Source organism: Ochotona princeps, chromosome X (genome assembly GCF_030435755.1).
Source record: "Ochotona princeps isolate mOchPri1 chromosome X, mOchPri1.hap1, whole genome shotgun sequence".
Lineage (NCBI taxonomy): Eukaryota > Metazoa > Chordata > Mammalia > Lagomorpha > Ochotonidae > Ochotona > Ochotona princeps.
Window position 1 is genome coordinate 105,696,866 of NC_080865.1, and position 70,745 is coordinate 105,767,610.

At 50.5% G+C, this 70,745-nt stretch overlaps 1 protein-coding gene across 1 annotated transcript; it reads left to right on the top strand.

Moving 5' to 3' along the window:
* The first annotated feature begins 4,311 nt into the window (after positions 1-4,311).
* Positions 4,312-56,642, top strand: ZNF185 (zinc finger protein 185 with LIM domain). Its single transcript, XM_058659182.1, has 18 exons — positions 4,312-4,479; positions 15,635-15,713; positions 15,868-15,991; positions 16,285-16,350; positions 18,110-18,148; positions 18,258-18,335; positions 18,952-19,041; positions 19,749-19,835; positions 20,474-20,557; positions 20,880-20,918; positions 22,640-22,723; positions 31,625-31,707; positions 34,867-35,047; positions 39,817-40,011; positions 43,622-43,702; positions 49,798-49,900; positions 55,111-55,231; positions 55,896-56,642. The coding sequence occupies exons 2-17, from the start codon at positions 15,680-15,682 to the stop codon at positions 55,207-55,209; spliced, it is 1,467 nt and encodes a 488-aa protein (XP_058515165.1). The 5' UTR covers positions 4,312-4,479; positions 15,635-15,679; the 3' UTR covers positions 55,210-55,231; positions 55,896-56,642.
* Positions 56,643-70,745: the final 14,103 nt, after the last annotated feature.

The following is a 70,745-nucleotide window of genomic DNA, read 5'->3' on the forward strand; positions in this document are numbered from 1 at the left end:
GATCTGACCTTGGAGGGTTAGAAACCCCAGTGTTACTCAGAGGGATGGGAGGGCAGCCTCTGAACTCTTCTCTGCTGTAGTCCATCAAGGGATGCCCCCTTCCCCGTGAGAAAAGAAGACTTCTGGAAAAGACTAAAAAGAAACATACAGCGCACCAGAGGGGAGTTGCAGCAACCTGGTATGTCCCAGGTGAAGACGATATGGATTCGTGTGTCAGCTTCCATGGTGGACTATGTCCCAAGTGCAAGGACAAAGATTGACCTAAAGGAGCAAATTCACACCTCTGGGCACCCGACAGCCTCTCAGGTTGTTGCATTCAGCAAGGCCTTGTGTCCAAGTTCCTCTCCCTCAAAGCTTCACTTGCCAGTTCTCATAGACCCAGGCCCCAGTCAGCTTTAGGAGACCTCCCACAACCCGGCAGTGACTGCAACCTCCCCATTTCTTGGGCAGACAACAGCTAGCACAGTTGCCCTCTTAAGGGCCCTGCTCACAATGTCCACTGGGCATCTGTCCTGTCAAAGAATCCAAGCGTCTGGACTGCTTCTGGGGCGGCAGCAGGGTCCTTAGCGAACGGCCCCACTCAGGGGAGGCGCTCCCAGCTGAGGCCAGACAGTCTCTGGCGTCCCCTTACTGAGGACAGGCTGAGCTTTCTGTGCACCACCCCCCATGGGCCAGCTGCGGCTGAGCTGAGTTCGGGGATGAGGGGCGCTGGGCAGAGAGCCCACTGTCTCCTCCTCATGACTTCCCTTCCTCATCCCAGGAGCCTCCTTGCCGGCCAACTGTACTAAAACTCCGGAAAACCATGGCGGGGAGGTTTTCCAATTAGAACATTCTTTTTCCGATCTGTGGATGATTCTTGAAACAGCAAAAAGCCATTCTTCAGGGCCTGTGGGGATCATCTGCCAGCAAAGCCTTGGCTCCACGTATACACCGTGCTCTGCAGGCCTGCCTGGGATTGCCTCCCAGACAAAGACAAAAGGCAGAGTGCGTGTTCTGGGGCATCAGGTCACACACAGCCGGACTGATAGCAAACAGCAGCAGATTCAAACATCAGCTAGGAATTGGCCCTTTGTGTGGGACAGGTGTGTCCTCCACCAGACTGAGAGCCCTGTGCAGCACAAGAGGTCTGACTGGTGTCTGGGCAGGGTGAGGGTGGCAGCATTTAGCAAGCGGGGGGTGGGGGGTTCAGCAGACAAGGCTCACTGGCTAAGGGGTTTGTTGTATATGCTGAGATGAAGCTGGCTACCAGCGCAGAGGCCAAGTCTCACAGGCTTGGCACTAGGTACAGCCTATCCTCGAGGCAGCCCCAGCTGAGCCCTCTGCCCTCCAGAAGTCCACAAGGTGAGATAGCACAACAGGCCCCTGGAGGCACAGAAGGAAGGATGGGACAATGGCTTAAGTAGGAGACCAGCCCTCTCCATGAATCTGAGCATGGAGCTCGCTCTCTCTCTCTCTCTCTCTCTCTCTCTCTCTCTCTCTCGGTATCCTTTTGGCCATTGGCTCAAGTGCGAAGTGAGAGGTGGGTTCTGGCAGGAGCTCATTGCCTGTGTCAGCTTTGGGGCTTCCAGTTTTCAGGGATGCCCCATGCTCTCCCCCTACCCTGGGAACACTTCAACTACAAAAGCTCATCTGAGTTCCAGTCTCAGGCCTGCAGATGGCAAGGAGGCCTTCCCTGGAATTTGGAGCATTGCTAACTACTTTCTTTCCGATTGGTCATTTGTCTTCCTCCTACTGCTTAGCACCAATGTGCCCCCTCAGCCCACAATCAGCATCTGCCACTCACTGCTTTTACCTTCGAGGCCTCTGTGGACTTGAGTTCACCCAACCGAGAGTCAGCATCTGCACCTCAGATAAGGGCCACGCTGAATGCCTGCTTGTCGGGGTGGATAAGACTTCCCAGTGCCTCGGGTGGAGCACTTCTGGAGAGCTCTGCCATAGCCAAGGAGGCTGACCAGTCCTACAGCTGGAGCAGGCGAGATCAGAGTAGGACACGATCAGGTATGAGTAGAGTTCTGTTTGGAGACAGCCTAGAACATAAGGGCTGTCACAGGGTGGGGGGCAAGAGAAGAGAGACATACGGTGGACAGTGCAGCAGCAGCCGAGAGTGAATGGGAGGTCACATGGTGTCCCTAGGGAGGAAATGTCATTGCAAAGGGCTCATGTTGTGCACTTGGTGTATCTCGGCCCATGTGACTTGGGCATATCTGATGCTAGAGGAAGCTGAAGAAGCAGCTTCGGGCAGGAGCCTAACAGCCCAACTGGAATGACTGGCTGCAGTCTTGGCAGCAAGTGGGCGTGGAAAGCATCGCTGGAAGATTCTGTTGGATCAGTGAACAGGTGGGTAGGGCAGGGCAGGGCAGTTACCGTTCAAGTTAAACTCGTTTCCAGGCAAGATCAGCTGCAGGGCCTGGCAGCTCGGCAGGGAGGGAGGAGCTGAGGAACAGCTAGTCTCTGGCTACTCAGCTGTCATGAAAGAGCTGGCCTAGGCAGGGGCTGAGTCACCTGGAACATAGGAAGAGCTGCAGGCCTGGGGCGGCCTGGCCCAGGGCAGCTCTCTCTGGCTGGCTGTGGCCTTGAACTCTTGCCCACGTTCCCTAGCTTCCCCCTGCTCCCAGAGTAAAGCTGTGAAGCAAGCTTGCCGCAGCCCACTGGCGACCTTGCATGCGAGGTGCCTCTTCTTGCACACATGTGCATCCTTCACCATGGCCTCGACATCCTACCCGCTGAATGGAGCTAGGGAATATTGGCAGGAGCAGGAACTCAGAAAGGGAGTAGCACATGGCCTAGGCCACATAGTGACTATATTCAGGAACTCAGATGCCAAGCCAAATCCATGGCTGCCACTAGATACTCCTCTAAAATGGGTATTCACTGTCAGAAGCAGGAACATGTTTGGTGCGACAAAGACAAAGCAAAGCAACTCTATATGTAGCCTGTCTCCTAAGAATTCCCCTCATTGATAAATACCAAGAAGACAAGGATTCAGATGGCTTTCTCTGATTGCTTGTGCTGCTCACTGTGACCCAGCAATGCATCAGACAGGGCCTTGCCCTTGCCATAGGTCAACAGCTACAATGTCAGATAGATGTCCTCTCTGGGAACTCCAGGCATGCACAGAAGGAAGTGGTTAACTCAACTGGGTGGTGGGGGAGTCCCGGGGACAAGCACCCCAAGGTGATGGGACCTGTGATGTATTTAGAAGGCAGGAGCAGGCCAATGTGACTGTGATATGGTGACCAGAGGACAGAGTGGCTGGACCTGCACAAACAGAGAGAGAGAGCACGCTAAGGACTTTGGCTTCTCTTCTGGACAGTGGACAGCCATGGCAGAGTTGGAGCCATGTCTTCACACTCATGCAAGTCAGTTGTTAAACTGTCCTGTGTGTGGAGACAGAGTGGGAAGGAAGGCAGACAAGAGGCAGGGAAGCTGGGTCTGTAGGATGTACAAAAGCACATGGATTTGAGGGCCACTGGACATGGGCAGGACTTTGAAGGAAGAGGACCTGGTAGCCCTTTTGTACCAATCACGCTATCAGGCCTTTGCTGGTGGTGGTCCTTCAACGTTCAGAGCTTGGGGACTGCTTGGTGCTGTTTGTATCCTAGCCCAGTGTCTTGTACGCAGCAAGCAATGAAAAACCATGAATGCATTACAGGGCACAACCCGCATTGCCCTCTCAAGTCTGGTCGTGTTCACTTGCCCAGGAGTCGAGCCGGCAGCATTTGCTGCACGCGGTGGGCGCCCCAGATCCCACAGGCTGACTTTCTCAGGGTGAGAGTCTTCCCTGGCTCTTTCTTCTTCCTCCCTGCCTCGGGGACTTCCTGCATGATCTCAGCCGCCAGCCCCCCAGCCCCTCCCCGTCCCTGTCTGGGATCTCCATCTGTAAAATGGATCTAGGAACAGTAGTTCTCAACAGAATTAACCTAACAGCATCTGTGGAAGTCGTTGGCCGGGAGCCTGGGCCAGATCGCGTCCGGCGCGGGCAGGGACGCAACTAGGCAGTGGGAGCCTTCACGTGGCAGACGCGTCCCGGCCTGAGGCCCGCGAGCCCAGAAGAATTTGGAAATTTTCCGCGGAGGCTGAGCCTAGTGGAGCTCGCTCCGGGCTCTGCGAGGGGAGCCCCGGCCTTGATTTCTCCCGCAGCCCCGTGGGGCGGAGTCGGGAAGGGGCGGGCGGGCCGAGGACACTGGCGGGAGAATGTGCGGAATGTGCCAGGCGCATCTACCTACTCTAGGAGAGGGCAGAGGAAGGGGGCCGGCCAAGGGGAGGGGCGAGGGGCGAGGCTCCGGGCGGCCGGAGAAAACCTGTTTGTTCTCCTGCGGAGCGTAGTCCGCGCCTTCTTGCCTGCCTGAGAGCTCCCCACTGAGCCTTGCGCCCTACGCCCGCCGCCCGGCCCGGCTGGGCGCTGCCCACCCGAGGGAGTCCGCAACCCGCATCCACCAGACCCTGTGCCTACCGCCACGAACCAGGCACCTGTGCCAGGTAGGGCTGTCGAGTCGCCGTCGAACGTGGTCAGGAGGGGAGGCATGGGGTGGGGGGCTGGTGTGGGAAGCACCAGGTCTATGCCCAGCTGGGGATAAGTCAGGGTATCAGTTTCCCAAGCCTTAACTTTGAACCTGCTCCAAGCATCCCAGCTGGGATGCCCCCAGGAAGGCATTGAGTGAGATTTTCTGACTTTCATTGTGGGAAAAGACTAAGAGAGGGAGACAGAAGAGGCTAACTGGCCCACTCAGGAGAGTAGCCTTCTTGCTGGCTTGGTCCCCCTGTCCTTGCCCTTTCTGTATTAATCCCTTTGCTTGCAGACCCGAAAGAATCAGGGAACCTAGATGCCTTGGCTTCCTCAGGCCCATCGTAGAGATGAGGAAGTTGAGGAACTGGCTCACCCTGAGGAGGCCCCGGATGGCTTTGCCTCGGGCATGTGCTGGGCATCCGGCACTGTTTGGAAGGCTGGAGCAGCAGCTGCTCACACTCAGACAGAAGGCGCCGAATCAAGTGTCACTGTGGTGTTATCGCCCGGATCTGCAGTGTACCAGCTCTGTGGCTGGATTGTTTGGATGGGGGCAGGGGGAGCCAAGAGCCCTGTCCTCTTTGGAAAGGCAGAGCGATACCTTGCCTCAAAGAAAGGCCGATAGCTCGGCTCCTCCAGTCTGCTCTGTTCCTTCCCTACTGGAGTCCCTTGGGCAGCGCCATTGCTGCAAAGGTGACCAGGCCACCTCCCCCTGCCCCCAACTCAGGGATCAAGCTGGCAGAGGGTAGGAAGTAGGCCTACACTTGGTGAACCCCAAGAGATCATCCTGCAGCCCATCGAGCACTGTTTGAGGCCTCTGGCACCTGAAGTCAGTCTTGTCTTGGTATAAGCCATGAGGGCTTCTGCTACACCTGCCTGAGGGTGGGAGGGTGGCTGCCCAGGTGAGTGGGCCTTCACAGGCAGAGGGCTCCATTTCTCTTCCCTCCTCCCCAGCTCACAGAGCTGCAGGTGGAGCAGGGACATTCTTCCTTCCCAGGACCTCTAGTAGCTCATCTGGGAAACCCAGAGCAGCTTAGAGGCCAGCACTTGCTTGGGCCCACTTCCTCAGCCTTGAGTCGCTAAAGGCGTCTCACCCCACAACCCTTCCACTGCCGGGGGCTTTGTGCTCAGCTTCACACACGTCCTACAGCTCTGCTCATTTGTGAGTCAGATAGAGGAGGCTCAGGGCTGTTTAGGGTGCTGTGGCTCTGGTTGGCAGAAAACTCCCCAGGAGTCCCCAGTCCTGGAACAGGAAAGTACCTCTAACTGGGAAGGTCACTGAGGGCTTCCTAGAGGAGTGGGCTTCAAAGTAGGAGGGCTCAGCAGCTTGCAGGCTAAGGCCATGCACCCTTTGGGATGGCAGACTGCCACCTCCTCCTAGTCTGCCTGAAAGAGCAAAGTGCCCTCTATGTATGTTACATCCAGAGCCTGGTAATGAGGACTCAGAGAGAAGGACTCAGCTTGCCCCTAGGAGTGGCAGACAGCCCAAGGACATGGCCAGACAGGCACTTAGGAAGGTGCTGCTCTGCTCTCTGAATTGAAACAGTCCGCCTCACTTCCTGCTCAGCTCAAGGCCAGCTTCCAGGCGAAGCCCCTTCCCCCATGAAAGCAGCGATTCCGGCGGCAGCCACCTTACCTCAGCTGCCTTTTGCTCTCCCTCTCTGTGCAGTGTCCCTGCTGGGCCTGAGCTCCAGCAGGGCCCAGCACGGGGCTGTTCAACTGGCTGTGGCAGGCATCGACTCCTGCTTCCGGAACTGTCCTCAGCTGTGTCCCGAGAAACTCTGCCAGCTGTGGCTCAACATACTCTGGAGGCTCAAGCTGCCACAGGTGACTGATCCCTCAGGTCTGGCTCTTGCTTCAAGCCACAGGCCGTGAGGCACCAGGTCACGTGTATCACGACTTTCCTTCTGCTTGCTGAGCCCCAAGGCTGCCCTGACTGCCTCTCCCCTGGGTGGCATGGGGCAGGACCAGTGCTGCTTCCCAGGGCTCCTGTGCTCTGGTGGCCCAGGCCTCAAGCCGTCATGATTGCGGCAGGAACAAAGGCTGTGCATTTGCCTCCACTAAGACAGCAGAGACCTGACTGATGCCAGCAGAAAGACTGCACTAGGGAATCCATGCACCTGAGGGTGACGCTCTGAGGAGGCTGGCATTATTGCTTGCAAAGGCCAGAGAGCTAACTTGGGACTTATGAACTGGAGTGGATATGTGGCAGGTGAGGGCGATATCCCTGCAGCCTGTTGCTTAAGAAAATAGCTCAGAGGTAGACTCGTTCCCATGCCAGCTCTGCCACGGTTTACTTGCGTGAGCACATCATATGTGACATCAGGCTGTGGTTTTCTTACCTGTTGCAGGGGGCAGAGCATGCGCAAATGAAGTCAGGAGAAACTGCTGCAGAGCCACAGTCCTGCAATACTCTGTCAAGGGAGAGTGGCTGGTGTGCCTAGGGGTGGGGTGGGAGCTGGCTTAGGAAGGAAAATGGCTGAAAACTTCCTGCAGGTATGCACAGGAGCAGGGGGTGGCTGAGCACAGGGAGGCCAGAGGGCAGGTCTGGGCAGAGAAAAGACCGGGAAGCAAAAGGACAAGAGGCCCTATGGGTGTCATTCTGCAAAGTCAAAAGTGCAGACTCAAATTTGGAGATGAGGAGGCAGGCAAGAATCTGCAGCTTAAGCAGATGTCCCGAGGGATGGGGCTTGCCAGATAGACCCAAAAGCCACTCCCCAAAAGTGGGCCTGGCCTTTTCCTCCTGGCAGCTGCTCCCTGCCTAGTTCCTGATGGAGCTGGGGACTCGGTACCTGCTGAATGACCCCTCTTCCTGCACAGCTGCCCTGCGGGCCACTGCCCAGGGGCTCTGAGAGGGGACTGTTCCCTGGGCCAGGAGGCCAGATGGCCCTTGGGACCTGGGTGTGCATGCCCCAAAGTGTTGCTGGTGGCTGCTGGTGCGCCCAGGCCTCCTCTGATTCTTGTGATGGTTGGCTTGGCATGCTGCTTTCTGATGACTAGGTCAGTTTCCCTGAGAGCTTGATGTGGCCAAGGATTGTCATGGAGAGGGCTGGCACAAGGATTCCAATCACAGGGATGGGCAACCTGGTAAAAATGCGCACGCCAGGCAGTGCCATGTTCAGCCTGAAAACCAGGACTTGACTTGCCACTTCTGCCCAAGAGCTCCTACTCATTGTTTCATTCTTCAGGGCCTCCTTGGGAAAATGCAGTGTTCATGCATGTGTGTGCACACGTGGGGGGAGTCCAGCAGGGCTGCTCGCCTCTAGGCTCCTGACTGGCTCCCCAGGCCCCGGGCTGACTGGTGGCTTCCCATGACTGCTTGATGCACAGAACAAAATGTGGCCTTGGGCAACCACTCTCTCTTCTCTGGACTAACATCTTCTTTTCCCAAAGTGGGGTTAGTGATAGAAGTTCGAGTCAAGCTGAGGGAATTTGAAGCTGAGAGATACAGAGAGAAGAGAAACAAGTGAGGCTGCAGAGGCTCTGGGAGGAGAGGAGACCAAGGTTTTGTCTGGGAGCAGGACGGGGAGAAGTTGGGTGGTTTGTTTTTTCCCCTTGGGCCTCGCTAATTATCACTGTGAGTAGAACAAAAGCAGTTCGCTTTGGCTTTTGCTGGTCAGTGGCAGGTGGGACTGCCTTTCTGGGCCTATTCCTACTCTGGCCAAGGGTGTGGGGTATTGTGAGGAGGAGAGACAGAGAGAGTTGGAGATGGAGATGGAGAAGTGATCCTTGCACTTCTTTGGACATCACTAGGTACCTTTTCTGCAACTAGGGCAGCATCTCTGTGCTACGCACTGGCTTATGACCTTGGTGCCCAGGCTGTACAGACAACTGGTGATTGGTGGGAGAAGAGGATGTTGGAGGGCCCTGTGCGGAGTGCCCCATGCTTCCCTCTGCCGCTCCTCCTGCTACAACTGGGAAGTGATACTCTGATCAGCTCACTCAGGTGCCTCTTGCTGGGGGTTCTGTTTCGAGGGAAAGGGCTCATGTGGCCTGCTGTCTCCAGCAGAGTGGTTCCCTCCCAGCCCCCTGTTATCCACACATAGATGCCTCCGAGGGCCTTGCATTCTTAGTCCCCCCTGAGGTAGTCCCATCCTCCTGAGCACTCCCTTGAATCAGCCCTCTGAGAGTCTGAAGATGGGCCTGTGCACAGCATGGAGGAGTCCTGAAGCCTCAGCGGTGGTAGGTGGCTCCAGGACACCTTTCCCTGCTGGGGGTTCCAGCTCCCCACTGTCTGCCTCCCAGGGCTCCTCCAGCCCTGATGCCCAGGAGTCTGGATTCTGGGGTATTGAGGGCAGAGTGGGGGGAGGAGAACTCACAGACTTTCATGTAGAAATCATTTACCTGTGAAGCGCATTTACAAATATCACCCCCAGGCGCTCTTTCCAGCTTGCATTTTTTCCCTCTGCAATGTAAGTCTCTTCCAAGTCTTTTGTTTCCATTCTGTGAGCCTTCTTCCAGCTGCCTCCCTGGCCTTCAGGCAGAAGCCTCCAGGTCTGGAGCATCACTGGCTGATAGTGCATGCTCTAGAGAGAGGGGCCCAGCCTGGGGCTCCTAGGACCAGTGGGGTACATGGCCGACAGAGGGGCTTGGATGCAATCCAGCTGTTGCTGGGCTGTGGTTCTGGCTGGCCCAGCCCTGCTAGAAGTCTCTAAATCACCTTTGAAGGGTTCCTTTCCCCTGCTCTGCTTGAGGACCCTGCATGTTCTGGCATCCACTGCAGCCAGTTATGAAACTGCCGAGCCAAAGGCTGAGATTCAGAGCGTCCTGATTCCTGAGACCTGGCTGCAGGAGAGTGCTTCAGAAACTGGGGCAGTGCACTGTTCCAGCCTTTTTGGCCCAGTGAATCAGGCTGGCTGCTCGAGTGCGGCTTGATCGCCTTAGGACTTAGACAGTGTGTGCCTTGAGAAAGAATTGGATGGGGCACCTGGGCACAAGATGGAGGTCATACTCCCTGACTCAGAGCATTCCCCAGCCCCCTACACTCCAGGCCTGCGCAGCCTGTGGATCCTGCCGATGTGTCCCTGCTCTTCCTGTTGCAGTCTCCAGGGCAAAGCTGCCCCACAACCAGGGCTCAACAGCTGCCCACAAGGGGCGCTGCGTGGAGCCTTGTGTCAGTATTAATGAGCAGAGGACTTGTGCCAAAGGCCCTACCTTCACCAACACAGTCACAGAGCATTGTGGCATGTCCCCTTCCCCTGGCTGTCATCAGGTTGAGCTGCAACATAACGAAGGCTACAGGGACTCCAGTTGAGGGAGCTACCTGCACAGGCTGGGCTCGGGGGCATGGGAAACGGTAAACAGTTAGGATCTCCCTTGCAGAATGTTTTTGTTCATTGGTGGGCAACCAATGAACTGACCCCCAGCCGTATTCTGTTAGTGCCCTTGGCCCTACAACCACATGTAAAAAGAGCTTTCCTAAAATGTGGCCTGAGGTTAGCCTGGCAATCAGCCCCTGCAATGGGCAGCTCCAGTATTAATGGCTTCATGCAGATGTCACTTGTCATGTCTGTATTTGCTCACCAGGCTTAGCTGTGCAGACGATTCATCTCTGGGCAAGAAACGCTCGCCTGCTACCAGAACTTAGTCCCCAACACTCCTGCTCTTGCCCTGCATCTTGTTCACATGAATCAACGTTTGGTGCTCCTGGAAAGTGAAGCTAAAGGTTAAAGGTGTTTTGATCCTCTTCCATCCCAGTATACCCAATAGGTTGCGCCCTGTCTGGTATCTAGAACTCCCTTCTGCACAATTTGAGAGCCATTTTCTTTCCCTGCCTCCCAGGATGGGGAAAGGCAAGCACCCAGCCCACCATCTCCTTTCCTAGAGCAATGTCTTGCCCAAGAAAACCCACACTGGAGGCTTTGGCTAGGCTGGATGCCTGTGTAGGAAGGTCCAGCTTCTCCACTCCAGGTTCCTGGAGGAGACCAGCCCTTTCTTGCTGTAGCAGGGGAAGCCGAGAGGGAGGGATGCTGCAATCTTGGCATGGACTGCCATGGAGACTTGGTCGGGAAGAGCGTGGCCCCTGTGTTGAGCCACCTGGCCTCGATCCCCAGACACACTTTCCTCCTCTCCTGTGGCTTTCTCTTACTTTCACATTCAATGTCATTGACCAAGAATAGTGTTAGGCTGTGTCCCTGAGCCGTGAGTGGTGGGATTTACAGGTTTCTCTGGAAGGTGCCTCCCTTGGGGAGTCAGGCAATGCAAGAGTTCCACAAAACCACTTCTGACTTGGCCCTGGAGACAGAGCAAATCCTTGTGGAGCAATACAGTACTCCCGTCTCCATCTCCATGCACCAGCCAAGCATCTGCATCATCGTCCCTGACCTCGCTGCTCCCACTAGTGTGTGGCACTCTTCGTCCATCAGCTTCTCCACTCCCGGCTCAGCTCTTGCTCTGATCCCACTCACTGACAGCCTAAGAGGGCACCAGGCTTGCTGTGGTTGGAAACACAGGCTCCTTGAAGCCTCACTGAACTCACAGAACTCCTCAGGAGCAGGGGTCCCTTGCCTTAAAGGTTCATGGGCAGCCTTGAGAAGCCGCAGTTGCCAGAAGGAAGGTGGGAAAGCAGTGCGTCCATTGGCATTCTGAAGCCATCTCAGCCTTGAGAAAGCCTGTCCTCATCTCCCTGACTGCCAGGGACACCTCCCCTAATTGCCCTGCTTGGTAACTCTCTCCCATCTGCCCTCAAGAGACACCTGCAGGGTAATGGAAGAGAGAGAAACAAAGGGTGGAGGGCCCAGAGGGTTGGCTGGGGTGTCTGCACAGTGCCCGAGGTGCTTTGGCCTGCCCAGGAGGACGAGGACTTGGTGCTGCGCTTCCCTGTGACAGGCTCATGTTGCCTTTGCTTGGAGTTGGTCCATGGAGGGATACTGTATAGTTGAGTCACATATGATGAGGCTCCAGGGGTACACCAGAAAGTTCATGTTAGATGGAAGGTGTCAGGTAAACCCAGGTAAACTGGCAGCCAGGCTAGGCCCTAAGTGGTGTTATATGGCAGTTCTCCAAGAACCATTTCCAATCAAGGCGGAAATGGGGTCATGGCACTGACAGGGCCACAGAGATGCTATCCTGGTTAGAAATGCACACTTTGGGCCATCTCGGGGATGAAGACACCATCAGCATCAGGACACCCAGAGTGTGGAATGGACAATTCCAGGCAGAGACTCATGCTCTAGTCTGGGAATATTCTGGCAGACAAGAAGACTTAGACACACAAAGTAAGATGTCATGACCACATGAGGCCACTGATGCAAGAGGGGCAGAGACATGAACAGAGGCCTCATCAGTGTTGCCTCTCAGAGTGGGCAGTGTCTTTGGCTTATTAGGGCTAATAGCATAGGCTGGCCTCATAGGCTTTGCAAGCGAAAGGTCCTTAGTGCCACTCCCACCGGGAGCTGCCAATGGAACATTTGCTCTCCACTTTCTCCCTGCATCCTAGCAGTTGTTGCCTTTCCGCTGCCTCTAGAACTCTTTTTCTGAATCTTGAATCTCAGGCACAAACTCTAAGGTATCACAGAATTTGAGGACTGTGGGTCTGGGTGGGCTTCTCTTTTGAGCTCAGGGTCACAAACCAGGTGCCCTGTGGCTGGATTGAGTCTGAAGCATCTTTCCACTGGTGAGGAAGGATTGACAGCTAAGACCAAGTGTCCCACTTAGGAGGAGGCAACAGAGCTGGCTGCAGGGAGTGCGTCATTGCGTGTGGGGCTACCAGGGCCATCAGGGTCACCAGGGTTCTGATCCCTAGGACTGTTGCTTGGGGCTGAAGTGGGCTATCATGGCACAGGGATCACAGTTGTAGGCTCCAGAGTCCTGCTACCTGGACTGTGCACAGAGGATGCTCCATGAAAGAGGACAATTCCCTTGTATTTCTCAGGGCACCATTGAAGGATCAAGACCAGGTGAACATTTTAGCACCTGAGATTTTGTTCAGGCTGTATAGAGTCTGGTAGGGGCACAGAAAGACTCAGAGAGGCTCATACTCAGGCTCTGGAGGCTTTGTCCAAGTCCATTCCAATCATACTTATCACTGCCCCAAAAACGCCAGTGAAAGCAAGTTCTAGGGAGATGGTCCTTTGTTAAGGGCTGCATAATTGTTGCTTGAACAGATGGAAGAAAATGTGTGTATAAAGATGACTTGAAGCATTAAATTGTTGCCAGATTTTCACCCTCATACTCAGCCTTGGCATGCTCTTTCCTTGGCCCATCAGTGTTTTCCTCTTGTGAGCTCTTCCCTAGGCCATATTGCAGTGAGGGGAGGAACTGCTGACCATGGGCTTACCCTTTAGAGACTTGTCCTCCTCCAAGCTTCTCACCAGCAGCACCTTGTCACCACTCAGGAAACCCCACCTCCCCTTAACTATTGAAAAAGCATTTATTAGGCAGATCAGATTTATGAAGAGAAGGAGAGACAAAGATCATCCATCCATTGGTTTACTTTCCAAGTGGCCACAATGGCCAGAGCTGAGCCGATCTGAAGCCAGGAGCCAAGAGCTTCTTCCATATGGATGCAGGGTCCCAAGGACTTGCACCATCCTCTGCTGCTTTCCCAGGCTACAGTTAGGGAGCTGGATGGAAGTGGAGCAGCAGGGATTAGCCAATTGAGCTATTACGCCAACCGCCAGGAAACTGCCTTCTGAGTGATCCATAGCAAGACCTTTGTAGATCACTGCTGTTTGAGGGCCACTGGACTCTGCCCTCCATGAAGGACCAGACAAGGCACACTGAGTTAAGAGGACACTGAGTTATGAGGAGGGGCAGTCAACATAGGCTATGTGCTGTGCTGTGACAGGATGCCTGGACCTCATCCTCACTAAGGCTGGTGGACCAGCAGGTCCTATGTGGGTCAGCAGATCCTGGATCTGTGCTTGGGTCTGTGCTTGGCTATGGGACATAGACTTGGGGAGCACCCATAGGAGCAGCAGTGGCTAGAACCAAATGGCTTCTTTGGTTCTGGGCCTTGAGGGAGAGGCAGGAGAGCTGGGGTGGCATTCAAGGTGGGGGGACTGACATATGTGAAGGTTCTAGGAGTCTCAGGCACACAATCTTTTTGCTGACATTGAGGGGGCTGGGGAAAACAGAGCCTGGACCAGATCAGTGTGCCCCGGTCTTAGAAGCAATGGGAAGCCCTGACAAGCTGAGTGAAGAATGCGGGCTGATGCAGTCAAGTGGAATTAGGGGCTGCTGACTGATGCTGGAAGGAGGCGGGAGAAGAAAATGCAATTTGACTTTGGAGACAAAGCCATGCCTGAGGCCGAAGAGCTGATGTGGAAATAGCAGCCTTGCTCCTAACATGGGGGTCCTTACTATCTATGTAGGGCTCTCTACAGGATCCCAGAGATGTTCCCACCAAACTTTGCTCTTTTACATCTGGGCTCTTGCATGTGCCACCCAACCTTGGCTCAGTGTTCTGGTGGCCCTTCTGCCTCTGCCATCCTACATAGGTGTGAGTCCTAATTTGGAAAATGGCTTCTTTAGTTCTGATGTGGCGGGGAGCTTCTATGGAATGTGGGTGTTAGGTATGCTAGGATGGAGTTAGCTTCCCAAACTATGGATAAACTTTACTTGCTTGCCAAGTTCGTGTGTGCAAGGGGATGGCTCCAGTCCCTGAGGCCCAGGGCCTTGGAAAGGAATATATTTTTGATGTGCTTGTACAAGATAAATTATACCACCAAGTATGGCTTAGCAAAATTACAAGGAACTTAAAGGCCAAATGGTAGAGGATCCTTTCTTGCAGGCAAGGCTCCAAGGCACAAAGCGGATGAGGGACTCCTGTGAGGTCTCCCAGGGAGTGCTCAGGCTACTCCTGTCGGCCCACAGGCACCAGTTCTCCCCATGTGCCCCACACATGGGGCTACCCCAGAGGTGGCCAAGGCGGGGACAGCTGGATCTACAAAGATCCTACAGGATCACGGATAGGATGAGCTGTGCTCAGCAGGACTCTGATGGGACTCCTATCCACAGTGATGAGGTGTCTTCCTGGTGCATGACAGCCTCAGGCCACCTGGGCTACTCGTTGGTTGCAGTTTATTGGAGAGAGAGCTCTTGCTGGTGACCGGAATTTCATTCATGCCCAACCACTTCCCCTGCCCATTCCAGTGTGCCCTTGACTACAGAAGGATGTTCAGGTCCTGACAGCTAGCAGCTGGGCTCAGACATGCCCAGGGGTGCAAGGCCTGGAAGAGAGAGTCAGCCTCACCCTGGGACAAGGTCAGCACAACTCAGGGTCCTGCTCACACACTGAGCCATCAGCTCTTCTTTTGAGGTCCAAGGAGCTGGTCAGTGAGCAGACTCCTAACCTGTGCCTTCTGTCTACCACTCTCTCACCCCGCCATCCCTCTGCAGAAATGACCTTGATGGTGCTGTGTAAGCCTCAGAGAGCAGCATGATATCTTTTTAATCAGCCCCAGCTATGGATCCAAGTGGAGGCAGGGAGGATTAGCAAAGCCCGTGGCAGGTGTGGGACAGGGCAGCAATGGGCACCCTTACCATGATGTCCTGGTGTGCTCCCAGAAGGCTCCTGGGAATTGCCAGTGGGCCCCCGCTCTTTACTTCAAGACAGATCAGCTGCACACTACCAGGTCATTCTTCTGCTTGACTGGGGATTGCCAAATAGCCCTCTCCAAGCACAAGTAAATGGAAAGGCCCTGCTCCATGGTCTGGTGAGCTTTGCTGTGCCAGGTGGTACTAGGCTCAGTACACTTTCTGTCCTCACAGCCACCCTGAAAGGTGCACTTCCATAGTCCCATTTTACAAATGAGGAAACTGAGACAGCTCCGAGTGCTCAGCTGACCTAGCCAGTTTCTAAGGGATGCAAACTAACTCCAGAACAAGTCCCCAGCACCCACTTTCCCTGTTGCCAGCTTCCTCTACTCCCCGCCCTTGGGTCCAGAGTCTGGTCATTAGCACTCCTCAGGAGGTTCATGTTCTGCCCATGAATTCCATGTTCTCCAGGTGTGCAGCCCTAGGCAGACATGTGGGTGGAGACTTGGCTGTGCCAGATCCAGTGAGTTCTTGTTCCCTGGCACCTTTCCACTGGCCAGGATTTCATCGGTTTTTGTACCTGGTCTTGGCATGCCAGGACCCACATAGTGACTCCGTGAAGTGACAAGCTTTGTCCGCCTTTGGTGCTAGGAGCGCCGCTGATACCACAGAGGAGGGATCTGCAACATAAGGACCATGAGTATCTCAGCTCTCAGAGGCAGCACAAAAGGTGAGGCCTGGGCTTCATGCGTGTCTACCGCCTTGCAGGCTTACCTGACGGGAGCCACAGGCACTGTCTGGGTGGCCACGGGAGAGCAGCATGTTGGGAGGTATCAGGGTCCTCGGGCTTCCTTTCTGAGGCTGCTTGACCTTGGCCCTGCCAGGGAAGCCTCTGCCGCCAGGCGAGGAAGAACGCAATAACGTGCTCAGGCAGATGAAAGTGCGAACTACACTGAAGGGTGACAAGAGCTGGATCACCAAGCACGATGAATCGGAGGGTCGCACCATGTAAGTCCAAGAGGCCTGGAGGGATGACAGGGAGGCTAGGGGCCAGCCATACCCAAAGCTGCTGAGGGGTTTCCACCATCAGGGCTCAGCTAGGCCACATGCTCACACAGCAGCTGTGGAGTGCAGAGCATGGGTCCCAGGGTGGCACATGCACATGTGGGGATGAATCAGAGAAGGGAAAGGTGAGGCAGAAATGGTGAGACTTGGAAGGCACCCTGGAAGAGGGAGGCCATGGAGTAGCAGGTGGCAGAGAACCTGGGAGCCTTTCTTGAAGGACCTCTGTTTTCTTCCAGTGAGCTGCCTTCATGCCGGACTCGTGCCACATCGTTTTCATCAGCTGGGGAGATGTCAAAGGCCAGGTAAGACGTACTGTCCAGTGGCTGGCATCCAGGATCTCTCTTGCAGCAGGAGGCTGTGGAGGGAGGCCATGTTGCACAGGGACTTGGAGCACCTGCCGTGAATCATTTGACACACACAGGAATGGTGGGAAAAAGAGCATAGGAGTGCCTAGGTCCAGGCTGCTAGTCATGTCATGTGGCCGTGGGGAGAGCTGGCTTCCCTGCTGGGCCTGTACAGCTCCGACTTCAACTGGGATCCACACGATCATGGAGAGGAAGACTACTATTCTGAAAGCCCCTCCCCTCTGCTCCACAGGGTCTCCAAGGTGCTTAGAGTCCCACATGAATTCACCTCTGCAGATACTCTTGACTGCTGAGCACACTCAGTGACCAGCAGGCCAGGAAGTCTCATGTGTGTGCTGCAAGTGTCCTCCAATGAACGGCAGACTTTGACAGACGACCAAAGGAGCCTGGCTTCTTTTATTTCAAAGACTTTTCTATACCAGTGTCTAGGGCACTGTGAGCTGTAGGCACATCCTACTTTAGTCTGTGCTCCAAACAGTTGGCTGTTGGTGGTAGGTGCAGTGCAAGGGCTTCTCGGGGGCCAGTAGCAGCGATGGCAGCAGCTGGAAGGGAAGCAAATGGAAGGTGCCTTGTCACGCTAGGCTTTGCTTGGAGATGCACTGGGAAAGCACATCCTAAGGCACTGAGTCAGGGCCAGAGCTGGGCTCCCTTGAGGTCTACATAGCGCCTTCCAGCGGACCCAGCCAGGAGCCATGGTCAACCTCTGCAGTCCTCAAACATTTCAGTCACTACTATGTACCTAAAATGGGGGACATGACTTTTCTCTGTTGGGACTCCCTCCAAGCATTCCAGCAACTCAGCCACCTGCAGGAGGCTATATCCTGTTAAGGACAGAGTCTGTGGAGATGGACAAATCCTAGCCAGGGCTCCACATGGCCCTTAGACCCAACATCTTCTGTTCCAGCCTAGAACTTTTCTATGGCTGGGTAGAGGGACTGTCCGTCCCGAGTCCTTCTCCCCTCACTCAACTGTAATGAAGAATCCTTGGAATACCCTCAATCGCCTGCCTGCCCCTGAGCCTAGAAATCAGAGCCCTGACCATTACTTGCCAACAGCTCTGTGTTCGGTGTTCTTGGCCTTCCCCTGTGAGTCCTCTGAGCCACCTCCATTGCTGCCAAACAGGAAGCCCCTGCTCCAGTGCCTAATGCCTTCCAGCTAACTAAGCAAGCCCGGGCCATATTCTTTGGTGGCAAACTTCCTTCAAGACTTGCAATGTGAACCTCTAAGGGGCTGAAAGAGGGAAAGCTGTAGAGGAGTAGGAAGGAAAGAGCAGCTGGACCCTTCTGAGCTTTCTTCTGCCTGCCAAGACATTTTAGCAGGGATCTTCCAGGCTGAACAAGTTCAACCCTGACAATAGAGCTTGTCCTGGGGAATTGTGGGATTCACCAAGACCGTGGGAAGTCCAGCTTTGGAGCCAGTGCCTCTGGAGCAAACACCCAGCTGTGCACCACAACCTCTCTGAATAACTGTTGTAAATGAGGGCGTGCTAGACCTGCTCACCGAGGAGTCAGCCATGGACACTTCCCCCAGGGAGCACAAAACAGGCAGAGCAGGGCAAGCAGCTGGGTTAAGGGCATGGGAGTTCCTGGACTACTGTCAGCCCACCTCCTTTCCTGTAAGTGCAGGTAGGGTAAAGCAGGGCAACCTGAGCCCTCCAATGCAGCCCCATTTCCCTTCCCACCTCTTCCCTTGGTAGGCTTCCGAACACAAGGGCACCCACTGGCTACATCATCCGGTAAGTGATCACAGGACTCTGTCTGCCTTTCCATGTTGCCCCATCCCCTGTGTCTCAGCCCTGCAGCCCTACTCAGGAGCTCACAAGCATCTTCTGGACTCTCTTCTAGGGGAGTGTTCACCAAGCCCATAGACAGCTCATCCCAGCCCCAGCAGCACTTCTCCAAGTCCAACGGAGCTCCAAAAAGGTGTGTCTATTGGGTGTGGTCCAGCCAGGCAGGGGAGAGGTGTGCCTGTCAAGGGGTGGAGGTGGCAGCTCACCTCTTGCATGGGCCAGTGCAGGGCCAACCAGGGGAAATGAGATACAGTGGGATGCAGCTTAGCTGCATGGTAGGGCCTGCAGGCCTTCAGGTTGATTTGTGAGTTCTGGGACCAATCCTCTCGCTCTGGTCATTGAGACAGAGAAGAGCGTGGGAGGGCCTGTGTCCAGGGTCCCCTGTGTCTGACAGCTGACCCCGTGGACTTGTGGATGGCATTGAACTATGTACTGTAGCCGACTTTTTTTCCCAGAAGGCCCAGGCAGTATACTATGTTAGCACCTGGCATGAGGCTGAACCTGAGTACCCAGCACAACAAAAATGTTGGGTGGGGGAGGAGCTGGGAGAAGGGAAGCAAAGACACAGGCAGGAGCCCACCACACCATCAGCTTGTGGTTTGGCTGTGTCTGCTTCATGGCTGCAGGGTGGCACAGCTCAGGGTGCATGACAGGGCTGAAAGCAAAAGGAAGAGAGGCTGAGCTGTGCAGGCAAACCTGGAAGGCTGGGAGCCTGCAGGTGAGCCTATTGAAACTGCTTGCCTCTCCAGTGACGCTGCTTTGGTGAAAGCAGCTACTGCTGGCTCTGGCCGTGCCCCCTCCTCTGGCTATAAGATGACCACCGAGGATTACAAGAAGCTGTGAGTATGCCATCCCAGCCCCAGTCCGTTCCTTCCTGGAAGGAACAAGCCCAAACACTGAGCGCAAGCACACTGGAGACAGCTGGCTACTCCCACTCCCGTCATGGCCCAAGGACTGCCCTGGCCTGACCCAGCAGGGAGTGACGAGGCCCAGAACATCAGATGGCCACGCTGACTGCCCTCGTGACCTGAGGGCCCGCAGGAAGCTTATAGAAGCAGCTCTGCAGGTTTGCAAAAAGGGTTAGGGAGTCGTGGCCCTGGCTGGCTGCACTCTTGGCCTCAGGATCTCTGGAAGCTATGGATCCTGGTAGCCTGTGCCTGAACCTTGGCCCCTTCTTAGATAGGAACCTTTGGGGTTTCTTCTGGCTTACCTTTTGAGGTGCCTCTCAAAGCCCTTCCCATGGCATTCTGAGGAAGGGGAGCTTTGCACACAGACGTGAGATGAATATGCAGATGTCAGCTGTGCCACATCTTTCTCTCACATGCCCTGCATCATCCGTGCCGTGGAGTGCCTGGGACCTCTTTCTGGGGAAACAGGATCTCAGCAGGGAGGGAGTGGAGCTGGTTCTGCGGGTGGCAACACCCATGTGTAATGGTGGTAGTAGAGGTCAGGCTGCTGGGGTGGGAGCAGCTCGGCCTGGAACCATGGGGGTGGTGGGGAAAATGTGTCCTTACCACCTCCCCCTGCCCCACTCCTGCCCCACCAGGGCGCCCTACAACGTCAGACGCAGCTCAGCATCAGGAGTTGCCGAAGAAGAGGAGGTCCCTTTCTCTGCGGATGAACAGAAACGGAGGTACCAGGGAGCTCTGGGCACCCCGTAGGCACCATGGGTGGTGCCCTGCTTTCTCATCTCTCCCCCTTCCCCCGGCAAGTCTTGTTGCTCCTGGGACTGCTACAGATGCAAGTACCATCTGTTTCTCCCTTTTGCCCCTCTGCCACCCTGTACCGAGGGACCAGGGCAGCACCTAGGCCCTGCAGACCTAAAGACCTGCCCTTGCCGTGTCTGCAGTCTAAACATCTACTGATTCATCTTCGTCTCAGGAAGAGCAGCTACCTTATCCCCACCCCCGCGGTCCCCTTGGAAACCCTAGAAGCCTCCTAAGAGGAGAGCACTCCATGCCATGGGTTGCCAGGCTTGGGCAGATACATCTAAGAATCAGGAGCTCTGGAGCTACCTGGCTTTGAATTTCTGTCCCACCACTGAACCTGTGTGTGTTCTTGGGTAAGACATTAATGTTCCTCAGCCTCAAATTCTTCATCTGTAAGTCATCGAGATGCTAGCACCAATTTTCCTGGGTTGGCAGGAAGAGTGTACCCCATGCAGACCTGACTCCCTTCCCCTTGACTGCCTCAGGAGAGCCTGAGTCATTTTTAGCATGCACTCATATCTAGCTTGATCCCCACCAGTGTCCCCATCCCGTGTCACCCCAGATCAGAGGCTGCCAGCAGTGTGGTGAGGAAGACAGCCCCACGAGAACACTCTTATGTCCTGTCAGCTGCCAAGAAGAGCAGTGGGTAAGGTATATGGTACAGGGTCCCAGCTGGGCCACTAACTGGCTCCATGTTGTGGGACGGCTGCTCTTTCGTCAATACTCCAGTCTTTTCTGGTTGGTGAAAGCATGAGTTGAAGGACCTACCCCATTGGTCCTCCTAGCCAGACCTTCTGGGAGTCTTAGCTACATCTTCCAGAAAACAGAGATACCTAAGTCTTGCCACAGGGCAGGCAAGGTGCTGGGGATGGGAGAGAGACCTGGGACTTTCTAAGGCACCATAGTCAGGGTTTCATTTGCTCATGGGCTCTGCCCAATCTGTCACTGCTCTGCATCCTTTTTCACAGCCCTACCCAAGATACACAAGCGCCATTTATCGCCAAGAGGTAAGTGTCACCAAGGGGAGTTTTTTGCTGGTAATGAATAAGGCCAGCCACGGGGTAACGTGGGCATTGGGGAGAAGAGGGGACAGTGGGCCTGCTGTGTGCAGCCAGAGGTGCCCAGAGGGTTCAGCTGCAGAGCTAGGCCACTGGTGGGCTCTGGTGGCATGTGTTGAGGCAGCTGTGGCTCATGCTCCCATTTTGTTGGGTTCTAACAAGGAGCTGTTTCTCAATCCTTCCTTCTGTCCCACCACAGAAAGCTGCTCTGCAGACTCGTCATTGGGAGCTTTCCTTCCACCAGCTGGGGAGCCTCTGGAGTTAGTCTCGGCCCCATAAGATATCTTTATGCTTCTTGCCCCACTCTCTGCTCTCACCTAGGAGCACGACGAGGGACACAAAGACAACTTCCTGTGGGAGTTGATTATGACATTATAGATGGGCACTAAATGATGAGTGCAGTTTAAAAGGAATTGATCAGGATGTCAACACACTCCGGCCAAGTGAGGAAGGAGTGTCATTGGTTGAGAAAAATATTGGAGAAATTACACAGAAGAAACTACTAGAGAGTTGGATTTTGGGAGCATTGGTTGGGTGGACAGGAAAGGTCTCGGTGATGAGGTAGCACAGCAAGCTGAGGTCTGCAAAGCAAGGAAGAGACAAATGTTTAGACGGAGGGCCAAGCCAGTGCAAAGGCATGAAGCTTAATATGCTGGAAGATCAGGAAGGCTGACTGGATTACACTGACCCAGGGGTGGCGGCAGCACAAAGCGGACGCAGGGACAGCTGTGTTCTCAGTGGCCGTGTTAGCTTCCAGTAGCTGCTGTTGCAAGGAAGCTCAAAATACCAGATCTGGCTGCTTTTGAGATGTTGGGCAGAGCAGGAGGCTGAGCCCAAAGCGTTGCCAGGGTCAGGTCCTTCTGGGGCTCCTAGTAGAGGAACTGCCCCAGGACTCTCTCCCAGCTTCTGATCATGCTGGCAATCCTGCTTAAAAAGACGCCAGTCATTGGATTTAGGACCCACCTCAGTGTGGTAGGATGTCATCTTTAATCACCTGTGCAAAGATGATTCTCTCCATGTTCTCAGGAGCTACATTCCAAGACCACCTCCACCCCCTTGGATGCCTGAGGTGGGGATTAGCACATGTGTGTATATACAGGGCTTTATGCTCTGACACCGCCTAGACATTGCTGCCCTTGCACTTTTGGTCATGAGTAGGTAAAAATAAGGGTGACTGGCACACAGTTGTTTTATCTAGGAGGTGGGCACAGTGTACACTGTATATGCTTTGGACAGAGGGATGAGTCATTGCTCAGCTGGGAGAGTGGGGACACATAAGATTTCTGCCTGAACCTCCACATGGCTCATGGTTTAAAAGCTAGAGTTGGTTATTTTTGGAATTTTCCATCATACATTTTTGGACCATGGTTGACCACAATTACCTGGAACTACACAAAAGTCAAACTGTAGATAAAGGGCACTGTTATATTTCTAAATAAGGGCATAGTCTCAGATTCCCTGGGGACATTAACTTTGGGGTACACTGTTTACCTCAGTACACTGCTTGTCCTCATCTGGAGTTTCTGATTCCCCAGCCTGGGTCACCTTCCTGACCTTGATCTTGAAGTGCTGGACCACTTAGCCACCGTAGGAAGCAAAGCCTTAGAAAGGCCTGCAAGCTCCTGGGCAGCCAGGAAGACCACTCAGGCCATTTCTTTTCTTGCCTACAGGGTTGAAGTGGTGGATGAGGACAGGCCTTCTGAGAAGAGCCAGGGACCAGCAGCGCCTGCAAAGCCCCTCCCTGGCATGAGCAGGTAATCAACCACTCCTCCCTGCCTGGGGCTGGTTTTTCCAGGCCTGCCACTCTGTCACTGCCAGGCAGTTTTCCAGCTGGAGCTCACGGCCCATGCCCCCTTGTGTCCAGTGGCAGGATGAAGCATACAAATCGGCAAGCACCCAACTTACTAAATGTGCTAGGATTGAAAGGAGTAAAATAATATGGCCTCCAGGGAGACAGTACTTGGTTCTTGTCTGCTTAGTACTTATCTGGGTCACCTTAACTCTTGCACCCCTGAGCCTGGTAGCAGCGCAAGACCCGGAGGGAAAGGAGCAACACTGGAGTTTGTGCAGGCCAGCTGCCACAATGTTGGCTGCCATTGGTAGGCTTGCTCGTGGCACCACTGTAACTTGGCCAAGTTCAGCCTGGCAGGGAAGGAGGCTTTGTGCCACTCACAACTGCCTTCTTCGCCAGGACCAAAGTGTCTGGAGCGATTTGGACTGAATGCACACTGAGTGTGCCCAGTCCTGTGGGGAACCAGGAGGCCAGGTGGGTACTGTCAATAGGGCCTACCAGCCAAGGGTCTGACAGTCAGGTGACAGACTGGACAAGCTGCGTGCTGATGATCTCACTTGAGGCAAGACCTTGATTGGCCCTGGTTTCCACGCCCAGGGTATTCAAGAAGATAGCAGCACCCTCTTTTCATGGGACGAAGAGAAATCCATACCTGCTTATGATTGGTGCTGAATGGTGCCCAGCACTGTAAGCAGCACCAGCATCCTTTGTTGTGGATGTTTAAAGCACCTGACTGCTTTGAGAACTTTGCCCAAACCCAGGTCTGTGAAGAGCTACACCAGTGTGACACTGTTGGAAAACCAGTGAGGCCAGAAGGGCAGGGCGTCTGTCCCTGTCGGTCACTTCTCAGGCCCCATGGGCTGCCCGAGTCTCCTGATGCCATTGTGACCTCAAACTCTCCCACAATCGTCCGCAGATCCATGACTCCATCCTCTTGCTCTTCTGACTCTTCCTCGAACAGCCTTTGTTGTTAAAACCCTCTGAGATATGCAAAGGAAGATCGCACAGCTCTTCACAGGGCAGCATCTAGCAGATTCGTTAGGGGTTGGGATATGGGGGCAAGGGACGTTATGACAAAGGGTTGTACATTGGGCAGCTTAAACAAGAGAAATGTATTCTCTCCCAGTTACGGAGGTTGCAACTCAGAGATATGGCTTCCTCTCTTCGTGTCCTCACAGGGTCTTCCCTGGGAGTGCACTGTGCTTGATGTTTTCTTCCCATAAGGACATTAGTCGCATTGTATTAGCAATCTTTTATTTTTTTTACATTTATTTTGTTTTTATTAGAAAGTCAGATATACAGAGAGAAAGAGAGAGAGGAAGCTCTCCCGTCCATTGATTTACTCCCCAAGCGGCCGCAGCGGCCAGAACTGTGCCCATCCAAAGCAGGAGCCAGAAGCCTCTTCTGGGTCTGCCATGCTGGTGCAGGGTCACAAAGGCTTTGGGCCATCCTCAACTGTTTTCCCAGAACACAAGCAGGGAGCTGGATGGGAAGCAGGGACGCCAGGACATGAACTGGCACCCATATGGGATCCTGGCACATACAAGATGAGAAATTTAGCCACTAGGCTACCACATCGGGCCCATTTTCGCGATCTTTTATTAAAACATTTATTTATTTTTTATTGGAAGATCAGATAGAGAGGAAGATCTTCCATCCATTGATTCACTCCCCAAGTGAGCACAACGGCCGCTGCTGATCCAATTCAAACGCAGGAGCCAGGAGCCTCTTACAGGTCTCCCACACAGGTGCAGGATCCCAAGGCTTTGGGCCGTCCTCGACTGCTTTCCCAGACCACAAGCAGGGAGCTGGATGGGAAGTGGGGCCACCGGGACACAAACCGGTTCCCCTGTGGGATCCTGGCGCGTGCAAGGCGAGGACTTTACTCACCAGGCCACCGTGCAAGGCCTTGCAATCTTATTTTTAACTGCATCACCTCTTTAAAGGACCTGTTTCGAATCCCATCATATTCTGAGGTTCTAGGGATTGGTCTTTAAACACAATTTTTCAGGGACACAAACAGTATATGTCTTTCATTGCATTTTGCTTTTCTTTATTTTTTTTTAAATGCTACAAGTAGTTTCAAATACTTTTTAAGTAACAATGTAGAATTATGTTATGCTGTGTTTTGGGTAAAAAAGACATTTTAACATTTATTCCAGAATTCCGGTGGATATATATTTTAAATATTTATTTCTCTTTATTGGAAAGGCAGATTTACAGAGAAGGAGAGACAGAGGGAAAGATGTATAGTTCACTGGTTTACTCCCCAACTGGCCACAATAGCCACAGCTGAGCCAATCCGAAGCCAGGAGCCAGGAACCTCTTCCAGCTCTCCCACGCGGGTGCAGGGTCTCAAGGCTTTGGGCCGTCCTCCACTGCTTTCCCAGGCCACAGGCAGGGAGCTGGATGGGAAGCGGGGCCTCTGGGACATGAACAGGTGCCCTTATGCAAGGCAAAGACTTTAGCCTCTAGGCTACCGCCCCAGCCCTCCTGCTGCTATTTAATACACAACATTTGGCTATCACAATAAGGTGGCTGTCATAACAAAGTACAGTCGACCCTCCATATATATGGGTTCCATATCTGTAGATTAAATCAACTGCAGATAAGAAAAAATGGAGAGAAATTGCATATGTACTGAATATTACAACATTCTTGTTATGATTCTCTAGACAGGGCAATGTAACAGCTGTTTGCCAAGCACTTGTATTGGGTATTGTGAGCCATCTGGTGATGACCTAAAGTACGTGGGAGGACGTCTGCTGGTTCTATGCAGGTGCTATGCCATTTTGTATAAGGGACTGGAGCAGCCACAGATACTGATAGCCAAGGGAGCCCTGGAAACAGCATTCTTCAGATACTGAGGAGTGACTGAACCACTAATTGGGTGGTTTAAAACAACAGAAATGTTATTTTCCTTTCCTGCTTCCTGAGGTCAAGGTTCCTTCTGGGCTATGAGGGCAGGATGCTCAGTGAGCCTGAGGGCGTGGCTCGGCAGTGGCCATCTTCCCCGGGTGTGTATGCACTCTCCTCCCTGTGTGTGTGTCTCCATGCCCCAATGTTCCCTTTGCACGGTGACGCCTGTCACACTGGGCTGGGGCCTGCCCTAATGACCCCACTTGAACTTGATCAGCTGTGGAAAGGCCCTGTCCCCAAATATGGTCACACTCAGGTCCTGGGGGTTAGAAGTTCAGCGTGTCATGTGGGCAAGGGGTGGAGGAGACACAATTCAACAAAAAGCAGGATCTGACCAAGGAAGAGGCTTGAAAATGACAGCCTGGAGTAGTTGCATAGCTTGAAAGATTGGGACTCAGGGGCTTGGGCAGAGGTGGCAGTTACCTTAGGCCATGGTGCCTGAGTGTCTTGCCTGTAGAGCCATGGTCTGCTCTGAGTGCCCAAGAAGGTAACCTGTACATTTCCAAGGGAGCAAATGAAAACAGCCTGCAATTGGCTGGAAGCAGCTGCAGTACTGAGAGAGAAGGGCAAAGTAAGTAATGCTTATGTTAGCAAGGCACTCCAAAATTTGGGGATTGGGGAACACACGAACTGCCTGGATACCATCAATACCTCTCACCCGTTTGCTGACTCCCTGGCTGTGTGAGAAGCTCGGCTGATGCGGAGCAGTAACTCAGACTAACTCTAGCTCTCCTGGGAAAGGGTGGGATGGGAGGATATCATAACCCTGCCCCTTCCCAAGTCCTGGTCATGCCCTGGTCACTAACTACAGCCAAAAGTGCAGCTGTTGCTAACTCCCAGCCATCTGCAAACTGAGATACCCTCTTTCAAACTGGTCCTGCTTGAACACTTCTGGCCTGGTCAGGCTCCTTTGGTTCTCTGTCTCTGTAGACAGAAAAGGGCACCCTGGGTCCTGGTCGGAAGTCAGCCCCCAGGTTGCAGCCTGGCAACGTAGCTGGGGAGCAGTGACTAAGGCCAGATTCTGGCATCAGCCAAAATCCTGGCTTTACTCTGTATTGGGTGTGTGATCTTGAGCTAAGTCTAAAGTACAGAGAGCAATAACACCTACTTTAAAAGGCTGTCCTGATTCTAAGTGGGATAATACATTGAAAGTACCCGGCACAGTCTTAGGCACTGGTATCCTGGGACCTGCAGACCCCTCTTCAAATGCAAGGAGGGACCAACATTGCCATCTGCTGGCCCTCTAGGGAAATGGGACTGAGGACAGTGAGAAGACATTTGCTCCTGCCACAGCTCCTCTCCACTTGCATTCCCTCAGCTCCCAGCCGCCACATTGGACATTTCCTCACCAATCATCTTGGCGTCGGGATCAGAAAACGTTCAGTGATTTCCAAGGGTGTGCAACCTTCCACCGCTCCTAGCCTCCAATATTTATCAGCCCAGCTGAAAACTAAATTGGATTGGACTACACTTATCTGTGGCTAAAGGTCTTGGGAAGTAGTGAAGCTGGTGGTGGGGGTGGTTATCAGGGAGGACATGCTGCAAATTTTCTTAGAATCAATATAAGAGGCTTCAAAAAGTTTGTGGAAAATGGCATTAGAAAACAACCTTATTTTGGTGTCCTCAAATTTGAAATCAATGTATGTTTTTCTGTAACATCCATTTTCTACAAACTTCTTTTTTTTGAGTTTTCTTTTCTTCTTTTTAAAGATTTATTTATTTTGATTGCAAAGGCGGATATACAGAGAGGAGGAGAGACAGAGAGGAAGATCTTCTGCCTGATGGTTCACTCCCCAAGTGACCACAACGGCCGGTGCTGCGCCGACCAGGAGCCAGGAGCCTCTTCCAGGTCTCCCACACAGGTGCAGGGTCCCAAGGCTTTGGGCCGTCCTCTCCTGCTTTCCCAGGCCACAAGCTGGGAGCTGGATGGGAAGCAGGGCTGCCGGAATTAGAACCGGCGACCACATGGGATCCTGGTGCGTGCAAGGCGAGGACTTTAGCCACTACACTATCGTGCTGGGCCCATCTTTTCTTTCTTTCTTTTCTTTCTTTTTTATTTTAATTTAACTGTGCGACAGTGTTCCCACGTGTTTCGTTCCCCAAGTGCATGCAGTGCTCAGGGCTGGGTCTGGCTGTTGTTAGAATCTGGGGACTCGGTCTAGGTCTCCCAGGTGGGTAAGACAGGAATCCGCTCACTGGAGTCAGGAGCATGGGACCGGGACCTGAGCTCTGATATGTTAGACTCTCTGATATGTTAGATGGCCGTGGAAACTGCTATACTACCCACATTCTCCTCAATGAAGTTCCTGAAGATTCTTTGTAATTGTTTGTTGGGGTTACTGTAATGTGTTATCCAAAAACTGGGGGTCTTAAAGTAGCTGTATTTATTCTTCCACAGTTGTAGACTCTGTGAGGCCATGATCAAAGTACTGGCATGGCTGTGGTCCCTCCCAAGGCTCTGCGGGAGAACCTGTTCCATGCCTTTCCCTTAGTTTTTGTTGCTGAAAGTCCTCAGTGTTCTTATGGCTTGCGATTGCATTACCCTAATCTCTGCCTTGGTCTTCACCTGGCTGTCTTGCCTCTGTATGTCTCCCTGGATCCAAATTTCCCTCCAGGACACCTATCTCTGGATGGGGGCTCACCCAACTGCAGTGTTGACTCATCTTACTTTGGTTAAATTTGTCATACATCTCAGGGGTTTGAAAAGACACAACCCAACCCCCGAACAGGAGCCATGTGAGCTTGGTCTTTCAGAAGGGGATTGAGTACTCGGGGTAAAACAAAGGAGAAGGAAAGAGTGAAAGAGGGGCGGTAGTTTGGGCAGAGTCACAGGGACTTGGTAACATGTTCCCTTTCCTCACTGACACAACCGGAAATGACAGTGAGAAAACAGGTTTCACTCACCTGTTAACATCTTCAAGGCATGTCCCTGTTTCTGGGACTACATGCTTTTAATGAGGCAGAGTGGGCCCAGAGTTAGAGACTTCATGCTGTCCTACGTGACACGGTAATCAATACCAAGGTCATCATCATGATCCAAGTCAAGACTGGCTTTCAAGGGGGACAGGGCTCAGGGAGAAGGCTTTGTCGCTGACAGCCCTTCCAGAGGAGGAGGCGAAGGAACAGAGTGAGTAACTGCTGCCCCACCTCCATACCTCCCCGGTCTAGGCTGAAGGCAGCCACCAGCTGAAGAAGCTGAGTCACCGAACTAGCTGCCTCACTGCCTTCACCCTTGCTCATCAATCCTTCCTCCCCCTGGGACAGCTGAATGGCTTTCCCAAAGAACCAGCCACATTGCATGAGACCCCAACGTTTCCATTTGCAGGAGCAGGTCTGCTGTTAGGATTTAAGACATCTACTGTGGGTGGGAGGGCTTACAGCGTGACTTGGACTGGTCACAAAGGGGAACTTGGGCTTCCCTGCACAGACCAAGGAAGATCTGGTGTAGCGGCTCTAGTTTCTCTTCAGTCCTGGACAACACCTTGCACAAATCTGATAGGTGTCAGGTCTGCAGCAGGGTCAGAGCACATCACACATAGTCCAGAGTGGCCTGCCTGGGAGTGCTGCATTGCTCCTAGCACACCCTCACCCCCACTCCCCCACCGTGAGCGTCAGTTCTTGGACGCCCAGGCACATCCCCTCAGAATCTGCTGTGTCACTTTCCTTGGCATCTCAGGCCCAGGAATCCTCATCTGCACATGAGCTCTGAATTCCTGTTGGCCTCACACACAACCTTGTGGGTGGCAGCTCCCAATAGGTCATCAGGGCTGAGAGATCATATTTCTACCTGGAAGTCTTCTTCATGTGCCTGAGGCGAAGCTGGGCTCAAGCTGGGACCGGGAGGCTAGTGCCCCTCACCCTCTCTTGTCTGTGTTGTGGAGCACCCAGAGGGCTCCGCATCAAAGAAGAAATGAGAACAAATGATGGGGGGGCGAGCAATGGGTCTGGGTGTCCCAGAGGAAGTGTTAGATGCCCAGCATGGATGGAGCAGGAGAAGGCTTTCCTCACCAGTAATTCCCGGGTCTGTCCTTTGGCCTGCAGTTCAAGAGGTGAGGAGATTTTCCGCCTGCAGATCATGACACCCAGGCCAGGACTCCACCTGGTCGCCCTAGATTTGGAGGACATGAGGTATGGTGGCCCTGGTGCTGTCTTGCCCCCTCCACAGCCTGGGAGCTAGCTCTGCCATTGTATGGCTAACAAGGTGGGTTGGAGTCATGGGTTGCCTGGGGTCTCTGCTTCTGTTACAGAGCACATGCTTTGGGCTATTAGAGGTAGGCTCAGCCTTGGAGACCACCCACCATAGGCTGCATTGTCTGTCCAGTGGGAGACAGGGGCAGGCACAGATGCAAGTGTGAGCCTGGTCATCTGTGCTGATCATACAGCGTGCCAGCAGCTCTCAGGTGTGACAACTCAGCCCTGAACATCCCTGAAGCTAAGACTGGTCAGCTGTAGTAGCAGGGGGCACCAGGTATGCAGCACCCCCTTAAGCCACTGGACAATTGCTGTGCCAGAATGATGGGGTCCATTAGGTGCAGAGCGGAATTTTTGGGTCACCCCCACAGTCCACTATGCTAGTTCCTGACCGGTCCTTCTGACTTCTCCTTGAACCCCACTTTCCTTGCTGTGTATTTTTTCTTCGAGATGTTTTCATCACTACAGCCCTCTCTGGTGTGGGCCTCCACTATCACTTGGCCAGCTGTCCGCCGCCTTTTCCTACTGTTTTGTCTCCACACTGCCTCTTCCTGGAAGGCGGAGGTCGTGAAGAACAGTGTCATTCCTTTTGCCCACCCAAATTCTGCAGTCCAGACTTAGCACCTTAACAGATGAAGCCTTTAACAGACTGGTGCACTCCTAGCCTTACGTTCTGCCCTGCTGGACTTCTCCCTGAAGGCCATGGACTCTTCCGTGGCTGTCTTCTCCCCTGTGTGCTGTTTGGTCTCACTACAAAAGCCATCTGTTCTGTGATTCCTTTCTCGCCCGTGTTTCTTTTCCACCTCACAATCGTCCATTTAGACCTATGTCTCCCCCAAGGGCTGTGAGTACCTATAGAGCAGAGCCAGTATTGTTTACATTCTTCCTGCATCCTAGCACAAGCATTGGCTCAGAATATGAGTGCAAGAGTCTTTGTTGCTGGAATGATCTAGAGTCACCCAGTGTGATGAGTATAATATGGCAACATTGGAAGCTGTTTCCTTAGTTTCTCTAAGATGATCAGTTAATCTCTGAAAAATGGGTTGAGAGCAAGTTAAGACAAGTCGATAGCAGGCAGGTGCACCCAGCCTGTTATACCCCCGCCTTGCACCTTTTTTGCCTAATAACCCACTATACTCATAGGATTAGGGGGCAAGGGAGCATTACCAGACACACATCGTATTTATTGATAAATAAATGATAAGGTTTACTTGTAGACAGCCGAGAAAAAGAGGAAAAGATGAGGAGACCTGGGAAGTGCAGAGAACGGGATAGGCAGTGGAGGGACAAGGAAGGACAGGTGGCAAGGAGGTGGGCTGAGATGATGACATGACTGTTGATGTTGTATTTGACAGTGATCTCGAAGAGAACAGAGGGGCTGCACCAGGATGGTAGGACCAGCCCTATACTGTGATAGAATAGATTTCAAAGCTCTGAAGTTACACTGTCTGGGAAATCCTAGTTCTTTTCTCACTCACACTCTGTTCCTCAATTTACCTATTTGGAAAATCGGCATGGATAACAGTGTGCCCATGTCGTGAACGTGATGTGAAGAGGTGAAGCATGTAAAATCATCAGAGCAGACTATTCCTCCAGTCGGTTATTAGTAATAAGGTTTTATGAATGGTCCAATACATTAATGGCAGGTTATAAGCTCCTTGGAGTCAGCTGGCATCTGAAGATGATATAACTGCTCCTACCTAAGCAGTTGGGAGACTATTGTGCACTTAACTTATGCATGTTTCCTTTATAGGTCATCTTCATGTGACAAAGGGACCCCTCAACCCAGGGAGCCCAAATATTTGGCTGGTGAGCAGGACTCCAAGGACATAGACTGTGGGAGGTAAGTCTGTCTAGGGAGCATACTTCATCCTGGCTCTTGGTCCAGGCTCAGCGGATGGAGCTGAGACCAGGACTGTCCTGTTCCAACTATGGTATCTGGTGTCCGTGGCCTTGCAAACCTGCAATGGCTGTCTGTTGAAGGAATGAATCCATGAAGCCCAGAGAGGACGAGTCCTGCCAAGACCTCTCAGGAACCCGTTGCAGAGCAGACCCAAACAATAGGCCAGATCATTGCCCCACACTGAGTTTCTTTCGTTGACCTGAATCTGCTACACTCAATGTGCTTTTACTCCAGGACATAGCAATCTGGCAATGGCCAGGGCAAAGCAAGGCCAGGAGGAGGTCAGAGGATAATGGGATCTGCTATTCTGTAATGAATAAGAGCCTACAGGTATAACCTGGGTTTGAGTCCTAGCTCCATTTGTAATTTCAGCTTCTTGCTACTGTGCAACCTAGGAATGAAGCAATTGATGACTGAAATATTTGGGTCTCTGCCACCCACGTGAGACACAGGTTGAATTCCAAGCTCCTGGCTTCTTCCTGGTCCAACCCAGGCTACTGAGGAGTTGACCAATGGATGGGGTCCTCTCCTTCCGTCTTCCCCTTCTCTTCTCTTCTCTCCCCTCCCCTTCCTCATCCCTTCCCCCTTTGCTTCTGCTCTCCTCTCCCTCTTCTCCTCCCCTCCCTCCCCTATCATTCCTCCTCCTCCCCTCCCCTCTCCTCCTTCCCCTCTCCTCTCTTCTCCTCACCTCGCTTCGCCTCTCCTCTCCTTAACTCTCCTCTCCTCGCCTTTCCTCTCCTCTTACCTCTTTCCTTCTCTCAACTCCTCTTCTCTTTCCATCCCTCTCTCTCCCTTTCAAATAAAATAAATTAAAAAATATAAAGAAGGCACTCACCCATCTTCTTAATGTGTAACACTGAAACCTCCAGCCAGGCTCTGAACAACAGGAATCTGGTCACTTATTAGCGACCCCTGGCTTTGTTGGCCATCTGAGCTTTAGTGTAGTACTCTCCTCATGAGCTACCACTTTGCTGTGTTTTTCAGATCCACTCTTGTTTCAGCCCTTCACATTTGCAAGAAACACAGAAATATTTAGTGCCAGAGTCGACTTGAGCTTGCCTAAGTCCTGGGCACAGCTGTGTAGGGTAGCAGTCATGGACCTGTGTTTCCAGTCCTGGATGCCTTTTCTCTGGACATTCAGAGTCAATAAATACTTCTTTCCCCCCTGAATAGGCCGACTGCCCAGTTGAATGAAAACACCATGGGATCTGGAACCCCGAGGTCCTTGCCTGGAACAGATGATATCAGTTCTGAAAGAGGGTGAGCTGTCTTTGGGAGGTGGATTCGGTCATATTCCTGGTGACAACTCAGGGCTAAGTTGCCCAACTACTTGTGCTGCTGGGAGTGGGACACTAGCCAGTTCCTGGGCTACTGTCTGCTGCTTTGCCCATGCCCCCGCCCATACCACATCCTTTGTCCTTGGGTTTTCCACTGCTTCTTGGACTTGCCAGAGCTTGAGATGTGTTCGTTCTTTCACCTGCTGCCACTGGCTCTTGAGCTCTACTAGAGCAAGGCTTCGCCCACAGCTGGAGGCACGATCTCCGTATGGAGCTAGTATTCGGCAGGTAGAATGAGTGAAGTGTGTGAAGGGACGAACTGATGAATAGATGATTGAATGAAGTACAAATTGGTGCCTTACATTTTGCCTGGGCCCAAGAACCAGCTAGGAGGCCCTTTGGTTTGAATTTCTTCTTTCTCTTCCAGAAGCCCCAGGGTCTCCTTTTCCTGCCTCACTCCCCTCTCTGGCCACTTTTTTTTTTTAATGTCTGCCATGGGTACAGGATGGGATAATGTGGGTGCACATGTTATAGATTTTCTTTTTTCCCCATTTTTCTTTATTTTTTGACAATTTTTACATAGTTAATTGGGGCACAAAGGTTCAAGGGCTACGGCAAAGTGGGTAAGACTATTATTTCCACTTTGTTTTTTTTTTTTCCTGTATCTGAGGGAAAAAAAACGGGGGGAGATAAAGGGAGATAAAGGGCGAGATAAAGGGAGAAGCCCCACCCAGCCTCCCACCCATCCCAGGTCCCTGATGTGGGGCATCCTCCGAGGGTCCTGCTCAAGTGGTTTTGATAGTTCAACAGTTATGAACCGCTGCTCTGGCCACTTCTAATATGAGATACAGTGAAGGGAAAAGCAGCAACCCCAGTTCTGCTGGGCTCTGGACTCTGGGCTCCGGTCTCGGGTGGAGTCAAGGCCGCTTTCCCAGCTGTGCCCAAAGGATTCTGAGTCATCATTGGGTAGCAAGGTTGCATGTACAGATGCTCCTTCAGATTATTTGTCTGAAAATTCTGCTAGAACCCTCAGGACTCAGAGCAGATGAGTGGGCGCATGTCTGCAGATTGCTATAACTGCAACATACCAGCCCCCTAGCCCCTTCCCAAAGCCCTCGTCTCTTCCAAGTCTAGTTGCTTGCACTTCTCCAAGCCCATCAGGAGCCTCTTCCCCTCCCTAACTCTACTAGTGTCATCTGCTTCCTAGATCCAGAGCCTTGACTTCTAGATCCAGCCTCAACAACCATTGTCTCTAAGCAGGTCCAAAGAAGGGTCATGGGAGCAAAGATTCGGTCCTTGGAACTTCCACCAGAAGGAAGAATTATGCTACAAGTCCTTGCTTTCTACTAGGCTTCCTTAAAGTGAAGTCAAGTCTCTATATAACATGTAACCTGAAGACCCTTCTAGATTTTGCTGATTTTGTTTAGTTCAGCAAGTGTCTTATTCCAGTGGAGGGTACACAGGCTTATGCAGCTAATGGAGTGTCCTGTTCATATCAGTCTGTTTTACACAGACAGTGATATGAGAACGGTGAGAAGGGTGAAGGTGCTCCCACAAAATCTGTATCAACTGGGCAGAGGCAGAGGAGCTGTCCAAATGCTCACGTGACTCTTTGACACAGGAAGGTGTCAGTATATGTACAGTTCAGACATTATCCAAAGTTCTTGGCATCTATGCACTCATTTACTCTTCTCAGTATACTTACGAAGCAGATCTGATGACTCTTATTCCCTAATTCACTGATGATGAAAATATGGTCCAAAAGCAGTGGGTAATATGCCTGGGAGTTAGCAAAGCTAGAAGCATGACCTCAAGCACTGTGCTACACTGTCCCGGGTATCAGGATGCCCTGGCATTTCAATAGTACTGAACCTAGACCATGCTTGGTGTCCTTCCGTAGCATGGGATCAGCTGCTGACCTCATCCCTTTCCTGGAAGATCAAGAGGTGGATAGTGGCAGCTCTCCATCCTGCAAGCCTGGACCACTGCCTGTGAGGTAAGAGCGGGGCAATTTCCCCATGATCTTTCTGTTGTCAGACAGTCTGCAGGGTCAGTCTCAGCCCCAGCACTCCAGGACTCCCCCTAGCACTTGTTAACTCCAGGCCTTCTTCCAGTCAGGTGGCCACAGCAGGACAGGAAGGCCTGGGAGGGACCCAGCCTGGAGTTGGACCTACCTACCCAGTGCAGAGAAAAGGGACAGGTGATAAGCTTTTTGGTCCAGACAGTCTAGCATCACCCTACATAGACTCAAGCTGAGGTGAACAGTAGAGGGGGCAGAAAGGAAGACATGGAATAGTGATAGAGGGGAGGGCTCAGGCAGGCAGAGCTTGGAAACAGATCCTGCTACTAGGGCATATACGGCAGGGAACTGAGAAGAACAGTGTTCCTGGAGGCACAAATTTTGATGGGAATCAGCTGAATATCCCAAGGATTCTTCTCTGTTTCATCTACCGTTCACCGGGGGGAGTGGCCATTCTTTTTCTGTGGGGGTAACCCTGAGGTGTCAGTCAGGCAAAGATTGTGGAGTCCACAGCCAGGAACAGACTGACCTAGGGATCCAAAGTTGGTCAAGGGGCAGTGACTAGTTTTGAACTCAGGTGCTAAGGTCATGTCCAAGATTGACATGACGTTGTTATGCACAGTGGCATTTGTGTCAGGAGTGACTGGCAGATGCAACTCCCCCTTCCTGTGAGAAAGCAGCCGGGCAGGTGAAGCCCGGGGCCCCCACCTCCTTTGCTCTGAGGCTTGCTCCCTCAGCTCCAGTGCCACCTTGACTGCTTCTGGCCTGGATGAGAGGAATCATTCCAGCCGACCTGGAGGCCACAAAAGGGTAAGGCGTCGATGCAGTGCTGAGGTTCCGGAGCAAACAGCGGCAGTGTGGCTGTGCAGCAGCCTTCGTCTTGGGAAGGCAGTGCCAGTGGAGCCTGCGGCCTTGGTCTAATGCACATGGAGAGAGCAGAGCCCCAGCTGGAACCTTCAGACCTTTTCCTCGGGGCGCAGAGAGCTTGCCATTCAACTTTGTTGTCTCCGTGATCAAGAAGGGTCACTCTGAGTCAGCAACAACTTGGACAGTACCTTCCCTGTGGCGGAGCATGGCCCACACGAACAGGAGACAGCTCTGCTCGCAACAAGCGTGCTGCCTGGAGGTGCAAGCACAGGCCGGTTCACATTGTCCCAACACATGATGCCTTGGATGTCCTCCAGGCAGAGGGAGTAGGATAAACAAAGGGTGGCGAAACTGTGCTATTTCCTGGCTCTGTACGTAGCTGGGTGCTACCAGTGATGGAGGCCTGAGAGAGAAGCGGTGGAGGAGGATTTTCCACAAAGTAGGTAGGGGCCAACTGTCCTTCTGTGCTGTGTCACCAATGACTGCGACAGCTGTTTACCTTGCAGGCATGTACTGTGTGCACAGTACTCTGCAGCCTCTCATAGGGTACTTTCCAGCTTTTCAAGGTTGATACAGAATTACGACAAGGAACATAGGCCTGGAGCTTGGATCTGTGTGCTTCCTGGGAAGGACTTCGAGCGCAGGAAATAGCCAGGGTGGTCAAGTGGAGTGGTGATGCTGAGCAGAGCAGAGCAGGAGACACTGGGTGAACAAAGAGAACAGGGAAAGGACCCAAAACCTGAATAACTATGCAGTGGAAATGTACTTAGTGTGTCCTAAAGCCTGTGATTATTGGAGCCTCTGTGGTAAGAGAGATTGCGGACAGGGCTGGGCCTTGGTCAGGCATGATAAGGAAGCTGGATCTTAAGCGCCAAGCCAAAGAAGAGCATGGCGTGGGATTGTTTTCAGCAAATGTACCAGTGATGAAGTCCTGGTATGTTTCTGTGTTCACATGTTCCAAATGTTTGTTAAAAAAATGTATTGCAAAGGCAGATTTACAGAGAGAAAGGGATACAGAGAAAGATCTTCTGTCTGCTGGTTCACTCCCCAAGTGGCTGCAATGGCCGGAGCTAAGCCGATCTGAAGCCAGGAGCCAGGAGCTTCTTCTGGGTCTCCCACGCGGGTGCAGGATCCCAAGGCTTTGGGCCGTCCTCTACTGCTTTCCCAGGCCACAGGCAGGGAGCTGGATGGGAAGTGGAGCAGCCAGGACATGAACTGGTGCCCGTATGGGATCCCAGCATGTACAAGGCGAGGATTTCAGCCACTGAGCCATCATGTCAGGCTCCAAGTTTGTTTATTTCTTAAACTTAAATCAGCTACTGGAGGGTGAGGTGTAACATGCCAGGTGCTGTAGAGTCTTCCAAGCAAATCTGTGAGATGCAGTTTCCACAGCATTACAGGTGTTAGAGCTCAGTCCCCAAGCTGGCTTGAACTACTTTCTTATGATATTAAGTTTGCAAAAATGAATGCAAACTTTCTCATTCACATTTTGTCACATGTCTGGTTGCACTTGAAAAAATAGCTGGGAACTATTGGCAGAAAAAAACACTTCCTGAGCCCCAAGTGGAGCTTTGCACTTAATTTGTCTCAGGTCGCTTCCACCACCTATGTCTCTTTAAAAGCTCCACATTTTATTTTCAAGAGCCATTGTTTTAGGGTAGTGGGTTTGAACCAGGGGCGTCTTGCAGGCTTCCTCCCTCCCCTGGGGGATAGCTAACAGTATCTGGTGACACTGTTAGTAGTCACAACTGGAAGGGGAAAGTACTGTTGGATTCTAAAGGGTACATACAGCCCAGGGATGCTGCTAAAAAGCCTACCAGACCATACAGTGACGCCCCTCCCCTGCCTACACACACACACACACACACACACACACACAATTACACGTCTCAATGTTAATGGTACTGCTCTGCAGGGTTCACGATCACTTTAGGAAGACACTTGAGTTCCTGAGAGCTCCCAATGGCCTCCAGCGGTCTGGGCAGTACATACGAAACGTGTGCAACGTGTGCGGCAGCGCGAATCAGTGCCATCTTGGGCGACCATAACCGCGTCTGCGCCTTGGCGAGCCTGAGGCGTTGCTTGCCAGGATCGCATACGCCCAAACCGGCACACGGCTGTCGGGAGTGCGCTTGCGCACGCCGCCATGTCCTGCCTCCGCGAGCTCTGGCCGCAAAGATTCTGGAGAAATGCGACCTTTCGCAAAGCGAAATGGCGGTGCAGAATGAGATCCGCCACAGCCATCTTCTCCGGCGGCCGTACACATAACGGACGCTAGGTGGCGCGCCAGGATAACAAATTGGCCTAGCCGCGCATCACGGCCCCTCCCTGAGGATTCTGTCTTTATTAGCCTTCTCCCTTCATAGCGTAATGAGCTGAGGTGGTCCTGCTGGGCTTGGATGACTGTGAGTGGTAGTCGCCGGTCACCCAGGCCCCGGCTGCCGGAGAACAGTACATCGCCTGTAAGGATTTGAAGGAGACTTCTGCGTTCCTAGTTGGTCAGGTGGCCTTAGAACTGACGCATCTTGAGTACTGGTGTTCACATCTGTGCAGGAGCACAAGGTGTGGGCGTGCAGGGAGGGAAACCGGAGCCTGCGGCCACGATTTATCCTGTGTCACTGTGGCGAGCAACTGTGACAGCAATGCCAGAGGGGACGCAGAGAGTAAAGTCCCGCGGAGCCCTAGAAACTTACTCTCACCAGGTTGTAAGGCAGTTTCATTTTAAGTGATTCAACCTTCAGGGATTCGTCTTTACTCTGATTTAGCCTTGCTTTATCATGTGCACAGAGGCAAGCAGTATAATACAGTGCCTGATAGCGAGGACTGGTGCTGGAGTTCAAATTCAAGTTCTGTTACTAATTGTGGCTTCTCATTTTCACTGGGCTTTGATTTCTTGGTGTGTGGAATAGTAGGACTCGTAGCTCGTGCCCAGGAGGGTTGCTATTAGCTTTCAATGGGCTTACATATAAAGCATGTAAGATATTTGCTCTCACAGAGTGCTGGGTCAATGTCAAGATCCAGTTGTGAAACTGAAGAAGGCCAGACTTCCCCTCTAGAACTTAGGCAGCTGTTTTCCTTGTTAGGCTGCAACAGAGGGCTTTCGGGCTCACATTCTTTCTGCATGAGCAGCAGGCAAACTGAGCAGCTCTAACGGAGCGCGCGGGAAGGTACTGCTCTTTGTCGAATGTGGGTGTGTCAGGTATCAGCAGTGGCCTCGGGACCTGGGGCAGGACAGAACTCTGATCCAATTCCAGGCACAGCTACTTTGCAGAATGCGGAGATGAGGTCATCATGCCTTCTCTGTGTGTCACAGGCAGAGGGAGAGTGCCAGTGACTGCCACAGGGAGGCAGCACAGGGCCACGTTTGTCCTCTGCTTCCTGGGGAGGATCACCTCCACTGGCCTGCAGTCTTGGACATTTCCTGCAATGTTGTTGTAGACGCTGGCTGGTAGGGCCCAGGGATGCTCAGAGTTTGGGGATGGTGATGGGAGTGCAGAAGGGCTAACAGCGTCTGTCTTCTTTGCTACAAATCCTCTTTTGAGAGTGCAGTGCAGGCATGCTGTGAGGCCAGGAAAGACCCCCCCCCCCCCCCCCCCGAACAGCTACTCTCTCCTTGCTGGCTTCACAGGCGACTTGAGTTGCCTCCGTCACATATAGGGGCTGCCTCGTTTTCCTCACCAAGCAGACAGCAGTGGCACTGGGGTCCTCTGACCCAAACGGCTTCCGGGCGGCAGCATTGGAGCCCACAGCTTGGCTCTCTGGCTCACAGTCGGGAATGTGAGTCACCCCGGGCCTCTGGGCAGTGGTAGCCACTGTGTGATGCGTGGCTGTGGCCAGTCCCAGGCTCACTCAGCACACTCGTGTTCATTCTTTCTCAGCGCTGTGGCTGGTGGTGCAGAGAGCAGCGTGGCCAGCCAGGTGGCAGAAGATGGGCGGGAGCAGCCTGCAGCTCTGGGAAGTGGCCAGGGAGACACAGCTGCAGCCACTGAGCCGGCGGTCCAGCCCAGCATGCTGGAGCAGCAGAGCCCCGGAGCGCCTGACAAGCTGCCTGCAGCCGAGGGCTGTGCCAGCAGGTAAGGAGACCGGGTTTCGATCAGTGACTGTGAGGCAGGACACGCCCACAGGCTCTAGGCATGCCCACTGGCCTCTGCGAGTATGAGTGTTATAAGGAGTCACAGGTTTGTGGTAAGTTTCAGCTTGCGAGCATTGCGTCACCTCCGTGAGCCCATGCGTGGCCCAGGGAAAGGGAAGAGCCCATGCTTTGAGGGAAGTGTGGACTCTGAGCGCTGACATCACAAGGCGCTGTTGAATGCTTCTGCTGCCACCGTGACTGGAGAGCCGCCATGGTCGGGCTGTGGTTGCAAGGAACCGGCATCAGTAGCTGAGGAAGCAGGGCTGAGACCGAGGGCCCGAGAGGGGCCAGGCAGCAGTGCACAGCACCAGGCCTGTAACGTGTTTTCTGGGGCCCATCCACACCAAATCAAATATTTATTGTACCTGTGCAAAATTTCCAATTTGAACACCTAATAAATTTGTCTGATCATGGATCACATCTTAAAATACCCAAGTTTTGAAAATCTAGTTTGAAAATACCTATTTATTTATTTCACAGGAAGAGAGGGAGAGGTTGATTGATGCTTTTCCAGCCACTCGTTCAGTCCTCAAATGGCTGCAGTAGCCAGGGTGGTACCAAGCAAAGCCAAGAGCGTCTTCCAGCTCTCCCAAGTGGGTGTGTGGGTCCACTGGACATGGACCATGGACATCTCCCATTGCTTTCCATCCGGATTAGAAGTGTAAGTCGGCACTTGAACCAATGCCAGTATTGGATGCTGGTGTTGCAAGTGGCAGTTTTATTTGCTGTGCCACAGTGCTGTCCTTGAAAATGTATTTTTACAAGCAAGTTAGCATAAGACTGCATGACCTTGAACCATTCCATCAGTTCTCATCTGCAAAGGTAACATGGTGGTGTAGCAAACCAATCCCCTACCCGTGGTGCCAGCATCCACTATGGGTGCTGTTTCATGTCCTGTCTGCTCCACTTGCCATCCAGCTCCTTGTTTATGGCCTGGGAAACCAGTAAATGACAGCCCAAGTCCTTGGGACCTTGTATCCATGTGGCAGATCTAGAAGAAGTTCCTGGCTCGTGGTTTTGGACTGGCTCAGCTCCAGCCATTTGGGGAGTGAACCAGTGGATGGGAGATCTCACTATTTCTCCTTTTCTTTGCAAAATGTGCCTTTCAAATAAAAAATGAATGTTTTATAAATGAATACGTAAAAGCACTTTAAAGATAGCTTTATTTAAAGACAGTTGAAGTTGTTGGATCAGATCCAGTGTAGTCTCTGTGTGTTTATGTGAGCAGACTAGACTGTAAGAGAGGATGTCTGCACTTGCTGACGTGTGTCCCGTCTCTGCCCGATGCGCTTCGCCTCCAACTCTGTGATGTGACTTTCTGACTCCCAGATTCAGTCTTGATCCCTAGAGCCCACTTCACATCAGTACAGCTTGTCAGGATCCCTGCACTTCCTCATAGGCCTTTTGTTGTTCTTGTGATGGTGTTCCCTTACCTGCCTCTTGATCTCTCAGTTCCACGAAGTGGCTCACCAGGGATTAGAGCCTGGATAGTCAGAGCCCAGTACCTGTATTGTTAGCCACTGAACTATGGAAACTGCGTGAGAACAGAAAACCATGGGTGCTGTGATAGAGAGGTACCGAGGCCGAGGGTGGGAACTGAGCTGAGGAGGTGGCAGGGGCTGAGTTTCATAGGGTCTGGCCGGTGAGGAAGAAGAGGTCATTAGGAAGGAGGTGCGAAAAGGGTTATCAGAGGGCTTCTTTATTCTCCCTGCAGTCCTGGGGGTATCCTCCTGCACCCTTGCAGTTCTGTTCTCCCTGGACTCACCAGCTGGCTGTGCATCTGAGGATGCCCAACCCCTGCCAGGTGTTCAGTCAGCAGACCATCTCATCGCCTTCCTCTCACAATCGCTGCTCTTGTTCTGTCTCTCCAGGTTCCTGGGAGGCCTTCTCTGAAGCCCCATGGTACCTGGCAGAATCATAGGGTAATACAACACTAGACAAGTGGTGATTGAGTGGGTGGAGGTAAGCCGTCTACCTAGCGCATGGTGTAGGTAGGGGGCAGATCCTCGGCCAGCCTTCCCAGAGCAAGAAATGATTTTGTCTGTAAAGGACTGAGAGAGCGTGGGATGTCCAGGTGGGCTTCAGGGCACTCATTGCAGCTCGTGCTTGAGCTGCCTGTGATAGGACATCGATTAACACTATGAGGCAGGGGACCAGGTGGCTTCTGGGTCATAACTGTTCTTCCCTTCTCCCTCCTCACTCATAAACTAGCTGGTGTCTTGGGTGCTGGAGGCTCTGGCAAGAGAGTGAAGGGAAAGATGAAGCTTGAATCATCACAGAGCTAAGTTAATTGTTCCTAGTGCTGGCCTGAGAATGTGAAAGGTTGGGCAGATGTGAGCTGGGACGTACAGAGGGATGGACTGACAGAATGGCCTGAAGTGTTCTGGGCAGCTGTAGCATCTTAGGGTATGGGATTTGTGGCTGGGGGAGGCACAGCGAGTGCCAGTGGAAGACTTGGCCAAAGAAAGGCTTTGTAAGATGCCTCAGAGGGCAGTTTCTAGGTCAGGTGCTGAACGTCATAGCTAAGTCATGGACCTGTCCATTTCCTGCTTTGGTGGTAGCACCTGGCTTCCAGGATGTGCTCATCCAACGTCCCACTTCACCAACATGTACATTCATTTAGCCCTCTTCCCTTGGCCTTGCCTTCTTCAGAGTGTTCACTGCAAAGTGGGAGTTCAGGAGGCTGGTCTTGGTAAGGCACTGTCCCACCCAGTGAGGAAGTGAGCAAGGCTGTGCCTCTTTATTGCTTGCTGCAGTCTGGAGTTCTCAGCTGACACGGCAAGTTTGGGATCTGACCACTGACAGGGGCTGTGCCTTGAACTATGTTTCTACACGCCTAGCATAGGTTTTCTCACCTGAAGAGTAAGACATTCCATGAGTTGATCATGGTAGGCATCATTCCCCAAACACTGGCATTCTTTGAAATGCCTTCAAGGTGCAGGTTTGGGATTAGACCCCCAAATCCAGCTTGGCTGTGCAAGATGCAAGTTGTCCATTTTAGCCCAAACCCCTCTCCGTTCCCCACAGGATGCAAAGCCCTTCAAGGTGCCTGGTCTCTTTTACCACCGCTGACACTTGTGAGCAGCTGTATGTTTATGTGCCAGCTCCTCCCAGTGAACCAGACTCCAAGTCAGCCATGTAAGAAGGGAAATCTGGCTCCTTGGGAGCTGTTTTCTGACTAGAGGTGTTCCCTAATTCTCCTTAGAGGTAAATATCTTGACTTCCTTGTAATGCCCCTCTCAACTCCCTGAAGCTTATTAGCCAAGGAGCCACAGAGTGCAATCTTAATGCCTCTGGTGTAAGCTCCCTATTTTTTTCAGGCCCTCGGGGAAGGCACCAGGGAATGAGGGCAGCAGTCTAGGGTATAGGACAGGAGGACATCCTAGGCTTAGAGAGAGGAAAAAGAAGATACTTTTTCTAGGACTCTCCAAACAAGTGGACGCCCGCCCTAAGGCTCCTCCACCTTCCCTGAGGCCTGGACCCTTGCTGTGGGCCGGTCCCCTGCATTCCTGTAGTGTATCTCCTTTTGTTGTACTGTGCTCCTTCCACAGCCAAGGTGTGGTCTTCGTGAAGGAGTACGTGAATGCGAGTGACCTGTCTCCTGGGAAGCAGGCATCTTCACGCTATGGCAGGTAAGAGCAAGTCTCGGGACATCTATGACATGACCTGTTGCTAGGCTCCATGTTGTCCTCACTCCTGTGTCACCAGTATCTTGTATAATTTGGTTCAAGATTGGTTCCAGGTAATTGTTGAGTGAGTGTGTAATGTAATTACATATTGCTGTAATTTATGCATGGTAGGGTACTTTTGAGTTGTCTGTTTATGGTTAACTCATCTCATACTTCATTTATAATGCCACCTTTTTTTCTGCCCGTTTTTTGTTGTTGTTGTCGTTGTTGTTGAAAGATATGTTTATCTATCTGAAGGTCAAGGTTACAGAAACAGAGGGAGAAGCAGAGGGAGAGATCTTTCTTCAGTAGTTCACTCCCTGGATGGTCATAATGACTGTGATTAGGTGACACCAAAGCCAGAAGCCAGAGGCTTCATCTGGGCCTCCCACATGGGTATAGAGGCTCAAGCATTCAAAGCACCCTCTGCTGCTTTCCCAGGCTAGTGACAGAGAGCTGGGCCACAACTGGAGCAGCCAAGACATGAACTGTTACCCATGTAGGATATAACATCACAGTGGCCTTGACTCACGGTGCCACAATGCTGACCACCTTTGCTGTCTTTTTTGTTTGTTTGTAAGGGTAAGGCAGAGAGAAGCTTTTACCTCCCACTCTCTGAGTCTCTCCAGAGAGAGTAACCTTTCCCTCCCCTGCCCCCTTTTTGTGAAAGACAGCATAGTTTTTTTTTTTTTAAGATTTTAAAAAATTTCTTTGAAAGGCAGAGATTCAGAGAGAGAGAGAGGACACACACACACACACACACACACACACACACTTAGAGTGAGTGAGAGATCTTCCATCTGCTGGTTCACTCCCCACATGGCCACAATGGCTGGAGCTGAGCCGATCCAAAGCCAGGAGGCGGAGGCTTCTTCTATGTCCCCAACATGGGTGCAGGTGCCCAAGGCCTTTGGTCATCTTCTGCTGCTTCCCCATGTGCATTAGCAGGGATTTGGGTTGAAAGTGGATCAGCCAGGACTCGAACCAGTGCTCACATGTTATTCTGGTAACATAAGCAGAGACTTACCCTGATACACCACAGTGTGGCCTTGAGCACATCATTTTTGTTTGTTTTTCATTTTATTTAGTATTTATTACAAAAGTGATGTGATTGCAGACCTATGAGGGGTTCCCATTAGGTGGAGAGGGTTGCAGGGGGAGGGTGAGATAAATGGCTTCTGTTTCCCTCCTGTGTCTGCAGGGGTGGGGGAGGAGTGGCTTGTGGAGGGGGACGGGCAGGAGAAAGTGTGCCACTCTTTGCTGGCTGCCACTCTTTGCTGTCACTCTACATCAGTGCCCAAGGATGGAGACAGTCATTTGATAGCACCTTTGAAGCCCGATGTGAGGGACAATGTTCCAAGGGTGTTACTTGAGTGCTCTTGATTATTGTGATTGTTCTGAGAATTTGTCAGCTTCATTACAACAGAGCTGAGACATTCTTTTGAAGGCCTGTTCGTTGTCTTTGTCAATCTCAGTGCTTCCACAGACCTATGTGCCTTTTGTAGAGCCCGGCCTGGAGTGTTGTTCAACCTGTCCTTTTCATCTTTTGATGAAGTACTTGAAGTCTTGTGTGGGCTTAGATGAGCTGGCTGTCTTGTCTTTCATTCTCATCTGGGTATGTTCTCCATCCTTGCATGAGGGACTGCAACTGAGATGGCCCAATCTTGCAATATGTGCTTTGGAGGTAGACCATGTTTATGTGCTTTTCTCTGAGGTCAGAGATAGAGTGCAACAGCCTAATTAGGGAACCCCTAAGAAGCCTCACCTGGGAGGCACAAAGACTTACTTCCGTGAGTGTTCCAGCTGCTGTATGGTCGGGCTCAGTGCACCCCCTGTACCAGCCAACACACACACCAGTGGGTGCAGCTGCCTAGTCCGTCTGCCCCCAGCTTCACTCTCATGTGAACCAGTGGGTGCTGTAGCCTAGCCTAGCCCAGCCCTCCACTTGTTCTGGGTCTCTCATGCCTTAGTGCTACAGCCTAGCAGAGGTGTCCCCAAGGATCGCCTACCAATCCCTTCCCCATCCCTGGTTCCTGTGTGTGTCAGGGAATGCTGCCACCCTGCCCAAGGTGACCAGCCCCAGCCCTGGCGCTCTCCAGTGGGCACTGCAGCCTAGCCTGGCCTGGCCCATCCCAAGTTTTGGCTCTTGCTGGGTGCGGAGGCCTAGTCTGGCCCAACCTGCTCCTAGCCCCAGCTCTTGTGTGTTTTGGTGGGTTCTGTGACTCAGTGTAGGACCCCAAAGAACCCCTACAAGACCTCCCCACCCCTGCAAACATGGCTTTCAGCACTGGAGGTTGCTGAGACCCAGACTGGCCTGGTTTGCCCCCAGCTCCGGTTCTCATGTGCATGTGCAGGTGCTTTGACCCAGGGAGGCCTCCAGATTCTGTCTTCTGATACACCCCAGCTCGGCTCCCTCGATTACCTATAGATAGGTACAGTGGCTTGGTCCATGGAAGCCCCCAGAAACCATCTTACACATGCCAAACCTAATCCTCAATGGCTCCTATTCTCACCCATCTCCAGTCCCCCAGCCCTGGGAAATGCATATCATATCTTTACATGTGCATGGTGATGGCAGTGGTGGTGGGGTGGCCCCGGTCAGTGTGTACCTATATTGGGGTGATGGGCGCTCTGCCCCTATCCCCGCAGATCTTTAAAAAAAGAATAGAATAGGCAGCTTTGCTGGCACAGTGGTATAGTTAACACAAATTTGTCATCAACCAGTCCCAGTATAACACTTGTGTAGGTGCAAGGCAACCACCTAGGGAGTTGCCTAAAGTTGGGGCACAGCATCAGTTTTTTTATAAAGCTGTGATTTACATCCCATTCCAGACCTCAGGGATCCTCTTTTTAGCCCCTATCCTTTTTTTCCAGTGGCCAGGGCAGGACCAAGCCAAAGCCACTGCTTTCCCTAGTATATTAGCAGGGAGCTAGATTGCAAGTGGAGAGGCCTTGTATTCAAAGTGGCCACTTAACCCGCTGCATGACAACATTGATCCCACATGTAGACTTTTACTGATCACGTCCTCATCTGCTGCATGATGCCACAAGGAAGTGTCCTCCACACCATCGCAGCGTGCCACTGCCCACCCTGGAACAGGTCCTGCATTTGAGGTTTTGGCTGACAAATTATCCCACTGTGGGGCAAGATTCTCAACCTCTGTAAGCCTCACCTCATCTGTAGCCTTTTAGGATGATTTTTTTCTTAGCAGCTTTATCGAGTTATGTTTCTCATTTTAAAGTCTATCGTACAGTGGTTTCAGATGTGTGCACATAGGTGCGCCACCACTGCCAGTATCCATTTCCAGAGTATCTGCAAGAACCCTGCATCCTTTAGCAGCTTCCTCAAAGGCATCTATTTTCTTTCTCTCCAGTTTTGTTTGGGGTGGTTTTGAAATTAGAAATAATATCTATGAAGCCTCTAGCTTGCCAGGACGGCCTCTCACAACTGCTTAACTCAATTATATGCATCCCCTGGTTTTTCATTTTTCAGTCCCACTGCTTTGTGAAATATAATACGTAAAGGGCCAGAACTGTGGCACATCATGTTAAACCACCCTTGAAGTACTAGCATTCAAAATCAGAGCACCAGTTCAAATACAGGCTGTTCTACCTCTGACCCAGCTCCCTGCTAGTGTAAGCAGGGAAAGCAGCAGAGGACGGCCCAAGTGTCTGGGCCCCACCGCCCATGTGGAACTCAGATGGGGCGTCTGATTTCAGCCTGGCTTATCCCCAGCTGATGTTGCCATTTAGGAAGCGAGCCAGTGGATGGGAGATCTCTATTTCTTTCTGCCACTCTGCAATTCAAATACATAAATCTTCAAAAAGTTTTGTAATTAATGATCAGACTCCCATGGTTAAATTCATTGTACAATTGAACTAAACATTCCATCAAAAATGTTTCTTTTAAAGTGGACTTTCTTTGTAATGCAATGAGGACTTCTTAGCCCATGTTGTTTTAGCTTTTTACTCTGCCTTTCTGAAAGTTTAACTATAAGCGTACTTTTCAGGAGGAGCCAGGACCTGGGTAGATATCCTGGTCAGTGTAACCTTTGTACACTGCTTAACAATTTTGATTACCTCTATGTTGATTGCCCTTCCCTGAACAATGTGGGTCCTTGTGGTATTCACAGCTTCGATAATCTCTGCTTAGGCTGGAATCCTATATGGGCATCAGTTTGAGTCCTGTCTGCTCCACTTCTGATCAAGCTGCCTGCTAATGCAACTGGAAACCAGCAGAATGAGCCACGTTGCTTGGGCCCTGCACCCAAATGGGAAACCTGGAAGAAGTTCCTGGCTCCTGGCTTTGCTCTGGCTCAGTCATGGCTGTTGAGGTCATTTGGAGAGTAAATTAGCAGATGGAAGATCTGTCTCTGTGTGTGTCCCTCCATTTCTCTCTCTCCCTCTCACTCTGCCTTTTAAATGATTTTTAAAAATCATTTTAAAAAAAGATGCACTTGCATGCATATATTAGGTGCACAAAGATAACTGAGCTCCCATGGATCATGCTAAGAGATTTGACACAGAGCTGGACTGAATGTGGGAGTATTTTGTGTGTGTGTGTGTGTGTGTGTGTGTGTGTGTGTGACAGAATAGGTTTTCAAAGGTACTGATTTTCAAATATTTTTATTAGAGGAGAGAGAGAAAGAGAGAGAGAGAGAGAGAGAGAGAGAGAGAGAAATCATACATTCAGTAGTTCATTACGCAAATGGCTAGAACAGCCAGGGATAGGCCAAGTTGAAACTCAAAACCAGGAACTCCATCTAAATCACCCACGCGGGTGGCAGGCACTCAGATATTTAGGCCATTACCTGCTGCCTTCCAGGGTTTGCATTAGCAGGACACTGGATCAGAATCAGCGAGACTGGGACTTGAACCAGGCACTTCAATATTGGATGCAGACGTCCCAAACAGTGATTTAATCACCTCAGCACATGCCCACCCTTAGCAGTATTGCTGTTGAGAGAGTGAATTCTGGGTCAACATGAGGATGGCAAGGATGAAACCCAGATACCTATGGTAATCACACTGGTTATTACCATTGCTGCTCCTATTAGAAACAGATTCATCCAGCTGGAAGATGGTATCACTGATTTAGCCTGTAGGGTCAGGGCAAGCAGGTGCTATGAGAAGCTGCTATCTGATGGGGATAAGCAGAATTGATTTTCAGGGACAAAAGCAGAAACTTCAGAAGTGGAGAGATGCTCAACCCAGAATTTCAGCATCAAATCTGAGCAGGCTATCTAGGTGGCATTAGGGCAGTGTGGGTCCAAGAATATAGGAGCAGAAAGGGCAGGGCTTAGTGTCCCAGGCATGAAGAGAGCGCTGTTAAAAACACGGGACTAGGGCCTGGCGCGGTAGCCTAGTGGCTAAAGTCCTCGCCTTGAATGCCCCGGGATCCCATATGGGCAACGGTTCTAATCCCAGTGGCTGCACTTCCCATCCAGCTCCCTGCTTGTGGCCTGGGAAAGCAGTCAAGGATGGCCCAAATCATTGAGACCCTGCACCCGTGTGGGAGACCTGGAAGAAGCTCCTGGTTCCCGGCTTCAGATCGGCATAGCACTGGCCATTGCGCTCACTTGTGGAGTGAATCATTGGATGGAAGATCTTCCTCTCTGTCTCTCCTCCTCTCTGTATATCTGACTTTCCAATAAAAATAAAATTAATCTTTTTTAAAAAATAGAAACAACAGGGGACTAGATAAAACATACAAGGGCATATCTCCTGAGGGAGAGGACATTGGTTTTCTGATCTAGAGGGAGCAGACACTGGCAAAGATGCTAGGCAGAGGGCCAGGGAGACAAGTTGCCTTGAATAAAACCAGGTCAAAATACTCCTGTGTACTATGTATAATGACCGGAGCAAAGATTCATGCCTGATTTTGGAAATGGCGCAAAAGTTGACATCAGGCTGAGAACCAGTCTGAAGCACAGTTCTGCTGCCAGTAGCACACCACAAAGATGATAGACTGGGGATCTGATGGCACACCTTATCTGGCTGCACCATATCAGAAAGCTGTGTGCCTGCCTCACTGCTGGGCTTTGGTTTTCATTTTGCAGAAGAACTGGAGGGATCTGTACCTACTGCAGTCAGGAGATCCAAGACTGTCCCAAGATCACGCTCGAGCACCTTGGTATCTGCTGCCACGAGTACTGCTTCAAGGTAAGTCCCAGAACTCGGCAGGCCCACAGATTCAGACTGTCGAAGAGGCTTGGTTTCTCTATATGCTTGCACATGACCATGGAGGCTTCATAAATGTGGGAGGTTAATGCACTCTCAAGTTTAAGGAAGGTAATGAGCATTTGGTGATTTCATGTGTCTAGAACGGGAGAGAAAAGCTGATTTCTGGGGAAAGGCTGTTCCCAACACAGCTAGCAAGTACACAGGCCCGATGCATCAGCATAGACTGTTGTGAGTGGAATGACCTTACTGAGGGGGGTGAATGATCAGAAACAAGCTTAGAGATACCTGGGTATATCATGTAGGGTTTGGAGGGCACAGAGCTTAGGTTTTACTTCAAACACAACTAGAACCTACTAGGAGAATAGCGAGATCTGATTCATGCTTATTAAAGAAAGGATTCCTTTAATAAGGAGAGATGGTGGCATGAGTGAGTAGGCTGTTCCAGTAGATCTGCGACTAGGGAATCAGTAGCAGTGGTGCCGAAATGGCTGGATGGGGAGAAGCTTTTGAAAATAATGGTGACAGATTGTGGGCTATGAGAGAACGACTGAAATCAAAGGTGCTCCCATGGTTTAGGGCTTAAGCCAGCAAGTGAAAAATAGTGATGGGATTTGCTGCTCTGAAAGGAGCTGAAGGGGAACAGACTTGGGCATGTTTTCAAAAGATGCCTTGGGGAGAGCCAAGTGTGGAGGTCACATAGCAAGTTGTATGTGTGAATTTGGGTCCCAGGGAGAGTCCAGGGGTTTGAGTTCTCTGGGTGCATTTTCCACAAATATTGGGGGGGGGATGACTTCATTTAGGCTGTGAGAAGGTGGAGAGGAGGCCTGAGAGTGAGTCTTATGCCCTTGCTAGCATCTCGAGATTGGAAAGGGCAAGAGGAATCTACAGTGGTATCATTTCTTCAAAAGGCTGCAGGAGTCATCCTGAGACTACTCTGTGGTTGCCAAGAGATCCTACAGGGTGAGGTCTGGAAACTGAACGCTGAATTTTTGCAGCATGGTGGTCACTGAGCTCAGTAAACACAGTCTTGGTGGAGCAATGGTGACCAAAGCCTGGCCGGAGTGGATTTCAGAGACCCTGGGACATGTGGAAATGAAGCAAGCAGCTCTGGACAACCTTCTAGTAAAGCATACTAAGTGGATAGTGCGGGGGTCGGGAGAGACACCACAGCATGTGTTCAGGCTGATGGTTTTGATCCAGCGACAAAGTGACAGTGCAGGAGAAATGTTCATAGTGAGCACAGTGACCTTATACAGCAGACATGGGACTTGCTAGTTCACATGTAGCAGGGATAGGAGGCACTGGTTGTGTAGATTGTGTATAGGGAACGTTCTGATTGGCTGTAAATAATGAGCATTGTTTTTAGCAGTTGCCTCTGTTACTTTTTTAAAGATGTATTTTATCTTTTTTTTTTTTTTTGAAAGGCAGATTTATAGAGAAGGAGAGAGAGAGAGAGAGAAAGATTTCCTATCTGCTGGTTCACTCTCCAAGTGGCCGCAATGGCTGGAGCTGAGCCAATCCAAAGCCAGGAGCTTCTTCCAGGTCTCCCACGCGGGTGCAGGGTCCCAAGGCTTTGGGCCGTCCTCATCTGCTCTCCCAGGCCACAAGCAGGGAGCTGGATGGGAAGTGGAGCTGCTGGGATTAGAACAGGCGCCCACATGGGATCCTGGCGCCTGCAATATGACGATTTAACTACTAGACCATTGCAGTGAGCTGGCTCTGTTTTCTTGTTCAGTACAATTGAGAAGAGAGGGAAGTTTGAGGTGAGAATATGAAGCATTGCCTCTGAGAGTGTGAAGGTGGGTGGGCCAGAGGAAACTGGAGGCTGTGAAGTACCCATTTGGGGGTGAGTGTTCGTGAATTCCTACTGGCACTGGGGAGCAGGGGTGTCTGGTATTCTTCAGACTTCTCAGGGCTGGGAGGGAAGCAGCAGAGGGGTATGGCTATGGCTTGCATTTACCAGGGTAGAAACTTTCCCAGGTGAGTGAGAGTGAGGCTAAGTGTGAAGGAACAGTAAACCATTGTGATAAAAAGGCAGAAGATAGTTGGGGACAGTGCTGTGCTATAATGCGTTAAGCTGCTACCTGTGATGCCAGCATCCCACGGGGGCTGTGATTGAAGTCCTGACTGTTCTGCTTCCAGTCCAGCTCTCTGCAAATACACCTGGGAAAGCAACAGAGAACAGCCCAAGTGTTTGGGCCTCTGCACTCATGATGGGAAATCTGGAAGAAGCTCTTGACTCCTGGCTTTGGCTGGCCTAACTCCAGCCTTAGAAATATTTGGGGAGAGAACCAGCAGATGAAAGATCTATCACATTGTCTCTCTTATTTTCTCTCTGTAATTCTGCCAAATAAATAAATAAATAAATAAATAAACAAATAAATAAATAAATTTATTTTTTAGAAGACAGGGTAAGAGGGTATCATTTGAGGGCCAGTTGTGTTGTGAACTCAAAGTGGTATATGTTATGCACTCTAAAAACCATGATATGTGGTATGACAGGGAATCTTTTGCCCTTTTATTAGTTGATTCGCAGCAGAAGTCCTAGAAGCTTTTGCAGACCTGTGAGCTATATCCTTAATTATAGAGCACTCCTATGAAACACTGAGAAGTTAGGGAATCCTGATACCTAAGTGCATCTGGGGAACTCAGGTTAGAGTGGGTAGCAGCCATGCAAAGACTTTGTGAGGAAGAGCAGTCTGAAATTAGAGGTGAAGGGAACATGAGCTGAATGCTGGGCAAAGGCAGCTGGTATCTTCCCAGGGAAGATTTCCATCTATCCCTTCACGTGGGAATAGGAGGCTGGGGCTTGCAAGAGGATTTGGCTGGAAAATCAGGAATCTTTTTAAAATATTAATTTAATTTTATTTGGAGAGACAGAGCTACAGAGAGGAGGACACACACACACACACACAGAGAGAGAGAGACAGAGGCAGAGAGAGGTATTTCCCACCTCCTGGTTGACTCCCCAAATAGCCACATAGCCAGATCCAAAGCTAGGAGCCCGGAGCTGCTTCCAGACCTTCTACATTGGTGCATGGGCCCAAGGACCTGGACCAGACCATCTTCTGCTGTTTTCCCAATCCTTAAGCATGGAGTTGTATGGGAAATGGAGCAGCTGGGACTCAAACTAGTCCTCATATGGGATGCTGGTGCCACAGGTTGAGGCTTAGCACTCTGTGCCATATCATCAGCCTCCAAAGCCAGTGATTTCAAGCTAACTAATGGGGACTCACATAAGGAATGGGAAAGCCCAGGGTGTGTGTCCCAGGTTATGACATCAAAGCCAGTGATATCTCAGCTACATTCTGCTACTTTCCAGTGAAGGGTGCCATGTTGCTCCAGTGTACCTGGGTGAAATGTTTCTTTAGTTATCTTAGTTGCAGATTTTTCTCACCTCTATTAGGTTGGCATAACTTTTTGTATTATTACACTTAGGAAGAAAGGAAACTTCCACGGCTGTAGCATCATAGCAACCTTTTGGGGTCCAAGTTCTTCACCACATGTAACACTTTGCAAATCCATATGCTTTTGATTTTTGTGCATCCAGAAGTGACTTCATAAATGGATGAGCACATAAGCCTACCATGTGCAGATTCAATTACTGGGTCACAATAACTAGCATGATAGAGCTACTAACACATGAGTCAGAGCGCTCATTAATTTATAGTAAGAAATGAAAGCTCCAGGAAGTATATGTGTCATGGCACAGTGAGTTAAGCTGCAACTTAGCGTGCCACATCCCATGTCAGAGTGCCTGGAATTGAATCCCACCTCCACATGCAATTCAGCTTTCTGCTAATGCGCACCCTCTGGAAGGCAGCAGGTGATGGCTCGAGTAGTTGGGTCCTATAAGAGACATGAACAGAGTTTTGCCTCCTGGTTTCAGCTTGGCCCAACCCTGGATGTTGAGAGCATTTGGAGAGTGAACCAGCAAACTGAAGATCTTCCTCTCTCCACTCACACTGCATCTTTTTTACTCACTCAATTTGCTCTGCCTTTCAAATACATAAAAAGGGGCTGGGCACAGTAGCCTAGCAGCTAAAGTCCTCCCTTGCGTGTGCCGGGATCCCATGTGGGCACCAGTTCTAATCCCGGCAGCCCAGCTTCCCATCCAGCTCCCTGCTTGTGGCCTGGGAAAGCAGTCGAGGACGGCCCAAAGCGTTGGGACCCTGCAGCCATGTGGGAAACCTGGAAGAGGCTCTGGGCTCCTGGCTTCAGATCGGCTCAGTTCTGGCTGTTGCAGCTACTTGGGGAGTGAATCATTGGACAGGAGATCTTCCTCTCTGTCTCTCCTGCTCTCTGTATTTCTGACTTTCCAATAAAAATAAAATAAATCTTCTAAAAATACATAGAAAGAATCAACATCTCTAAAAATCTGTCCCTAGAAAGAAATTGCAAAAGAGGGATAGCCAGGCATGTTGTTGTGGTAAAGGTGCCTGGTAAAAATGATCATAAGGGACCCGGAGGAGCCTAGCAACCATTTTCTGGCCTTCTTGATACCCCTGAAAGCTCAGTGTGAGGCACAGAGAGGGCTGGAGATCCTTGACACACAGGTATTCCTGTGCTCCTTTTATTCAAGACTGTCCATAGACCCCACGGCCCCACCTCTCAGCCGTGTGTGTGTGGGGGTCGGGCAGGACATGTCTACTGGTGCTATTCCTGGGGAGGCAAATGTGAAAGTCCTAAGATTGGAGAGGCTGGATTGCTAAAATAGCCTTTCCTTTAGTGTGACTTTCCCGTTATTTTCCATTAGCCATAAGAGTAATCACATATGCCTTCTATAGCAAGAGTGACTGTGAACACTTCCTGAGCCATTTATCTTATACGGGGTGCTTGACTGAGTGCTCTATGTGGCTTGTGTCTCTGAATCCAAGGTTACTATCTTGAGATTTATGTCCTGCTGATGTACTCCATTTATAGATGAGAAAACGGAATAGGAGACTTCCAATCTTGTACCCATGCTTACCTGCTAATAGGCAGTGGAGTCAAACCCAGGCTGTACTCGAAAACCAGTTCCAGGTAGTTTCTGCGAGGTTTTTAAGTTGTTATTTTGTCTTGATTTTAAGTTTAAATGTTGATCTTGTTTCTTACCATTTTTTTGATCAGGCATATGCCTACTCACCTTGCTAATCCACTCGTTCATTGCTGCTTCCATTTCGACATTGACCTTCAACTTTCTTTTTCAGTGTGGGATTTGCAGTAAACCGATGGGTGACCTCCTGGATCAGATCTTCGTTCACCATGACACCATCCACTGTGGGAAATGTTATGAGAAGCTCTTCTAGCTAGATGCTGGCACCCTGATGGGTAAGCAACCAAGAGACTCATTAGGCAGGAGAAATGTTCCTGGGTCTCGGCTTTCCTGTTCAGAGGCCCCGACTCCCCTCCTGCCCCTCCCACCAGGGACTCTGCAGTTGCAGGAATTATCACTCTTTCACTCAACAAGCACTTCTGCTCAGCACCTCAGCTGAGCCCTCCAGCTGGCTTCTGATGCTGGCCAGGCCTCTGTGGGGAGCCCCATTTCGTGTCAAATTATACACTTAGAAAAGGGAAAGGCTTGAAGAAATTGCTAGTCAATTTAGGGTGCAGTAGTGACTTTTCCCAAGGTCTTCAGATTGCCTGTGCCAGGATCCCATGTAGACACTGGTTCTAATCAGATCTAGGTCTAGGTCTACTGTGAGGTTGTGCTTCGCATGTCATTGCTCACTTAACTTCAGTTAAAGAAGCCTCAAGGCCATATTGTCAAAAGTGCTAAAGAAAAAGTGGCATGCTAATGGCCAGGGGCACTGCCCCAGGTCTGCCCAAAGAGCAGGGTGTTTTTCTTGAAGCAATGATGATGGAAAGCCAAGAGACTGTCCTTGCTACATGCCCATCGCCTGCTCTCCGGAAGACCATGACGCTGTGAGGCTGTGCCCCATGACTGGACTGGATGTGTGCTTCTAGTTTCACGGTGTCTCTTGTTTTCTTACAGCCCCTCCGTGCTGATCAGAAACTCCTGACTTCCGGACAAGTTTAGCTGTCCCAAGTTGCTGATTCCTGTTTCTGCACTTCTTCCCTGCATTTGATTTCTTCATAATTTTATTGTTAAGCTGAATTAGCTTATGTCTAGTATCATACCTTAATGACATTACAATAATTACTCGTGTGCATACTTTTTCTAGCTTAGAAAGCACTTTACATCCACAGTCTCATTTCAGGTTTGATCAAAGGATGGAACAGGAATTCCATCTTGGCGTTTTTCTATGCAGATTGACATTCTAATGAGATTAGCTTTCCTGATAGGTTAAGCATATGCAAAAGGGAGGGGTTCAGTGTGTCCTGACTCCTTTGATGCTTCTGAAGAATAGGTCGACAATCCCTGCTGGGTAAATTGCAGGCATTGGACGCTAGGGATTAAAAGTTTGTTGCTATATGTTATATAGCCAGCTACATGTATGTTTGAAATTTTCAAATTTAAAGTACTTGCTTTTGATTGGGTTACACAGCTGATTTTAATTGCTTTCTTCCCATGTTTCAGCATATTTGAGTCTTACCTGCAGGTGTATGAATATGTTTTACAAAGTTTGCACAATTAGGTTTATACTTTATGGGATATAAATTAGGAGGTTACTTACCAAATGGATATCTCTGTTTGAATTTTCATAGCATATTAATGCTTTTAGCCTAAATTCTTACTGCCTGAGTTTTATGCAGAAGTCCTCTGAAGTTGATTCTAGGGTGTATAGGATTAAGGAAGCAGAGAAGCAGCATCTCACATGTATTATCACGGAAAGATGGCGTGAATCCTCGTCACAACCCAGGGAGGCACTGGGCCTCCGGAGGCGGGCGTGTCTCCTGTAGAACCATTGCTGTATTGCTTTGAAGCCCATGTTTTTTCCTGGAGCAGTAATCACAACAGTATGCTGTGATTCAGTGTTTGCTGTAGGCCAAGCACTGTGTGGGGCATACTTAACAAGTGACAGGCAATCTTGCCCCATCAGGCCTCCCCCAAAGCAGCCTCCTCCATGTACACCCATTGAATATGAACCTGTTCCCTGATCTCTAGCCCAACAGGGAATTTGGCACATGGTAGGCGCTAACACATAGGGGTTAAATGAATGATTTAGAGAGAAGGAAAAGTCACTCTGTTGAAAGATACCACCTATGAGTGCAGGCCCAGATGATGGACTACAAGGTAGGTAAAGAGACCCAAGATAAGTTGCTTTGCCCATCTCACAGGTACAGTGTGCCCTTAGGTGGTTTTCAGAACCAGCATGCAAGAGAGCTTGCAAGATCAGATGCAACTGATGTTGCTGTAAAACAGCCTCTTACATGTCTAAAAGAGCTCATGCATCAGGAGACTTAAGGAAGAAGAATGGCTGAATTATATTTTTCCCTTTTTTATTGCTTGGCGTTTCTAATCATACTTGCTTAATCCATATTAATGCACACGGTTATAATAAATGATAAGATATTATACATGTCAATACTGAGGTTTCCTTTTTAAAAGTATAATAACTCAGGACCCTGTGGTGTGGCCTAGCGGCTAAAGTCCTCGCCTTGAACGCCCCGGGATCCCATATGGGCGCTGGTTCTAATCCCGGCAGCTCCACTTCCCATCCAGCTCCCTGCCTGTGGCCTGGGAAAGCAGTCGAGGACGGCCCAAAGATTTGGGACCCTGCACCCGTGTGGGAGACCCGGAAGAGGTTCCAGGTTCCCGGCTTTGGATTGGCACAGCACCGGCCATTGCAGCTCACTTGGGGAGTGAATCATCGGACGGAAGATCTTCCTCTCTGTCTCTCCTCCTCTCTGTATATCTGACTTTGTAATAAAAATAAATAAATTTTTAAAAAATAATAAAAAAAGTGTAATAACTCGGTATATTCTGCTGTGTGCTGTCTTTACTCCTATGAAAGCCATTCTCTGTGTGAAAGAAATCACATAGTTAGAGCCTAGCTCAATGTCCCAGTGGCTAAATTCTTGCCTTGCATGCACTGGGATTCCACAAGGGTTCCCGTTTGTGTCCTTACTGTTCCACTTCCAATTTTAGTATATGTGCTGCCGAAGTGAGCAATCCACTTCCCTTCCAGTTCCCTGCTGGTGGCCTGGGAAAGCAGGAGAGGATGGCCCAAAGCCTTGGGACCCTGTACGCTATGTTGGAGACCTAGAAGAAGCTCCTTGTTCCTAGCTTCAGATGGGCTCAGCCCCGGTCACTGTGGCCACTTGGGGAGTGAACCAGCGGATGGAATATCTGTTTCTCATTCTCTCTATAAATCTGCCTTTCCCAGATGGCAACAGTGGCTAGGAGCGTCCTCTGGGTGCTTCCTCTATGTGGGTGCAGGGGCCTAAGTAACTGGGTCATCTGCTGTTGCTTTCCCTAGGCACATTAACAGGGAGCTGGACCAGAAGCAGAGCAACTTGGGAGTTGAACTGGTGTGCTTATGGGATACTGACATCACAGGTGGTGACTTAACCAGCTGTGCTGGCCCCAAAATTACAACTTTTAATATTACGGTGTTTAATATTCATCAAGCTACATTTTTACAGTTAACAGACTAACATGAGTTACTGGAGCTCAGATCATGTGGTAGGGAACATTTATAACCCCAAGAGTTTCCAGAATTTCCAGACTTTACATGTTCTTCATTTCCACCATTGTGCAAGCCATCTTCTTTTTCATGAGCCAGCATTATGGGCCCAGTAACATGCGTGTCTCCCAAGAGCGAGATCAGAAAAATCTTCAGTTAATACCATCATGCCAGCATTCAAAATACCAGGTCACCTACATGCCTCTCAATATTTTGATATCCTGTGGTTTTTGGTTAGAGGATTAGAATGAAGACCTGTACTTGTACAGCCTTGTGTATTAGCATCTCCAAATTTCTGGACATGAAATTTTGCAGACCTTCAGCCATTCCTGTCATGTGTCCCCTTTGACACAATGGGTCATGTGCCCTTCTGCTCAGAATGGATAGTGCCCTGTGTTGTGCCACAGTGATTTCCATAACCATGACTCAGCAGCAAGACACTGCAGGACACACTGGCACAAACTAGATGCAGTACATCTTGATGAAGAATATTGTATTCATTAGGCTCCTTCCTTCCCTTCACTGTCATTGCAGACAGTTGAGGTACCTAGTCATTGCTGCACAGTTACAATGACCGGAAACTCAGTCTCTGAAAATTCCATTTGTGGGACTGGCACTATGACAGTGTACGAAAACTGAAGGGAAAGCATCAAAAGATGACCCAGGTCCTTGAGCCCTGCCCCTCATGAGGGAGACCTCGTTGAAGCTCCTGGCTCCTGGCTTCTGGCTTCAGATTGCCTCAGCTCTGGCTGTTGGGCCACTTGCCATGTGAACAAGTGGGTGAAAAATCTTTCTGTCTCCTTCTGTAAATATGCCTTTACAATAAAAAATAAATAAATCTGGGTCCAGCACAGTACTCTAGCAACTAAAGTCCTCACCTTGTTAGTATTGGGATACTATATGGGTGCCAGTTTGTGTCCTGGCTGCTCCACTTCCCATCCAGCTCCCTGCTTGTGGCCTGGGAAAGCAGTCGAGGACGGCCCAAAGCCTTGGGACCCTGCACCCACGTGGGAGACCTGGAAGAGGCTCCTGGTCCCTGGCTTCAGATTGGCTCAGCTCTGCCATTGCAACCATTTGGGGAGTGAACCAATCGGTAGAAGATCTTCCTCTCTGTCTCTCCTCCTTTCTATCTGACTTTCCAGTAAAAATAAAATAAATTTAAAAAAATAAAAAATAAAACAAAATAAATATTTAATAAATAAATGAATCTTTTAAAAAAGTGAATTCTTCAATTGAGTTAAAACTAATTCCCTCTGTTGCCCACTGGTGGTCTCTGATGTTTCTCATATTGTCAGCCCCCAAAATAGATGTAACTACTTTGATTATCTTGTGATTAAGCTTTCTTACATGTGAACAGTCCTGGTTCTTTGCCCCCTCCTTGTCAGCAGGCATGACTGCGCATCTCTCAAAGGTGCCGCGGATACACATGAGAACATACTTCTCCACATGTTCACCATCTTCTCATTAAGGCAGCCTGCAAACTATTGAGCCATCATCCTTCCTGTCAAGTGAGGCATGCTTCCAAGCTTTATAAGAATGGAATGTGTGCACTATCCAAAAATACGAGTTTTGATGGAACCCATGGACAAAAAAAGCTGATACCAACACAGAAGCTGTGGCTCTCAGAGAATGTCTCACTGAGCAGAGCCCTTGGCGGCGATCGGGTGTGCTTCCTTGTCCCACTCACTCGGAGAAGGAAATGGGCCTGGGATGGTGAATCTGTTTGAGCAGCTCAGGGGAATGGGGAAAGAGCGAAGTTTACATTACTCTGTGGAGAATACTGAGGGTGGGAATGGTGTGACCCTCAGGGGTCTCCGTCCTAGCTAGACTCTGCTGCTGTCTCTTACAGGAGGAGAGCTGATTTCAAGTGTCTGTTCTGCTCCAGACTACCCAGTGGTCACCTCTGCCACAGAGGCCTGCAATGTGATGGCCCCACGACATTGTCACCTCTGTGGCAAGTAAGCCTCCCCAACACAGCTGCTAGAACTGGTGGCATGTGGAGTCCAGGAGCCCAAGCAGGCGTAGACATGATGGGAGTTCAGGCACTCCCAGCCTTGTCTGGAGGTTGGCCTCATCCCTCCTCGTGTAAATATTGATGGAAGGTGGCAAATGAGTATACACTGTGTTTATTTTCAAATAAGCCTCCAGTTTAAAATGAACCATGCTGGCTCTTCTCATACCAGAAAGTGGTATCAATAAACGGCCAGGGGAGAAACCGGGGTAGAACTCTCAATCCGCTGGGCCCAGGGGACAGGCCAGGCACCCGGACTCTCTGGCCTTCTCCACTTGGCCTCTCCCTCCAGGATTGCCTGCCCCCTGATGGGGCTCCCCCACCTTTCTTCTCCAGTCCCCGGGGGCTGCCTTCTGTCAGACCCAGCTCCAACCCCATAAGTCCAGGGCAGCACCCTGGTGGGGCTTTATGTCTCGGGTCCACACCCAGTTATTTGTGGACACCTGTGGGGCCAGCCACAGTATGCGGCAGAAGGGGAGCTTTGCGGGTGAAAATGAGCCACGGGCAGCGGTGAAGAAGGCAGGGCCCCATGGCAGGGCACAGGCACTGAGCGACACCAGAGGTCCCACTGCTGTGCGTTGGGGAGGAAGTGGCCTGCACCATCTGCTCCCTCCTTCCCGAATCCCTCGGTCAACCCCTTCAAGGATGGAAATCTCACCAACTGTGTCCACAGGGGAGCACCCCCATTCAGCTACCCAATCACACCCACACACGGTGCAGGAGCCACCCTCCCTCCCTGATGTGCATAGTTTCACACACACACTCAGGGGCACACTGACACACATCACACACGTGCCATGACACTCATACCCAGTCCCTGGCACACACTCACCTACTCTGGCACATGCTGACACTCACAAGCTCGTATTCAGAACTGGTCACAGTCACACACAGTACACACTTGTTCAACGCTCACAGCCGCTCAGGTATCACAGTTCACACAGGTACACTCCCAAAAGGGAAAGACAAGCAGGCCCGACAGGCTCTGAAAGCTTCAGCTAAGGCTCCTTCCCTAAACCCTGTGCTGTGGTCCTGTCTCCAAATTCTGGAAGGGTTTTACGTGACCAATCATTGTGGCTCTGCTGAGACCACAGGCTGGGGGTGGGGTGGGCACAGACATGCTGCAGACAGTGCTTTGCCTGAAGGCAGGGAGAACAGAAGCAACTGGGGGTCATCGTGTTCCCGCGGGGTAAGGTGCAGGACCAGCCACAAAGTACCTGAGATGCCAGCCAAAGCTAAGCCAAGCAGGCTTCAGGCATGAACCTCGTCACCTGACCCCTGCTGTTCTCGCTGATGCTCCCACTGCCTGTGCGTGCCCAGTGTCTTCTTGGAGCACATCCCATCCTGCAGCCTTGTTCTCTGCAGCTCCTAGCAGCTGGACAGATGCCCGGATGCACGTCTGGCCCTGGCTCTCAGCTGCTTTGCAGGCCACATCCTTCAGCAGTCCTGGGGCAGTTATCAGAAGCTCTGTCCTTTCAAGATGCCTAGAGGATGCCTGGGGCACAGAATGAGCTGAGGGCCACTCTTCGCTCCAGGTCCACATAACTGCCCCCTCCCTGCAATCCAGAGTGCCCCTCTCCCAAGGATTCCATTATCTGTGAAACTTCACAGTGAGACGTGCCCTGGATGTGTGCTGGGTGGGGTTAGCAGCCCGCAGGGTGAGAGGCCTGATGCAGGAGGGGGAAGAGTAGAGCGCACAGCAGCACCTGCAACTCATGTTCAGTGACGCTGTACCTGCTGATCTGCAGCCTCCCACTCATAGCCCAACATCTGCTTCTAACCCCGACCCTCCCAGCCATGGATGAAAAAAAAAATAGTTCTCCCTGCTCTTCTTCTCTGGCTCTCCCACAGCAGGAAAGCTGACTGCAAACCTGAGTCTTTTTTGAGCACATCACTGCCAGCCTGGGAGTGCATGCGTGGCCTCGACAACCTGTCTGCTGTGAGGCCCCCATCCCCATGGCACTGCCAGGTCCTGCCAAATGTGCCCTGCCCACCCTAGAACATGCACACTCACTCCTGGAGGTCCCCCAAAGGCCCTGGGGGCCAAACTGGCCAGTGCCCACACCCACTAAGCCTGTTGTTACAGAGCTGCAGTCTATCCCAGAGGCACAGGCACTGCCCGGAAGGGCCACTGTGCCCTGCAGCCCAGCATCTGGAACTGCCATCACAGAAAAAGTGACTCACGCAGGAGCTTCATTGGATAGAAACATTGAAACCATTGCAGAAAAGGGGCGCCCACATCCAATGGCCACCAGAGGCCGCTATCCCTGACCTCCCTCCTGCGGGACTCCTCATCCGCCCTGCACCAGGCCCCCTCCTCTCTCGCAGGCCTGGGATCTGCTCCTCACCAGGACAATGTCAAGTCACTGCAGGGATTCCCCTCCAGGACCGACCCCCTGGTAGTGGTCCTGCCCTGTGGCCAGCACCAGACAGTCACAGGACACTGGAGACATTGCAAGGAACGTCACATTCACTGTCACCATGGAGCCGCACACAGGCCCATTCCAGCATTGGTTCTTCCTGCTCCTGGCAGTCGTGGTCACCACCGTGGACTGAGCATCGGTCAGCTGCACTGTCGTCGATCTTTCCCGGCACTGGGCTAGGTACACGCAAATTCACGCGCGCACGCACATACACACAAGCAGCAATGGCCTACAGCATTCACTGTGAGGCCCACACAGGGATGCCTGATGCATTGGGGCCCCTTAGGAAGTCTGAGGCTGCTGGGATCTGAGATAGTCCCTTTTGCTGTGGCATCTCCCAGTGTATGGCAGTTGGCAGATGTCTCCAGGTGCCTCGGTTGTGAGTCTGGCTCACCATTCTGGACCCTGGTATCTGCTCTCTGCAGGTCTCTAGTGACCCTGAACAAACACAACTAGTAAAAGAATATTCCCAACCAAGTCCTTCTACTCTGGAACAAAAGCTTCCCTGTCCTACCCCTATACCCTGGTGCATGCCAGCCATGGGCTGGCCAGGAGCTCCCAGGGCTCTTGGATATGCACCTCTTACTTGGGTAGGGGCTCCCCTAGAGCAGTGTAGATGATCCTGAACACGGGGTTCACTCTGCGGGTTCCCCTCCAGGGCCACAACTCTATACGCTGCAGTTCTACCTCCCGCATGGCCTGCTTTCTGCAGGGACAGTCCCAGTTCAGGCTGTTGTAGGTCTACTGTGTCGTGGGGCTCTGTGACTATCCAGAAGAGGTCACAGTCTATTGGATAAATGTTTAAGGCTGACCAAGCAAGTAGGTTAACTCCCTGGCCAGAGACCCTCTTTGGACTTTCTGCAACTTCTTTGTCACTGGTGCCCAAAATCAAATCCTAAGTGTTACATACTGCCCTTAAATTGTCTCTGAGATTTCTCAGACAACTACAAAAAAAAAAAAGTCAAAGGCTCTTTCATCTTGTAGGAATGCTAGAAATAATAGGTTTCTTTGATATGTTATGACTTTTTTATATAAATGTCAAATCAGAAAATATATTTAACACACAGCAGGTTAAATTTGTGTTGTTAAAATGATATACACATAAATATTTCAGAAGTTGTATGAACTCCCTTAGTGCCTAGGACACATTCTGGTGTTACTCTGCTCGATGTTAGACAAAAAAAGAACATAGCATTTCAGTGATATATTTTATATGTGTGTGTGTGTGTGTGTGTGTGAGAGAGAGAGAGAGAGAGAGAGAGAGAGAGAGAGAGAACAAGCACACTGTCTTTCAACCGCTGGTTTCACTTCTCAGATAGCTGCAAGAATCGAGCCGGACCAAGCTAAAATGAAAGCCAGGACTGTGGAATGCAGGTCTCAAAGGCGTATGGAAGAACTTGTATACTTGAACCACTATGTGCTACCTCCCAGCACGTGCATCAGCAGAAAGCTATCATCTGCAGCAGAGCCCAGAGTTGACTCCAAGCACTCCCATATGGGATGTCCCAGGCAGTGTCTTAACGGCCAAACACGCACCTGTTGAATTATCTTTGAAAACGTTGCATGCCACAAAAATACCCAGATTTCCTTGCCAGTTGCATTATTTTTTTTTCCAAAACCAACTCCCATCAGGTTTTAAGTCACAGCTATTTTAAACCTCGCGTTGCCAATAGTTTAATTTTACACTGAAACTCCCCTGAAAGTTTTTGTCCTCAGCCAGAGAACAGAATGCTTCCTGTGACAGAAGTGACTGTGTGTCGGAGGCCCCTGGAAAGGACCATGCCAGAGGCTCTAGGGGAAGAGCTTGCTTCTTTTAAAAACATATTTTCTTTGCTGGCCTCTCTGAAGCATACCAAAATTCAAAACAGCTATTGAAACTTTCTGTACTAAAATTATGTTCAACGTATTTCCACAAAAATATTTTATTACAGTGCTTTCTCTTCACTCTTGAGGAATCAATATAAGGTAAATAGAAAATAATATCATACTTCTGGTTCACTGGAGATATGCAAAGATTGAGCAGTTTGAATACTAGTTAACCCTTCTGAGAAACTTTAGATTGGAAACAGACAGTAAATATTTCTATAATACAGTGGTTGTAATCCGTGATAGTCGCTGTCACCTTGTTCACACATTCAACCATGGCTGCTTGTGATCACTGAGGACAGGATTCAGAGTGAGTCACTGATGATAAGCTGGGGATGCTACTCAACTCTTAAATATTTAAAAATATAGTTTCAATCTGGAAAGGCTTAAATATACTTGCCATTCAAAACTACTTCTAGATCTGACTAAACTACAAAATCAGGTATATCTTTATGCATGGTTAATCCCAATGACAATGGGTTATATTTGTTGGTCATCAACAGCACAAACTATGCACCCAAAGAACTCTGAGTATCCAACAAAAATGGTTACATTTAGTTTTCTTTGCGGTAGCCTGGAGGCTAAAGTCCTCCCTTGCACACGCTGGGATCCCATATGGGCGCCGGTTCTAGTCCCGTTGGCCCGGCTTCCCATCCAGCTCCCTGCTTGAGATCTTGGAAAGCTGTTGAGGACAGCCTAAAGCCTTGGGACCCTGCACCTGTGTGGGAGACCTGGAAGAAGTTCCTGGCTTCTGGCTTCAGATTGATTGAACAATTGATTGAACAATTACAGATTGAACAATTACAACAGCTGCAGCCATTGCGCTCACTTGGGGAGTGAACCAACAGATGAAAGATCTTCCTCTCTGTCTCTCCTCCTCTCTGTGTATCTGAATTTCCAATGAAAAAACAAAAATAAATAATCTTAAAAAATGAAGAAGGAAGAACTGTCTTTTGTTAATATTTTATTTTAACTTACTCATATAATTTTGTTTACTCATAATTTACTCAAAATAAATTTTGCAAGATAAATGCATTTCTTTTTCAATTTTTAAAAAAATAAATAATAAAAGTTTTCTAATCAAAGCTTTCTCTCTAAATATTAAAAAGCACCAAAAAAATGTTCTTTTGCTTTTTCAACAGCCTACATCTTAGTTACATAAACTCTTCTATATCTCAACACTTTCTCAAATCCCTAAGAACAGTACAGAGCTTTCCTTTCAAATTGCTGTTTCCACGGCAACACTGGAACTAGTCTCACTAGTTGTCTTTGGAGTTTCTCAATCTTCTTTCCGTCTTTTCTTGGTCTGTTTTGTACCCCAAACACTTCAAGGAGCAGCGAGGTAATCTCTAGGCTGTGCAGCAGAACTCTCAGCTTTGGTATCGAGACATCATGGCTCAGGGTGTAGCAGGGGTAACAGGCGATACAGCAGGACCACAGCGGACACCTGCCTACCTTCCCCGAGGAAGACATTTCTGATGGCATCATTCGTATAACTTTGTGATCCTACCAATTGACTGAGTCAATGTTTTCAGAACTCTATGGAAGAAGTGTGTGGTTAATGAGAATGCTTTATCAAATCAAGAGAAAGAAAATTATGTTGGACTGAATGAATTGATGAGAGAAAAGTAGGGCTTTTGTATAGAATACTGCTAATGCTTTGACGTTCTATTTGCTAAATGAAAAAAGTTCCTATACCCATTTTCTGTTAAGCTAACTGTAACTCAACAATTTAGTAGGCTTCGCTTATGTAAACACAGGTAAATCATTTGGATTTTTCTCTGCGTCTGATCCCTCTAGTATTTGGAAACTGTCATGGAATATTCTTTTTTTTTTTTTTTTTTTTGAAAAGCAGAGTTGAGCGAGAGAGAGAACTTCCACCTGTTTGACCTTAGTGGCTGCACTGAGCAGGCCCAAATCCAGAAAGCAGGAGATTCTTCCACGCTCCTCCGTGGGGGCAGTGAGCCAAGGATTTAGCCCCGTTCTCCATTACTTTCCCAGGGCATAAGCGGAGAGCTGGATTGAAATTGCAGCAACTGGTATGTAAACCAGCACCCAAAAGAGATGCTGGTGTTGCAGATGTTGGCCTTTGCTCACTATATCATAATAGCCCCTTGAATATTCTTGTTTTAATAGCAGTATAATTATTTCCATAATTCAATAACACATGTCCTCCTTGATAACAAAACAAATTGGAAACATTGTTGGTATGATAGGTGCACAATTGCCCATGCTTTATCTTCTACTTTGTCTTGACCCAAGTTTACAGACCTTCCTCATTCCTATAGGCCTCTGTAGTCAAGCAAGCACAGTACGAGAGAGCGAGAAGAGAAGAGAAGAGAAGAGAAGAGAAGAGAAGAGAAGAGAAGAGAAGAGAAGAGAAGAAGAGAAGAGAAGAGGAGGGAAGAGGAGGGAAGAGGAGGGAAGAGAAGACAGGAAAGCAGGAAGGAAGGAAGGAAGAAAAAGAGAAGAAGCCCATGTTCTCAGCTGCTGCTAGGAATGAGCTGAGCGTAGTGGGGCCCTTTCTCTGTCAGACCCCACTGGTAATTTTCCCATGATTTTTCAGCTTCCCTTCCAAAGTTTCTACACGTCAATGCTTCTTTCTTTCTTTCTTTTCTTCCTTTTCTTCCTTTTCTTTCTTTTCTTTCTTTCTTTCTTTCTTTCTTTCTTTCTTTCTTTCTTTCTTATGACACAGTTTGATAGGCTCTGGGATTCCCCTCCCCCAACACCCCCCACATTGAATTCCTCCACATTGTTACAGTAGCACAGATCATAACCAGTCATGATCCTTCATTGTGGCTTGTACCATGCATAGAGTCCAGCATCTTGTTGTCCAGGTAAATTCGGCAGTTTCATTGGGACACCATCCCTGGTCTGAACGTAGGGCTGGCAGAATATCATCCCCTCCAATGAAAAGCCACTGCACAACTTCAACAACAATTACAACATCATGGAGTTAATTGACATGGTATTGAGTAATCAGTTTTAGAAAATGCAAGTTCTTGACCACATCCTGTGACTGCTTCATTGACATCTCAATCATAGTATATACACAACCGGCTGCTATACACCTTAAAATGGTTATAGGGTACTATAGTGTCTATTTTCATTTTTATATTTAGCAGCTTATAGTATTGAAGCATGATTTTTACTAAACTTGGCGAATTTTTAGGATAGCCCAAACAGGCTTATAGCTCTAAAAAGGCATATGTTAACAATTGCACAAAACAGTGTTAGTAGCGGTGTGCAGAGAAATCTTCAGTACCTTAGTGAGGAGTAACTAATCTTTGTGTCCTACCTAGCAAGGTATGTGTGAGTCCATGCTGACCGTTTCCTGTCTGTTCTAAGCTTTCCCTATTGGTATCTATCTGATCTAATTTGGGGGTGGGGGCTCCAGAGCGACCCTGATGATCATTGTAACAGAGAGTGGGGACCCAAAGTTAGAACTAAGTAAGGGGGCTCGGCGGTGTGGCCTAGTGGCTAAGATCCTCGCCTTGATCCCATATGGCCGCTGGTTCTGGTCCTGGCAGCTCCACTTCCTCTCTGTCTCTCCTCCTCTCAGTATATCTGACTTTGTAAAAAAAAAAAAAAAAAAAAAAGAACTAAGTAAGGACCAGAGAAAGCTTCTCTCCCGGGTCCCAAAGGAAGTTCACTGTTCTTCTGTTTCTGAGCACTGCTCAGGGCTCCTGGCTGTTGTTCCGATGACATTAGATCCTGTGAGGAAGGATCTGGGCTTCTTCCATCTTGTGTGGGAGGTCCAATAGGGAATGGTTGACCTCAGAGTTCTCGGCCTCCGAAGGCACTCCAATTCCCCGTGGTCTCCTTGGCAGTTGGGACGTAGTCCTTGGTGCCCATACTGATAGTCCTTGGTGAGCTACTGGGAGTCTTTAGGGTTGGAATACAAGCCTCCTCCTGTCCTCCTGCTCCACTCTGGGGTCCCTTCCTGCTCTGTGCATATGACCTCCTCTTAAGAGGCTGTCAGGATCGCTCTTGGATCCCACTGTATGTCTTTATAGTTTTGCTAATGTCTAGGGCAGATTCGAGTCTGCTGTCTGTAAGCTACCTGTTACAATGTTGATAGATTAAACTTAACCTCTTCCTCACACACTGTAAGAAGGTGGAAGATTTCTCTGCTGTTATACTCATGTTTTCCAAGTGTGTTTTCTACAGTACTAAAGGTCTTATGGTATCTTTGGCAACTTTAGTGCATGAATGGCTGAGGAGGAAGAGGGAGAAGCCATTGGCTCCCACTGAGTTAGATAGCAAATAGAGAACCATCAGCTCCTGTGTTTGAACTGTTCTCACAGATACTGGCAGCATATTGGCATCTGAGACTTGGGAGCTTGCTGTGTGTGTGTTCGTGCTCCTGTACTTTCGTACCCCGTATCATGCACGCTTAGACAAGTGTGCAGATGTTTTCAGTATGCCTGCGCACAAGGCCATTTCCACAAGCTTCGAGATGAGGTCGCAGCGACTGTTGGGAAATCCCATTGTTGGTGAAATGGCAACCCAAGACAATCTACGGTAGTGCTTCTTTCATGACCATGCCCATACTCGTCGCCAGGTGGCGCGCCAGGATTATGAGTCTGAGTACTCATTTCTGCACCACCTTCAGTGTCCTGTGTCTTGCTTGCCCTTCCCCCTCATAGTGTCGTGGACAGGGGTAGTTGTCCTGGATGACAGCAGCAGTTTAGACCTTGGCCGTGGGAGGACGTAGTGCGGTTCCCCTAAGGAATCAAAGGATGTTTCTCTGACTAGTTTGTCAGTAGTCTTACCCCTCCTGCCCCCTAAATGCTGGACACTGGTTTTCAGAGCTAGCCACAGGTAGGTGCTTTGGATGTTCATAAAAGGCAGCTATATATGCCAGCCCTGATTTTTTCTTTTATTTATTTATTTATTTTTTATTATATTGTTGACAATCTTTACATAGTTAATTACAGTAGAAAGGTTCAGGGGCTATAGGGAAGTGGGTAAGACTATTATGTCCATATTGTTTCCTTCTTGTATCTGAGGTAAAGGGGGGTACTGAGGGAGAAGCCCCACCCGGTTTCCCACCCAAGCCTTGATTTTTTTTAAAAAAAAAGCAGATTTATTCTTTTTATTGTTATTATTATTTGAAAAGCAGAGCTATTGAGAGAGTAGGAGAGACAGAGAAGAGATACTTACATCTTGCAGCCAGATGGCTGCAACAGCTAGGGCTAGGCCAGGCTGAATCCAGGAACTTCATCCAGAACTTCAGGCTCCCAAAGCCTTGGGCCATCATTTGCTGCTTTCCTGAGCCAAAAGTAGGGTGCTGGACCAGAAGTGGAACAACCGGGATTCAAAGCGGCACTCATGTGAGACCACGGTACCAGCTACCTCCAGCCATGTTTGACCCTTGGATAGCTGTGGCCTGGCATTTGAGAAATGGTGTTGAGGGACTGTACCAGAGCAGTGACGCCTTACTTCAACTACTCCCAGTAGCATGGAGCACCTCCTTGTTCAGAGGTACAAACAAACAGCAGAAGACCATTGCTCAGCTCCCAGAGTTGCTCTGCAGGGTTTCTTACATCTGGGACACGCAATATTTTCACTATACCGCTTCTAGTTCACGATTGGCTCCTGCCATGTCCTAATACCATCACGCTGAGGATTACAATTTCAATATAGGAATTTGGGAAAACACAGACATTTGGGTTATGTAAGTGTGCTATTGACACTGGGGATAACGGTGCCGGAAATGAGACCAAGCAGCAGAGCTGAACCATCAGAACCCACATGATGAAATTATCTTTTTTTTTTTTAAAGATTTATTTTTATTGCAAAGTCAGATATACAGAGAGGAGGAGAGACAGAGAGGAAGATCTCCTGTCCGATGATTCACTCCCCAAGTGGCCGCAATGGCCGGTGCGTGCCGATCCGAAGCCGGGAACCAGGAACCTCTTTTGGGTCTCCCATGCGGGTGCAGGGTCCCA

Coding starts and splice junctions, on each gene's coding strand:
- ZNF185 (XM_058659182.1), top strand. CDS start 15,680: ATGAGTATCTCAGCTCTCAGAGGCAGCACAAAAG. Junction 15,992..16,284: donor GAATCGGAGGGTCGCACCAT/GTAAGTCCAAGA, acceptor GTTTTCTTCCAG/TGAGCTGCCTTCATGCCGGA. Junction 43,703..49,797: donor GCATCTTCACGCTATGGCAG/GTAAGAGCAAGT, acceptor TTCATTTTGCAG/AAGAACTGGAGGGATCTGTA.